This window comes from Gopherus flavomarginatus, chromosome 1 (genome assembly GCF_025201925.1).
Source record: "Gopherus flavomarginatus isolate rGopFla2 chromosome 1, rGopFla2.mat.asm, whole genome shotgun sequence".
NCBI classification, from domain to species: domain Eukaryota; kingdom Metazoa; phylum Chordata; order Testudines; family Testudinidae; genus Gopherus; species Gopherus flavomarginatus.
Window position 1 is genome coordinate 238,095,905 of NC_066617.1, and position 72,089 is coordinate 238,167,993.

General features: G+C 41.5%; 1 protein-coding gene across 2 annotated transcripts; it reads left to right on the forward strand.

Annotated features, from left to right (window-relative positions):
- Positions 1-11,038: 11,038 nt before the first annotated feature.
- Positions 11,039-58,985, forward strand: PNPLA4 (patatin like phospholipase domain containing 4). 2 transcript variants are annotated; one of them, XM_050964394.1, is made up of 9 exons: positions 11,039-11,212; positions 13,148-13,485; positions 14,443-14,560; positions 24,187-24,371; positions 31,115-31,209; positions 31,384-31,519; positions 44,660-44,725; positions 51,651-51,803; positions 58,104-58,985. In XM_050964394.1, exons 2-9 carry the CDS (start codon positions 13,327-13,329, stop codon positions 58,233-58,235), a joined length of 1,044 nt encoding a protein of 347 aa, XP_050820351.1. In that variant the 5' UTR covers positions 11,039-11,212; positions 13,148-13,326; the 3' UTR covers positions 58,236-58,985. The 2 variants fall into 2 exon arrangements, with proteins under 2 accessions (XP_050820351.1, XP_050820358.1); XM_050964401.1 differs by lacking the exon at positions 13,148-13,485 and having other exon boundaries at positions 11,041-11,212.
- The last annotated feature ends 13,104 nt before the right edge of the window (positions 58,986-72,089 follow it).

Consider the following 72,089-nt stretch of genomic DNA (forward strand, 5'->3'; position numbering starts at 1 on the left):
CAAACACAGTTCAAAGTATGCCCTGAAGCATGTGAGAGCCCTGATCCCACATTAGGCGTAAACTTGGGGAAAAAAATCTTTGAGGATAGTGGTACAGTTACAGGGAAGTTAGCTGACAGGATTTTACCTTTTGGTTGTATGTGGCTATAAATGTTGGCACTAGCAGTGCACTCATTGGGCTTGGATGATTTTCTTAGCTAAAATTCATTAATTTTTCTATTTTAAAGACCACATACATAACTGACTCATGGAATAACTTAATATAATATCTGAAAAATCACTTAAATGACCCTCTGGTAACCTATACCAAAATGTTAATTTTCAAATTGTCTCCCCCACCACCACTTCTCCATTATCAGTTTAATAAACTTTCCAGAGTGTATTTCAGAAGAGCTCCTGAACTAGGGAACTATAATAAGAATTGATAACCTTTTGGACATTTCTAATGGAAAAGTCAAAACTGATTGACATTTTGAACTTTTGTTCCTATACTTACTAGCTTATAATGAATGTGTACTTAATTCCAAGATATTATTCAATGGAAACACTGAGACACTCTGGCAGTTAGCCCATTAAGGTGTCTGTGCAACAATAGATAATTATATGCGATGAAATTCACCACTATGCAGAGGGCAGCACAAGGACTACACACCATTTAAGCCCTGCTTTTAGGACTTAAATGATGCAGAGGCCTTATGCTAGCTCTCTGCATAAGGGAAAATTTGACTCAGTGATTATGCAAGACACTTAACTCCAGTTGATAATTATGGTTATCAGTTAAGGGTTTCAGATACTGTAAAGGACACCTACAATCAACCAGCCTGAAGGGAAATGCATAATAGAAAAATGAAGTTATGAATCAATAATGTACAACATCCCTACACTTCCGGTGACAGTCAATTTTATTTCTGTAAAGTACCAGTTATATTCCCTTTCCTTTTCCTCCTCAAAATATTTGTAGATTGTTATCATTTCTCTACCTTCCCCCGCCACCCTTAGGTAAATATTAGGTCTGTCAAGAGATTAAAAAAAATTAATTGCAATTAATTGCATTATTTTTTTAACAAGCATCATCAGCATGGATGAATATCTTCTGGAATGGTGGCTGAAGCGTGAAAGGGCATATGAATATTTAGCATATCTGGCACGTAAATACCTTGCAACGCCAGTTAAAAAAGAAGCATGTGAATGCCTGTTCTCACTTTCAGATGACGTTGTAAACAAAAAGAAGGCAGCAGTATCTCCCATAAATGTAAACAAACTTGTTTGTCTTAATGATTGGCTGAACAAAAAGTAGGATTTGAGTGGACTTGTAGGCTCTTACTTTTTACATTGTTTTGGTTTTGAGTGCAGTTATGTAACAAAAACCACTACATTTGTAAGTTGCACTTTCATGATAAAGAGATTGCATACAGTATTTGTATGAAGCGAATTGATAAATACTATTTCTTTTGTTTATCATTTTTACAGTGCAAATATTTGTAATAAAAATAATATAAAATGAGCACTGTACACTTTGTATTGTGTTGTAATTGAAATCGATATATTTGAAAAGTAGAAAAACATCCCAAATATTTAATAAATTTAAATTGGTATTCTATTGTGCAATTAATTGCGATTCAATGTTTTATTTTGTGATTCATTTTTTTGAGTTAATCAAATGAGTTAACTGTGATTACTCAACAGCTCTAGTAAATATACATTTAGCTTCTTTAAACTTTGTCTTCAAGTCTATCCATCTAGGCCGCCTACCTCCTATTTTTTTTCTGCTCTTCTCTGATTACCAGTTTTGTCTCTCTCATCCTGGCAATGGAGAGCCTAAATCAGAATGCAATGCTCTAGGTTCAATTGGCCTATAGCGAGAAAAAGACAATGACTATGATCATCCGGATCTGTGAAAAGATGTCTTTGCATATGACACCCAAAATTTCATTGAGTTCTTTTGCTGCTGTATTGCACTGTAAATTTGTATCTAATTTTATGTCTATTATGGCACTAGGGCTCTTTGATTTACTGCTTTCTATGATTGTTTTCCAAATTAGTTCCCTCCAGAAGAACAGTATATAGACCAGATCATCAGTCTTAATTCACAGGAATAAAGGATGAACGGTCATTCTGGAGCTTACATTTTAACAAGTTGAACCTCATTTTGTTATTTTTTCCTTTTATCTAATATTTCAGCAGTCCTTTATATTATTCTTCTGACCTCACTCTTGCTGGCAACTCCCAAGTGTGTCATCTGTGAGTTTCACTGGTGTTATATCTCCTCTTGTTGAACATTTACTAAGGTATTAAATAAAACAGGATCAACACTGATCCTTCTAATACCCCAGAAGTTGTCTCTTCACATTTTAATACATTACCATAAATCCATATACTTTTTATGGTCCTTCAGTTTATGTATCAGTATTTTAATCCAAGCTAATGTGAATTAATGTTGCAAGACACTGTATTTAATCTTTAACTAAAATCCCAAATCATGTATATTACTTCCACTGTATGTAGATTTACTATGCAGAGTTCATAATAAATAGGAGCTCAGTGGATGACAGAATGTAAATATATTCACTTCTGAATAATATGCCTAACAGTTGTCAGCAAAAAAGAATTTCAAATTAAGTCTTTCCCCACTGATTTTCTCTTTATATCCCTCTTCATTTTCCACTTGACATCTTGAAACTTCTGTATACTTGATGCCAGCTCTTCGTATAAATTTCATTCTTGAGAAATGGCAAAGGTATTGTAACCAAAACTACCCCTTTATTTAGACCCCACATGCTCTTTTACTCATCTTTGTAAAAAAATGCCTTCTGAGATATCATTTGAAAACAACTCGCTTATCAATAATATCATGGTGAAATATATGTAGCAAAATGATATGTAAAGTTATGAATTCCCTGATAAACAGGTCTATCCTAAACACAGGAATGTGTATTTACTTCAATTTACATATATGTAATAAATAGGGTCCTCAAGACAAAAGGGGAAGAGATGGCAGGGAAGAGAACAATTTGCATTTTAGCAAACAAGTGCGTGGGGTGAGGGGGAAAGAGCATGGAGCCTCCTTTACCACCATGTCACCTTTCTTCCTGTTTGGATAAATTTTACTCTGAGGGCTAACTTTCAAAGAATCCACTTCAAATGTCCACTGGACTGTAAAAAAGAAAAAGAAGGTTGAAAACCCTGTTATCTCTTTATCACGTGAGATGACAAAGGCACTAGCACCTTTGGGCCTCTGGGAGAGATCCTAACCAAGGAGAGGGTCAATCACCATCTTGCTTGAAGATTACAGGTAAGAAAGGCTATCTTAAAGCCTTGAACCAAAATTTGCTAGATTAAGTTTGAGACTTTTAGGTGCGTGCTTTTACTTTTATTTGCTGGTAACCATTTCTAACTTTCTCTCTTATTCTTGAATTCCCTTGAAATCCTGTCTTCTTTTGTTAATTAATTTGTTTTATTTTTAATCTAAATCAGTCCAGTGCTGTGTTTAAACTGAACTGTTCGATTATTCCACTTAAAGTAACACATTGTTGAATAATGACTCCTCACAGGGGTAACAAACCTTACTATCTGAACCATCCAGTAGAGGGCTGAACATTGCAGAACATATTTTTGGGAAAATCTAGGACTGGGAGTATGCTGGGAGCTTTCCTCCCCCCCACCACCTCCTTCATGGATAGCACTTGCCCCTCCCTGCAGCTCCCAGCTGTTTCTCCTGCCTTTGCCTCTCCCTGCCTGATGCAGCTCATAGCTTGCCTGCTTAGCTGTCCCACAGGTGTTATCCCAAAATGTGGACCCAAGGCACCCCAACAGTGGCCTGCCTGTAATTGTAATCCAATTATCAATTTGGCCTGCTTCAATGAGTAACAGGAGGAGTGCCTGCTCTAGAGGAATTGCCAGGGTTTTACCAGGGGTTTGTCTCTGACCCTCAGAGGACTCCCCACAGCAGACTAGTTCTGTTAACCTGTGAGAAGACACGGATACAGCCTTCTGCTCAAAGGATTGACACTTAAGCATAATTCTTCAAAAACGAAATAACATTTGTCATAAACAGGTAGCTAAGGGTTAATGTTCTTTTACCTGTAAAGGGTTAACAAAGGGAACCAAACACCTGACCAGAGGACCAATCAGGAAACAAGACTTTTTCAAATCTGGGTGGAGGGAAGTTTTGGGTGTGAGTCCTTTGTTCTTGGTCTGTTCTCTTTCTGGGCTCTGAGAGTGACCACAGGAATCTCCAGGCTTTCTAATCTTCTGTTTCCAAGTTGTAAGTACAAGGATAGTAAGACAATTGGTTTATATTGTTTTTTTTGTATTTACATGTGTGTAGTTGCTGAAATGTGTTAAATTATGTTCTTTTTGGATAAGGCTGTTTATTCATTTTTTCTTTTAAGCAATTGACCCTGTATATTGTCACCTTGATAGAGAGACCATTTTTATGTCCTTTTTCTTTCTTTTTATATAAAGGTTTCTTTTTAAGACCTGCTTGAGTGTTTTTCACTGGTTAAGGCTAAGAAACGAAGGGAGGGGGAAAATCTCTTTGTGCTAGATTAACTAAGCCTGACTTTGCATACCCTCTGGGTGAGGGGGGAGAGAGATTAGATCTCTCAGTACTTGTGTTTCAAGGACTTGAAGCAGGGAGTATCCTAGGGTCCCCAGGGCGGGGAAATCTGGGGAGGTAAAGAGGGTGGAATCCCTTTGTTTAAATTCACGGAACTTGAATCTCTATATCTCTCCAGGAACCCTGGGAGGGAATCTCTGGAGGGGAAGAGGGAGAAGGGCAGTGGGTTATTTCCCTTTGTGGTGATACTCAGGACATCTGAGTCTTGGGGTCCCCCAGGGAAGGTTTTGGGGAGACCAGAGTGAGCCAGACACTGGAATTCTGGCTGGTGGCAGCAATATCAAATCCAAGCTGGAAATTAAGTTTGAAGGTTTCATGCTAGCTTCTCATGTTCTGAACTCTAAGGCTCAGATCTGAGTAGGAGAGTTATGACAACATTTATTCAAAGAAAATAATCAGTTACAATACTCTTAATAATCAAGAAATAATACACTATAATACATGACACACAGCATAACACAATTGTATTGCATTTAGGAATCATATACTAAGGCAACACAATAGGCTACACAGACCATATAGCAGATACAACGTTGCATAATATGGTACACATTGATTCCCTAATACATGTTTATAAAACCTTATTACAATGCTATTAAATCTATTACAATGTAACACAGATTTTCCATACATATGTGTAAAGCAACATTACAATGTTATAGCTTAAAGAACTTGCTGAACTTTATTTCGCCCTAATCTTCTGTCTCCTATTGGTCAGTTCAGTCTGAATCCTCCTTTTAGATGTCTCTAATATAAAATTATTGTGGTTGCTATTTTGGATTTCTAGCTATAAACTATCATTATTTATTTCTTATACAAAACCTTAAATCTCTAACAACATTGCTATTCATGTTTAAGCATTATGACACTGTCACCACCTTTGTTATGTTAATTGGGAGAAGTGATTTCTACAATGTTTTCTGCCCCTCTTTGGCTGTTTAGAGTTGCCTGGCCTGACTGCTTTCCACAGGACTGTTGATTTCCTTACACAGCATAGAGCAGCTATGTATCACAGAGAGGGGGCCAAGCTGCACCATGTGACTGAGCAACCTGGTGGTGGGGGATGGGGACATGACCCTGCATCCCCCACCCGACCCTATGCATCACCTCTGACTTGAGGATAGCTAATGTAACACCATTTTTTTTTAAAAGGCTCCAAAGGTGATCCTGGAAATTACAGGCTGGTAGGCCGAACTTCAGTACCAGGTAAAATGGCTGAAACTATAGTATAGAAAAGAATGATCAGACACACAGATGAACACAATTTGTTAGGAAAGAGTCAATACGGCTTTCGTTAATACAAATCATGCCTCATCAATCTGTTAGAATTATTTGAGTGTGTGTGGGGGGATCAACAAAGTAGTGGACAAGAGTGATCCAGTGGATATAGTTTACTTAGACTTTCACAAAGCCTTTGACAAGGTCCCTCACCAAAGCCTCTAAAGCAAAGTAGGAAGTCATGGAATAAGAGGGAAGGTCCTCTCATGGATCAGGAACTGATGAAAAGATAGGAAACAAAAGGTAGGAACAAATGGTCAGTTTTCACAATAGACAGAGGTGAATAGCAGGGTCCCCCAAGGATCTGTACTGGGACAAGTGCTGTTCAATCTAATCATAAATGTCCTGGAAAAAAGGGGTAAACAGTGAAATGGCAAAGTTTGTAGATAATATAAAATTACTTCAGAGTCAGTTTTGGACTTACTATCTTAAGAGTTACAAAGTAATCTTACAAAACTGGGTGACTGGGTAATAAAATGGCAGATAAAATTCAATGCTGATAAATGCAAAGTAATGCACATTGGAAAACATACTCCCAGCTATACATCCAAAATGATGGAGTCCATATTAGCTGTTACCTCTCAAGAAAGAGATCTTGAAGTCATTGTGGATAATTTTCTGAAAACATCTGCTCAATGTGCAGTGGCAGTCAAAAAGCAGAAAGAGTTAGGAAAGGGATAGATAATAAGACAAAAATATCATAATGCCACTATATAAATCCATGGAACGCCAACACCTTGATTACTGCATGCAGTTCTGTTTGCTCCATTTAAAAAAATGATATATAAGAACTAGAAAAAGTAAAGTCGGGCAACAAAAATGTTTAGCGGTATGGAACAGCTTCCAAATGAAGAGAGATTAGACGGGGACTGTTTATCTTGGAAAAGAGATGACTAAGGAGGGACATGATAGAGGTCTATAAAATAATCAGTGGTAAGGAGAAAGTGAAGAAGGAAGGGTTATTTACTCCTGCAAATAACACAAGAATCAATGAAATTATTAGGCATCAGGTTCAGAAGTACTTCTTCACACAACTCAAAGTCAACCTGTGGAACTCTTTGTCAGAGGATGTTGTGAAGGCCAATGGTATAACTGGGTTAAAAAGTAATTGGAGAAGTTCATGGAAGATAGGTCCATCAATGACTGTTAGCCAAGATGATCAGGGACTCAACCCCATGGTTTGGATGCCCCTAAGCCTCTCACTAGACTAAACTGAGACTGGAGAATACAGGGCTAGATGGACCACGGACTGACCCAATGTAGCCACTTATATTTTAGGAATGGGCACATATTTTAAGTGGGAAATACGCCTTTCAAAAACAACCTCAGTTGTTGAAAAATGTGTCAAATTAAACCAAATATAACATTTCTCAAGAAGCTTTTAGCATTTCTCTCAAATAAGAATTTACCTTTTTCTAGGCAGTTCAAGTTCATGCTTAATAAATGTATGGTAAATGTAATTTTCAACCATTCCTTAAGCATTTCTATTATGTTTAAAATAATTACTCCTTAGGGAATTCTGCAGCACTGCGTGCATGTAGAATTAACAACCCACACAGATTTCTTTGATCCCCTACAGAAAAATGACTTTCTGAAAGGGAAGCAAAGGGAAGCAACAAGAGCAGTCACGCGCCCCTCCCCAGCAGCACAGGCATTTAGGGTGCCCAGAGCAGCCAGTGGAGAGGTAAATCACTGTAAAGTGACGGACGGGATGTCCGGCCAGGGTCAGGTCAGATGTCCACCCAACCCCTGTGTATCCAGACCGCCCCCACCGAGCCTCACTCCCTGCATCTGGAGTCCCTCAGGATGCAGACCCCCCTGCTGATCCCCAGCCACCTTCACCCGGACTGCCCTCCGCCAAGATTTGAAAAAGTCTTGTTTCCTGATTGGTCCTCTGGTCAGGTGTTTGGTTCCCTTTGTTAACCCTTTACAGGTAAAAGAACATTAACCCTTAGCTACCTGTTTATGACAAATGTTATTTCGTTTTTGAAGAATTATGCTTAAGTGTCAATCCTTTGAGCAGAAGGCTGTATCCGTGTCTTCTCACAGGTTAACAGAACTAGTCTGCTATGGGGAGTCCTCTGAGGGTCAGAGACAAACCCCTGGTAAAACCCTGGCAATTCCTCTAGAGCAGGCACTCCTCCTGTTACTCATTGAAGCAGGCCAAATTGATAATTGGATTACAATTACAGGCAGGCCACTGTTGGGGTGCCTTGGGTCCACATTTTGGGATAACACCTGTGGGACAGCTAAGCAGGCAAGCTATGAGCTGCATCAGGCAGGGAGAGGCAAAGGCAGGAGAAACAGCTGGGAGCTGCAGGGAGGGGCAAGTGCTATCCATGAAGGAGGTGGTGGGGGGGGAGGAAAGCTCCCAGCATACTCCCAGTCCTAGATTTTCCCAAAAATATGTTCTGCAATGTTCAGCCCTCTACTGGATGGTTCAGATAGTAAGGTTTGTTACCCCTGTGAGGAGTCATTATTCAACAATGTGTTACTTTAAGTGGAATAATCGAACAGTTCAGTTTAAACACAGCACTGGACTGATTTAGATTAAAAATAAAACAAGTTAATTAACAAAAGAAGACAGGATTTCAAGGGGATTCAAGAATAAGAGAGAAAGTTAGAAATGGTTACCAGCAAATAAAAGTAAAAGCACGCACCTAGCATTCCTCTATTCCTACCTCCTCAAGTTCCCTGCCTTCCACTTTCCCATCCCCCTCTTTTTGAGGGACTTCCTGAAACTCCCTCTAGTCTCCCCCTGGCATGTGCTCCTCATTCACTTTTCCCCCATAGACTCTCCATTTTTCATTACACGTAGTAAAAACATAATGGGAAATCATTGCAAGCATCTCTCATCTGCGTAGTGCAGATCAAATTTATGTTGGGAGGGGACGGGGCTTGTATAAAATATCACCTGCACCTAAAGTGGCCTTTAAGAAGCCTTGTTTTTGTCATTAACTGATAACAGAATTTAATTAGTTCAGAACAATATTTTAGGGGCTGGGTTGCCTCCAGTTGGTGGGGTGGAGCCAAGGAAACATTCCTTCACATTACATTATGCAGCGGAGCAATTTAAAAATAAAATTGTACTGAGTGCACTGATTCAAGGCGCGTGTTGGGAGGCTGCTTCCTCTGCGCCAGACTGACTGTCCTCAAAGGGCCGAGGCAGCAGAATAACACAAAAACGGCTGAACCGGGTCAGACCAAAGGTCCCTCTAGCCCAGTATCCTGTCTACCGACAGTGTGGCCAATGCCAGGTGCCCCAGAGGGAGTAGACCGAACAGGCAATGATCAAGTGATCTCTCTCCTGCCATCCATCTCCATCCTCTGACAAACAGAGGCTAGGGACACCATTCCTTACCCATCCTGGCTAACAGCCATTAATGGACTTAACCACCATGAATTTATCCAGTTCTCTTTTAAACGCTGTTATAGTCCCAGCCTTCACAACCTCCTCAAGCAAGGAGTTCCACAGGTTGACTGTGTGCTGTGTGAAGAACTTCCTTGTATTTGTTTTAAACCTGCTGCAAATTAATTTCATTTGGTGACTCCTAGTTCTTGTATTATGGGAATAAGTAACTTTTCCTTATCCACTTTCTCCACATCATGCATGATTTTATATACCTCTATAGTCTTCTGTTTTCCAAGCTGAAGAGTCCTAGCCTCTTTAATCTCTCCTCATATGGGACTCATTCCAAATCCCTAATCATTTTAGTTGCCCGTTTCTGAACCTTTTCTAATGCCAGTATATCTTTCTTGAGATGAGATCACATCTGTACTCAGAATGACTCTACAAAGCCGAGAAAAAACTGCCATGAAGCGGGGAGATTCACTGCCCTGCTGAAGAGGCACAAGTGTGGTGTTTAAATGCTGCTTGTATTATTAGAACTGGGAGCACTGGCTGTTGGGAGCCTGAAAGGACAGGAAACAGGAAGGAAAGGGGAGGAGTTGAGGCAACTGAGTGAGAGTTACAGAGTGTGCAGCAGCAGCTTGGTAAAGAGGTTTCCACTGTAAAAATAAAGTCCCCTTGAAGCTTGTTAGTACCTTGCCTGCTTGATACAGCATTTTGGTGATGAGGATGGATCTTCTGCCTCTGAACCCACCTGCACCCTTTCTGCAAAGCCCAGGTGTGCCTCCAATTGCTTTTACTGTCTGGATCTATATGTTTGAGACTTACCTGCTTGTAATCAGTGCTACAGAGATTTTTGAAGTAAGAAAGCGTACTCTGCTAATCCACTGCCTTGGTGTAGAAGGGCAGCATATATTTTACACTTTTTCCCTTGCAGATGATAAATATGAGACTGCACTCACTGCATTAAAGAACTTTTTTGTGCTAATTGCTACAGATTTTGCCAGCATGAGCAGAAACCAGAAGAGACTATCATGCAGTATATTGCTTCCCTGGGGAGTCTGATTGTGACTTAAGGAATATGGTAGATGAGATGATTAAAAACCAAGTCATGGAGAAAACAACCATGCTTCGTGTAAGAGAACACTTACTTCTAGAAGCACAACTTATACTAGAAAAAGCAATAACTATTGCTACTCAGATTAAGTCAGCTACAGCTGAAACCAGACTAATGAGCAAAGATACAGGAGGCACAGTCCACCCTGTGACTCGTTTGCAGAAACCTTCACTATTGCTGCAAACAGTTACAAGGGGTAAATTGAAGCACCTTCCCCGCTCTGCACATACATTCTGGGCAGGCCACGTGGCACCCAACAGACTGGCCCCCCTCAACCTTAAGCAAGAAGTTAGGGTGACTCATTCCATTGCCACCCAGCTCATGGACTCCACCCTTCCTCGTGGCTGCTGCTGTTTTGCTCAGGCCTGGGGGCTCCACGGCCTCGCACGTGCTAAACTCGCGCAAGATCCCAACCAGCCACCCACCATCTGGGCGAGTGAGCGGGGGACGGGGGCGCAGAGCATTATGCATGGACCGCCTCCGCCCCAAAGCCCAGCGTGCCTCGTTCCAGCGCCAGCACACTGCACATGCGCGGGGGAGGGGAGACGCGTGAGTGACGTGCACTTTTTCATCCGTCCTCGCGCACCATTCCCGTTGTGAGGCGCGCGAGCCTGAGCCGGGCGGAACTGCACAAAGAAGCGGTTAATTCGGCCCCGCCCCTTTTTGTGTCACATGCGTGCGACTCGAGCTCCACAGGCGCTCGCCCTCCCAGCGGGTGGGAAGCGAGATCTCGCGAGGTTTCGACAAGGAGAGGGCGGCGCGAGGTTAGGGGGCGTCGCTCGGTTTGTTGGCGCTGAGTTGATAGAATAATAGGCGCGTCAGCGGCGGCCGGCGCGTGCAGGGAGAAGAGGTGCGTGGGTGTGCGAGGTTCCCGAGCGCCCTTCCTGGAACCAAAGCGCTGTGCCGCGCGAGCCGGCCCCGCGCGGGGCTCTGACGTTGGGAGCCACCACAGCCCCGCCCCCTGCATAAACGCTGGGCCTCTAGGCGGACCCGGCAGCGGTTGCTGCGTCCTGCAGGCCCGTCATCGAGCCCTGCCTCAGCGTGTGGGGTGGACGGGTCCCCCCGCCCCACGTGTCTATGCTCCCCCCGGGCCCGTGGGGGGAGAGGTTGCGCCGTGGTTTGGCGGGACTCTGCCCTTACACAGAGCTGTCTTAGCTGCCTTTGCAATGTTAAAGCGCCGCTCAGACTAGGATTAGCCCCCCCCCCCCCCTCTCTCTCTCTCTCTCTCACACACACACACACCCACACACCCACCCCCCATGTGGAGAGGGCTTGCGGGGAAATGGTGCCCTGGGCTAACTTCTATTTTGGTGCTCCTGGCCCCCTTGGGTGTGGTGCCCCCCGTTGCCCCAGGCCACCGTGGGCTCCCCACCCTCCCTCGCCCCTAACCTCTGCACCCCCTCTTGCACCCGTGTGGGGAAACTGACCTGGATGCAGGGAGCAGAGCTGCTAGGTCGCCTTGAATGCTGGGAGGGCGGCGGGGAGCAACATCGGGACTCCCTGCATCCAGGTCACTTCCTCACCTGCCTGCCTGAGAGAAAGGCAGAAAGCAGCAGCAGCTCCTGATGCTCGCCTCCCAGCCCAGGTGAGGAAAGTGATCTGGATGCATGGAGCACTTGGTGTTGCTCCTCATTCTCCCGCTCACAGCCCCCTAGGAGGGCATGAAGGAACACTGTGGAGGGGTGCACTGCACTTTGGGCAGTCACCCATGTCCTCCCAGTCAGCCCTGGTGTTGGGTGATACTGTGTAGGTGGTTGTACAGTTTCTATTCCATAGTCAGTGCAGGTGTTTGAGGCAATAATAAATTTCTCCAAAATTCTAAAAGTAAGACAAATGTGATTGGACTACATTGGAAGGGGTGCTGATGGGCAGGTGTGGTGACTTTTCCCTCCCATTTAAGCTGCCTTTCACTCCTATTTGAAATTGAGTACATTTCAAGCTGGTGGTTTCCTTTTATGGTCATGGATTATCAGACTCGCACAGTGTTTTATTTGAAGCAGAAATCAAGACAATCTACCCTCCTAGATTTTTTTTTTTTTTTGGACACTTAGCATTCATGAACTTCCAGACAGTGAATGTGTTTTCAGTTCTTCTTTGTAATTGTCTAGAGTTTGTATTTCTAATGACATAGCTGTGTTGGTCTTAGGCGGGGGACCGTGGAGCAGGGACACAGGCCAGTGGCTGCTCTCCGACCCATACGTCAGACAGGTGGTGGGTCCATGGCATGGTGCCCAACAACTGCCCAGGCTCCCCTGCTGGGCTCCAGCTGCCACCTGGCTGAAGGGGGGCAGGGGAAGAAGAGGGGCCAGGGCAGGCCCATGGTGAAAAGGGGATGGGTCAGGCTCATTCCACTTTCAAAAAGTGGGGAGGCCATGGCCTCCTGAGGCCCCTACCCCTGTTGCAGCACCCCTGGTCCCAGGATATTAGAAAGACAAAGTGAGTGAGGTAATATCTTTTATTGGACCAACTTCTGTTAATGAAAGAGACAAGGTTACACAGAGTTCTTCAGCTTGAAAGCTGCTCTCACCAACAGAAGTTTGCCCCCCAAAAGGTATTATTTCACCCACCTTGTTTCTCTAGAGCTTGTATTGTCACCTGCAAAATATGGCCCAATCCTGCAATCTAATCTGTGCAAGCAGAGTCTTTATGGATCAGTTTGCATGAGATGTTACTGATTACCTTCTACATGGCTCCCATTGTAGTGTCAGGGCCTTAACATACAGCTTTGCTTTTCTTTTTTTTCTAATCACTCAACTTGGTTTTGGCTTTCTGTGTTTTCCACCAGGTATTTTAAATATTTTTAATGGATGATGGAACATCTCTCTTATAATGTCCAGCAATAAACTCATCTGGTGGTGTCTAGCTACCTCGTTCATTACAAGTCTGTGGCGGTAAAATGATCCTGTTCTGAGCAAATCCATTTATTGTTATACCATCTGGATTCAGGGGCTACTTTGCAGAGGAATGTGGGCCACTAAACGCTTGTGTAGCATCCAAAGGCAATGGCCTCCTTTGAAAGAGGATGGACTGCATGGTAGCATATTTTTTAGAATTCAGCAGTTTTGGACTGGTGTTCTGGGTTACTGCAATCTAAGAGCCACACATGTTAAATCCGCATATAATGTAAGTATTTACTTAATTTATTTTTTTCTATAGTGTTATAGGTATTCATAGTGCTCTTTCAACAACAGGACCAGATCCCTTCCTCTAGAGATTGCTGTTTTAAGATTTGATGAATTGAGGACTACTGGCATAAGGGATTGGAGGTTTGGACATTAACTCAGAAAAATGACCAGACTGGGGAGTGGAGGTTGGGAAGTAACAGGATACGTGACTTGCCATATAGGTTTCTTGTTGTTCTAGCTTCTTTAAGAGAAAAATAAAACCTCTGTGTAGTTATAGTGTAGGAAAAATAAGATGATTACTGATGTGGAAGACTAGCTAAAAAAAAGAAATGTTTAGGAGAGACTTCAGGAGGGCATGGACTGAGGTGATTTGTTTTACTGAAGAAGGGAATTAGTCCTCGTGTGTGTGGGGATGAGGCACAAAGACCAGAAAAAGAGGTAAAGGATTTGTTAAGGTAGGATAAGAGCCTAAAACTTGAGTATCACTATGGAACGTATGCAAGGAGAAAAGCCTAAGGCTGTGGAAACATAACTGAAGCAGTTCACAAGATCATTTATGAAATACAAACTTAATCTTGGTGTTTGCACATCATATTCTACACATAATGCCTGTAAGTGGCATAGTCTACTGCACCTAGTTTTATACATCCACTTAGATTAGTTTCAGCTTTGAAAGTGTAAATTATTGCATGCTGTTGTTTATTATAAATAATAGCATATAAAATGTTATATATAGTAGTGTGTTTAGACACTGTACAAATATGCAAATGACATGGAGCTTTTATTCACCTTTCTAAGGAAAACATGCCCAGCTAGTTTTAAAGAACACATCATAATTTTTCACAGTATTATTTTAAATACTTCAGAAAAAAATCAGCCGAGATTTTCCTGCAACCATTCCTTTTATTCTTTCCTTCAAAAGATTAACCTTTGATTGTCTTAATGTGTGTCCCAGGTACAGAATGAATGGCTGATAATGGACATGGCAACCGCTGTTGTTGCTGAGGAAGTTAAAACAGCCTGTAGGAAAGGGCCCAAAGCAACGTACGATGGAAGACAATTCATGATGGAAGGTATTTAATACTTTTGTTCTCAGTTACATTTCAAGTATCTTGTTTTTATCATCAAATTACTGTATAATATGGATTTAAGTATTTTGGGAAAAAAGCAACATACAGGAATTTTTTATTGCTAATAAAAAAGGGTTTTGTGTTTTTTTTCACAGTGCACTAAATAATAATAATTATGGTTCACTGCAGTACATTCTGCAATGTAAAAAATAAATTTTATTCACCCAATACACTATTGGTCCAATCAAGTTGAAGTCAGCAGAAGTCTTTCTGTATACTTTATTGGGACTTGGCTGATGATTCAGAAGAAGCTTTTTTTTATTATTATTAAATATGTGGAGATATTCCTATCTCATAGAACTGGAAGGGACCCCAAAAGGTCATCAAGTCCAACCCCTGCCTTCACTAGCAGGACCAAGTACTGATTTTGCCCCAGATCCCTAAGTGGCCCCCTAAAAGATTGAACTCACAACCCTGAGTTTAGCAGGCCAATGTTCAAACCACTCCATCCTGGAACAGTCTACTGAATAACTAGGACACAATCAGGTATTATTTTGTAGTCCTTTAGCTTGTAAGGTGGTATCATGAAGTGACATAGTAATGGAGTCTTTGTGTGCGCTTTGGGCTCAATCCAAAGCCCATTGAAATCAATGCAAAGACACTCTCTTGACTTCAGTAGTTTCTGAATTAGAACCTTTGTGTTTGATACAGCTCACCCACTTGGGGTTTTTGTGGTCCTGAAGATACACCAAAGGCAGACTCTCATAAGTATTTACCCCATCAGGTTTCTTGATGCTTATTAAATTAATAGTTATTTTACAATCGCTGGAAAGCTGCCTCAGTGTGAGTATAGATTTGTAAATACCTTGCATCTCTTCCTTTTATGCCCTTTCTTATTTTCTCAAGGTAAAGTCCAAGTTAAATTGTAAGCTTGTTTATTGAACTAGCAGTGCATCTTAGCTAACCATCCAGTGTGCTAAAGTAATATTTTAAGGCTTTTCATTTAATACAAATATTCATATCTTATCTAAACTGCTTGGTAGCTATCATTCAGTATATTTTTGTTCATAAAAATGGCCTATTTGTTGGCAGTTCCTTTTTGTTAATTCTTGTTAAAATTTTTGGTGAAATAAGTTTATAGCAAATGTTAGGCTGTGGATTGTTGTTTTTAAAATAGCTTTTTTTACTCTTATTTGTGTAACGATATTTCCCAGAAGCCCAACAGACATAGAGGCCCCATTGCGCTAGCTGCTGTACATACACATAGTAAGACACAGCCCTGCCCTCAAATTTTTAGTGCGAGGTTACAGTCCTGCAGTACATGCAGACTCAATGAGTGAGCAAACATCCTTCATCCACCCACATGTATTACATTGCAGGATGAGGGCCTAAATAGACAAGACAGATTAAGAGAAGAAATACCAACTATATAGAAATTGATTTTTCTTTGGCTCTTTGTTATACCAATTATATTAGACCAGTAAAAACCAGCAGGATCTTATTAAAGGGGACAAGACAAAGATGCCACATTTATTATGATAATTTGATTTATGACTAATAACTAATATCTTAATTCTTATACACACACATTATACCTAATACCTATACACACACACACACACATTCACATTATACCTAATACCTATACACACACACACATACACACACATATTCACACACACATCCACATTCATCAGGTGTTCTGCAGCTGCTGCATAGTTACCAGTCCTGAAGATAGCTTAAGTTCATGGCTTGATTTTGCAGCTTGGATTCGTAGCTTGTGGCGGCTAACTGGCCAGGAAAGCCGGGCACAAGGCCGAGCTGGATCTCTGTTGGGCAGGCACCGATGTTCTTCCATGTTGGCAGCAGAATGTTACCCAGGCCACATCCACACTACAGAGTAAAATTGAAATTAATAAAATCGATTTTATAAAACAGGTTTTATAAAATCGATTTTACGCGTCCACACTAGGGCACATTACTTCGGTGGTGTGCGTCCATGGTCCCAGGCTACCATCGATTTCTGGAGTGGTGCACTCTGGGTAGCTCAGTAAAAGAATGGGACCAATAACTTCGATTTCCGTCCACACTAACCCTAATTAGATATAGTAATATCGATTTTAGGGTTACTCCTCTCGTTGAGCAGGAGTATAGAAATCGATTTTAAGACCCCTTAAAATCGATTTTAAGTGCCTTGTAGTGTGGACGGGTACAGCGTTAAATCGATTTAATGCTGTTTAAATCGATTTAAAGCTGTAGTGTGGAACAGGCCCCAGAGTCTCTCATCTCACCCTTCTTTTTTATAGGCTTTTAGTTTGGATTCAAAGTCTATAGGTCTTGCTGTGTCACGCTGCCTCTGGGTTTAGATTGATCACCCATCAATTGCAGGTGTGACTTTCAGCCTTGAACCTGGCTTTGATCTTCCTTCTGTTGTTCTGTTGTCCTTTTCTTTTTAGGGTGGATGCTTCTTACTTTGTTTAGGGCTGTTGTCTAGGTCTTTAGCCGTTGGTATTTGAACTTTATCTCATCAGGACAGGCTGGGGCTGGAGGTTGATTCCATCATTCATACATACCTCATTCACACATCTAAACTAAACTAATCAGATTACAGCAGGGTTTGCAAAAATGAAGGTTGGAGGAAGCTTTTACAAAATGGAGTGAGTGTTTTAAAATGGGGTTTGAATTACAATATGGAACAGAAGTTACAGTATAGGCAAGTATGGTGAATGGTGAACAGAAGTTACATTAATAAAGTGAACAATTAAAAACAATTTCATTTATCAGTTCTACATCTTAAAATAATTAAAATACATTTTCAGTTCAAATGAGTTTGCACACATAAGTAGATGCATCTTCACTACTGGTTCCACTTCATTCAGGGTCTCTGCAAGTCTTTAAACAGCAGTTCTATGGAACACTTAAGAAGGCTCTTGTGGCAGTAGGAGTTCAAGCAGTTCCTTCATGCTGCTGACATTGAACTCTCTTGTCTGCTTGACAGCCTTTTGTTTGAAGCACTGGAATTTTGAACTAGTGACCACCTTTATTGGTCAGTGGTCCAGTGTAATCAGCAAACAGGCCAGGTAAAATTGTTGCTGTTTTTATGAAGGAAGATTTACATGGTTGTGTGGGAAGGGTTAGTTCTAAATTTGAATAGGTTTGTTACATAGCTTTTTGGGGCAGAGGGAAGGGGACAGAACTTTAAAAAACAAAGATTTAGTCATGACTGTTTTTCATTTTAACTATTCCAGTGCTACAGATTTATAAATACCCTTATTTTTTTGGCTTTCCTCTACCCAGAGCTGTACCCTAGGGATCCTATTATGGCACACTGTAGAATTCTCTGTGCCCTTGCCCACCTGTTCAGAATGCCAGATTTGCCATTGCCTAAGGACCCTTTCTCATTAGCTAAGTTAATGCAAAGAGCTGGTATATTGGTGTAAACCTATCCCAAAAATATCCCTTGTACAGAAGCCTCTTGCTTCAAGGCATAGAGTTTTCTCTCTCTGCTCTGTTCTTGCTTCACAGAAGATGCAAGAAGGATTTCAATGCATGAGACATGGGTGAGCCAGAGGTGGGAAGGATTGATTTGAGAGTGGTAGGGTGTGTGTCCTAGGCAAGTTTGTCTCCTTGCCTTTGCAATGGCCCATAGGCATTCTGTATAACCGAGGCACCAGTTAGGGCAGCCCTTGGGCTTGCCCTAGTTTGTGCCATGTGGCGATCTAGCCCCTAGAAGTCTCTGAACGGGGGAGGTGGAGCTATCCTCCCTCTTTTCCCACAACAGCACTAAGACCTTATCTATGCTACCACTTTACAGCACTGAAACTTTCTCACTCGGGTATGAAAAAACACACCCCCTCCCAAGCGCTGGAAAGTGGCAATGTAGGCAGTGCACCAGCGCTGGGAGCTGCTCCCCTCACGGAAGCACTTTAACATTGCTAATGAAGGCATACCTTAAGATGAATCTGCACTTAAGTCATGTTTACCTGTTTGTGCATGCCTTAAATGCAAAGTTATGTTCTCTTTGAAAACACTGGCAAGCAGCAACTGTCTGATGTTCCCAGATGCAACAGTCAATGCCAAATTCAATGTAAATTAAACAGGAGAGGTTTACAGACTAGAGAAAACAAAAAATGTTCAGTGAAATGTAAATACTTTATCTTGGAAACTAAAATAAAATTCTGAAAGTTGCCACTAAAGTTATGGAGAAATGTAGAGGAAAACGGACTCTCTTATTGAGCTCCATAACAGACCCCAGCTTTTGGTTTTAGTCTGTATCATTTTTTATATTTATTTTTCTACATCCTTGCACTTCAAAAATAATTGATGTCACCATTTCAGTACACGCTAGGCTTAGATTATCTCTTACATATGTAGGTAGTACCAAAAAAAACTTCTCTGATTTCAGAAAATCTTAATTTTGCTCTCTCCCTGTTACATTTTCTTCTTAAAATACACTTTCTATGGCATTTATTTTGTTTTTGTATTTTCTCAGCAATTCTGCATAAAATATTCATATATATTCTCCAGTTACTTTTCTCACATATCACTTAATTTGTTTGTTATACAACTAATTGGTTTACAGTATATCTCATCTTTCTTGAAATAGACATCGATTATTTTGTAAATTACAGTTTCGCACTGGTGCTTTGTGGCACAGAGAATAAAGTTCTGTGAATTAAATATGACAGTTACAAATAAATTAGTTCTGTATAGGGAAAAATAGAGATTAAATATATAGATAATTGTCACACAGTCTTCTTGATTTCTTCCTGTCATTAAAATCAGAACTAGTAGACAAACAGGATGAAATCATGGTGCCAAAGTCAATTTGAATTTGCCATTAATTTCAGTGGAGCCAGGATTCCATCTATGGTTTCCATATAGGAAATGAGAACAACCGGAGTAGTTAAACTGAAATTTTGGGGGGGGAGGGGTTGGAGAGGACCCTCAGGGGATTTTTGGTAATGTTGTGTGTTGTTAAATAGCTGCTCCCTCCTGCCAGGGAGGAGGGTTCTGTACAGCAGTAGTCATTGTGGATTAAGTGATACTTCTGTATATTCCCACACAAAAAAATTAGAGGCAAGATAGGAAGTGTTTTTTTCAGTGAAATTCTATTAACACCATCTAAATGATACACTTTTTTTGTAAAGAAAATCTTACACTTTCAATAGAAAATCTCCCATACATTAATGCTTCATTTCTGTGCTACCTGATGGATGGATGGAAGAGATTCAGCATAGAAGTTTAAGCGAAGTACAGACTTTAATGTATAAAATGCATCAAACTGTTTCTTGATAATGGATTGATGCTTTTTCATAACTTTCAACAGGAACTTTAGGTATTTTTAAACCTGTATATAGAGAGGCAATCTTTCGCCTCTTCCTGCTTTAGGGAAAGCCCTTGGCGGGCCAGGCCAATTTGTTTACCTGTCCCATCCGCAGGTCCTGCTGATTGCAGCTCCCACTGGTCGCAGTTTGCCACTGCAGGCCAATAGGGTCTGCTGGAAGCTGCCCACACCACTTCCTGCAGCCCCCATTGGCCCAGAGCAGCGAACCGTGGCCAGTGGGAGCCCCGATTGGCTGGACCTGTGGACGGGGCAGGTAATCAAACCGGCCTGGCCCGCCAGGGGCTTTCCCTACACAAGCGGTGACCCCAGTTTGTTAGGGGCTTCTCTTTCAAAATGCTTTATTCTTCTGGTCATTCATCACATCACCATATGAAGCCACCTGAACCTATACTGTACACATGGGATGTGTTAGAGGCATGCAAACTAAATTTGGGAAAACAAGGAGTCTTAATGCCTAGAGAATTCAAATATTCCTTCAGGTAATGAGGATCAAGCAAATCTGTCCATAGTGACTCTGTAACTGTGACACTGCACCGCATATTCTTCATAGTGATATTATTATAATATAATTATGATGTATTTTATGCAAGATAAGTCATGTGAGATGTCATTGGAAAGGTTATGATCTGCTGAATATGATTATCCTATTTGTATGCATGTATCATTTTTGTACTTGAAGTTAGGAATATTGACCATGTATCTGTATTACAAGAGTGTTTATACCTGGGGAACGCTCACTAGGCTAGAGGTTCTCAGTCTAGATGGTCCATTCAGGTTAATGAGCCATTAGGAGAAAACAATAGGCCTTAGAAGAAGCTTATCTCCAACGTGGGGGCCTTCCTGAGGACACTACAAACAGCCTCTGAGTGATGGCTGCTGTGACACTACAGGGACATGTGACCAGGTCACCTGGTGCTGGTCTGAATCTTGGGATATCTGTGTTTTTCCACTGACTGGTGTGGGAACCAAGCTTTGAAACAAAGGGTTCCCACCATATGCAAAAGCTCTATAAGGTAGGAGAGTGACATTATCATGGTTCTTCACTGACTCCCCACCCGGAGTGTCTCCTGGAAACACCTGAGGAACCAAGACTGAACTGGGGGAACTGCTAGACCAGTCTAAAGGGTTTTTAGTCTGTGAATGGAACACCTGGAGTTTTGAAGCTGTAAGCTAGTGCAGCTTTCCCCTTAAACTGCAGTCTGCTTGTACCCTCACTTAGGGTGAAAATTTGCTATTCATATCTGATCTATGTAGTATATTAAGCTTAGTTTGCGGTTTTTGTTTATTTGCTAGGTAATCTGTTTTGATCTGTTTTGAGATCCCTTTAATCACTTAAAATCTGTCTTTTGTAGTTAATAAACTTGTTTTTGCTTTATTTAAAACCTGTGTGGGGAAGTCATAACTGGGGCAGAAAACTGTTGTGTATTCCTCTCCACACTGAGGGAGGGGATGAATTTCACGAGGTTATGCTGTAAGGACGGTATTTGGGTTTACGCTCCAGAGGGGGTGCGTGCCTGAATAGCTTGGAAGTTCTCTAGCTGGAGCCTTCCCATGCAGGACCTGGACACAGCATCTGCATGTAACAGTAGGTGGGTGTGTACCTACCTGTATGTGTGCTGGTGAAAGTGCAGGCTGGTCACCGCAGCACAGTGTAAAGGGAGCCTAGGCTGGTGGGTTGGGGGGCTCAGTGGTACCCCAGTTTCAGGTGGAACCCCAGGAGGAATCCATTACAGTAACTTTATGTGAACATATGTTTGAGAAGCACAATGAGGTTTAACAACATTATTATTGTAGTAACATTGGCATGCCTTGGCACCCTCAACTAAATTTACCTTTAAAATACAATATATTCAAAGAGAATTAATTTTATAGCTTTTATTTTTGCATGATTTACAAGTCCAGTCCAAAACACACAGAAGAATTTGCATGAAATAAGTGGATTATATAGAGAAAAATTAAGCTAATATACTGGGTTTTGGTGCGAAGAGGAAGATAATTTACAAAGGAAATTTTAAAGATATAGTTAATTAGAGTAACAAATCTATTCTCATTTGGCATTCATCTAGACCTTTGTGTTTTAGGAGCTAATAGTATCTTGAGGCTGAGAGAATAGCACGAACTATATGGTCTGGCTTTGTTCTTCATCGCCTTTTAACAGTCATTTCTTAATCCTTTGCTGAAGGTCTGAGATCATAAGGGTTAGGCCTTCTGTTACGTACTTAGCTTATTTTTTGATTGTTTATTTTAACTGTCTTCTGTACAGTATATGGCTTTTATGATCAGCAATAGCAGAATCTTGCAAGTTTCTGGAGGTATGTATATGTAAGAAGTTAGGTCTTTACGGTTTTGTCTACTCAAAATGACTTCAGGGGAAAAAAAAAATTCTCTAATATTGCCACAAGTTCAGTTGAGCCCATGGTAACACTGGAGGAAATTTTGTTTTTAAAATTTGCTTGTATAAGCACAGCATTTGAATTTAAGGGATCTAATGATGTTTGCTTTGGACACTTGTCCTCCCTAAACCTGAGAGTAGACTCAATCCTGTAAGAGATTTCAAATTCCTTTAAAAACAACGAGGAGTCTGGTGGCACCTTAAAGACTAACAGATTTATTTGGGCATAAGCTTTTGTGGTAAAAAAAAAAAAAAAACCACTTCAGATGCATCGTGGCTTTTCTACCCATGAACGCTTATGCTCAAATAAATCTATTAGTCTTTAAGGTGCCACCAGACTCCTCGTTTTTGTGGATACGGACTAACATGGCTACAACTCTGATACTCAGATTCCTTTGTTACACATTGAGCAATTGAGCTCTAGTTAACTCCATGTTTAATATTTATGTGCTCTAGATGCCATGCTAAGCCATTTTTCCTTAAGGTAGGCAAATGCCTCGATCCTGTAAACACTTATGTACTTGCTTAACTTCACTGCTGTGAGTAGTCCCATTGAAATCAATGAGCAGCCACATATGTAACCTCCTTTCTCCCAATTCCATTTGAAATTCTAAATCTTATAAGAAATATAAATTAATATAAGGCACCCTGTATCTCATACCTCCACTATTTCTGCAAAAATCTAAAGTAATATATCTGGGCACAACAGGGAAGTTAAAAATTAAATTTCAGCTTAATTTTCCCTTTTTACATTTTGTTAGTTTAAATTAGATCAGGGATCAGCAACCTTTGGCACACGGCCTGTCAGGGAAATCTGCTGGTGGGCTGGAACAGTTTGTTTACCTGCAGCGTCCGCAGGTTTAGCTGATCGCAGCTGCCACTGGCCGCTGTTCACTGTCCCAGGCCAATGGGGCTGTGGGAAGTGGCGTGGGCCGAGGGATATGCTGACTGCGACTTCCCGCAGCCCCAATTGGCCTGGAACAGCGAACTGTGGCCAGTGGGAGCTGCGATTGGCTGAACCTCTGGACTCTGCAGGTAAACAAACCTTTCCGGCCCGCCAGCGGATTTCCCTTACGGGCTGCATGCCAAAGGTTGCCGATCCCTGAATTAGACCCTTAACTCCTTTAAAGTGCATGTGGTGGATTTTGTTTTATATAACTATAGTTTTTCTCTCTTTTGTATCGTCTTATGATTGCAACTATAACGTATTTTCCTTTCTCTGAATAAGAAATGCCCTTTACATAAATTTGTCTTTGCATTATTAGATGCTGATGGTAGCATTTCTAAAGTAAATTAATTCCAATAATGAAAGGAAAAAAGTGTTTTTCTAAGAGGACTATTTTAGAGTCAGTACTGCACATTTAAAGAGAATATGATGACCAGATGTAATTATCTACAATTCTGAGCAATTTTAACTTTCTGAGCCAGCAGCAAAATGGCTTTAAACTGTACCAATCCATCAGACAGTTCTGGAAAATGACTAGAATCATTGATTTTTTTTTAAGTTGTCTTTACTAAGTCTCCAGATATGGGAAGACTTATCTACTCAATATACAGTGTTAAACTTTTTAATTTAACAGAGGAATACAACATTTATAAAAACACTTTATTAATATTTTATTGTGGATAAAAATAGTTTTCCACTTGGAACAATAGAAATGGAGTAGTATTTGACTAAGTTGCATTTTGAATACAATTGCCCTGAAGTTCAAAGATGCTGTGGACCTACAAGCTCCTATTGAATTAATTGAGGGTTGAAGATGCTCATCTCCGTTGAAAACAAGCCAGCTGTTTTTAGATATTGTGCTTGTGTGTGTTATATAGCAAAAAATAAATGTGTTAAAGCATTTAACTGATCCATCTTCTGATGGCAAAATTTTGTTTCCACAGCAAAAATGAAACATCTCAACCTATCATTTGCAGCTTGTGGGTTTCTGGGTATATACCACTTGGGGGCAGCATCTGCTCTTTGCAGACATGGTAAGAAGTTACTGAAGGTTGTGAAGGCTTTTGCAGGAGCTTCTGCAGGATCACTGGTTGCCACAGTTCTGTTAACAATGCCAGAAAACATAGAGGTAATTGAAAAATAACTAATTCATTTAGAATGTAGTGGTTTTTTAAAAAAAAAAACAACTTAAATTCCTAAAGTAAGCTTTTTAAGGTGGCACTATTTTTATTTAGTCAACAGTTTTTGGGGGTTTTTTGTTTTGTTGTTTTTTTTAGTTCTTGTCTAGGAGGAGAGCTCACAACTCTTTGTTTTCCATAACAAAGAAAGTGTGTGTATATTCCTCATACAGTTTTTAAAACACTTGCCAGCTAATGACGTATGTACTCAATTGACGACATAAGATTATATTTTAGCTGTATAATTTTAAAGTCATATATGGATGAAGATTTGTTGAGATATGTAAAGTCATACATACACGTGTGGACACACATACACTATTTGTATCCTTGTAGTTTAGGACAGCGGTTCTCAACGGAGGATCTGCAGCCTCCTGGGGGGTCCATGAGCCAGTTTCAGGGGGTCCATGAGCTCCAAGCCCTGGTTCCCTGTTGAGCAGAAGGCCCGAGCCCATGGGCAGAGGTGGAGGGGAGTTCAGGGGTGCGTTAACCCCCATACTGCAGTGCCTTACCCACAGCAGGGCAGTTCCGGCGGCAGCTCCGCACACCCCTCTTCCTCACCTCCCGAAGCCTCGCCTTCTGGTCAGGTTGGTGATCGGAAACTGGAGCTGGGCAGTGCAGGGTGGCTGCTGCTCTGACAGGTTTCATGGAGGAGGCAGTGTTGCGGTCCCTCATCTCTTCCTTTTGGTGCCCAGGGCTATGGCTGATCCTCAGCGCCCAACCCCTTTTGACTGCTTGTGCAACCAGTAAGAGCTACCTGGGCATGGGGACCTGGTTCTGCAGAGCCTTTGGGGAGCAGTAACCACATGGGGGGGTGGGTCTCCTGGCACAGCCTCTAGCTACCCCTCTCCCTGAGCTCTGCCTTCCACTTGTTCGCAGCCCCTAGGATCCCTCTTCCTGCACCCTGAGTGGTTTTCAAAGTTTTTGAGCTGAACCCCTCACCCTTTGAGTTATAATTTTTGGTTGCGCCTCCCCCCAACCCAGACAAGCTGGGTGGTCTGCTGAGGTTAGTCGGGGAGTAGAGGTGGCGCTCCCTTTCCGAGCCCTGCTATGCGGAGCTGTCCCGAGCCCTGCCGGCCCTGCCCCACGCCGCACCCCAAATAGAAGTCAAACTACACCTATGCCCGCAGTCCCTGCACAGGGGCCAGAGCCCCAACACCCTTTAGGGCAGAAGCCCAGAGGGGGACCCCCCAGCGCCTCCAATCCTCACCACCACCACCTGGGCTCTGGAGTTTTTTTAACATGTTGGGGTGGGAGGAGAAGGCTCAGAAAGAAAAAGGTTGAGAACCCTGGGTTTAGGAGACAGTATGAAGGAAGTGATGAGTGAGAGAGACAGTATGAGGGAAGTGGTGAGTGTGATTTGTGCTGGTGATATGATTAATTTATTAAAGTTTGCTGTAGAGAAGTAATCAGTTTCTGTCCTAGGCTGGTAGTTACAGCCAACTGCTGACACTGTTCAGTAAACATGCACTACTGTCCTTTTAAGGAAGGAGATATAAGGAACAGACAGGTGCTTTCTTACTTGACTGATATTAACACACATAATTATAGGCTTTGATTCTCTATTTTGTCCAAGATCTGATTGGGTGGAGCAAAGGGTGGATAAGTGGGGGTATGTTTGCAGGAAGCCGGTTGTTGCTTTCCGATTCAGTGCCACGTGGCCCTGCACAGTTTGAGGCTGTCCCTATGAACTTATGCCAATGGAGGATGATGCATAGCAGAGCTCTGCTCTGCCATTCCCCTTACCTGTCCCACCCAGGCTCCCCCCCCAAAAAAAAAAAAATATCCCGTCCTCCTTATGTTGGCAGTGGGGCGGGAGACAGGTAGTGAAGCAGCAGAGCTGTCTGGTGGAGAGTTCTCTGCAACAGCAGTTCTCCACTGCTACCTCGGCTGGTTGAAGGCCACTTTGCACTTCTTATGGAGCCAATGTCAGCTAAACCAGGCCAGCTGTAGGTGTTTAACTACTGTGTAGACATACCTAAAAGGGTTTAGTTTTCAATACACATAACTTCCAACAAAGTATTTTGCCTCTCTTATTTCTTTGTGAAATGAGTGAATACAGCATTGAAGAATACCAGACCTTGCTAAACATTGAAATATTTGACATTTAATATCAATGTGTTAGGCAATGATAAAACATCAATTTTGATATTATCAGGAAAATATTATTTGAGGGATCAGATGGAAAATAAACTCTGTGTCACAATCTCTTGGTTTTCCCATTTTGTCACCACGTTTGTGGCCTGAACAAGGGCTATTTGTCTGAAGCTCTAGTCAGCAAAGAGGGGTATGGCATTTGACAGACTACAGAAATCAGATAGATGAAATAGTAAAATTGATATCTTCCTCCTTCTTAAAGAAGGTTTCCTGTCTTTTATTAATAAGATGCACAGGCTAGGGGTCCTGTTGAACTGAGACTGAAAAAGTTGCTCACCAAGGGCGAGTGGAAAACTAGGATGCATAAATTAGCTGAGATTAGCTAGGTCCATTTCTCTCTTCTGCTGACTGGAACTTCTTCCTTCTGGCCTCTTTCCTTTGACTGGTATCAATTTCAATTATCTCACACACCCTGCGTCCAGCCTCTGTTCTCTTTATCCAGTGGGCAGAATAGTGGATACACTTACTTGCCCAGATAGCATTTCTGTTTATACTGGGCTTCTGGGCAATAGGGGTTTTTCTCCAGCCTAGCCCTTTTTATAGGTTAAGATGTAGGAAAAGTTTTGGTTTTGCTCTTTTATTAGAGTAAAGCACATATTACATTGTCTGATTTTAATGAAATTTTGCATATATGAAATCATATGAACTAGAGAACACTATTTGAGCTCTCTAGCCTTTCTTTACATTTTTTAAATTAACTTTTTCATCATTCTGTTTCTGTTGCACTAATGAAAAATTATGTGATCTCTCCAATGGGCAAAATAATACAATAGAACCTCAGAGTTATGAACACCAGAGTTACGAACTGACCGGTCAAGCACACACCTCATTTGTAACCAGAAGTACGCAATCAGGCAGCAGCAGAGACAAAAAATAAGGCAAATACAGTACAGTACTGTGTTAAGCATAAACTACTAAAAAATAAAGGGAAAGGAGCATTTTTCTTTTTCATAGTAAAGTTTTAAAGCTGTATTAAGTTGTAAACTTTTGAAAGAACAACAATAACATTTTGTTCAGAATTACAAACATTTCAGAGTTACAAGCAACCTCCATTCCTGAGATGTTCATAACTCTGAGGTTCTACTGTATCTCTTAGGCTTGGTCTACATTGGGGTAGGGGAGGAGGATCGATCTAAGATATGCAACTTCATATGAGAATAGCGTATCTGAAGTCGACATCTTTGATTGAATTTAAATTACTTACTTCGTCTCCTCGCGGTGCTGAATCGATAGCTGTGGCTCCCCCATTGACTTTGCTTCTGCCTCTCGCACTGCTGGAGTTCAGCAGTTGACGGAAGAGCAATCAGGGATCAATTTATCGAGTGTACACTACACGCAATAAATCAATCCCCTATCTATCGCTAACCGCCCATGTACCCTTAATTCCTGTGGATGTTACCCAAAGACATTTCAGTCTTGTGGATAGAGTGTGTTTCATTCAAATGTACTTCTACTGAAATTTCCATTCAACTTTTCTGTCGCTGTAATTCTATATTCTTACCATTAGCAAAAAAATTCCATCTGAGCCAAAACATGAACAAAGAATGTTACAAAGAAAATTCCAACATAGACATATTTGGTATCCATAAAAGCAACTTTGTTAGAAAAGTTAGGTGTTTTTTCAAATATGGCTAAGTTAGACAGATCATAGTTAGGACTCTCTCCCACCCCTGATTTCAGAGCTCTCGTGTGGGTTTCTGAATCTGAGGAGAGAGTCCAAAAGTGAGGTGGGCTGTAATTAGTTCTTGGTGAATAATGGATTTTTTCAGTTTGCTGTAAAATTAAAAAAAATAGAATAAAAAAAGTTTTGTGTTGAACTGAAAATATTTTTTTGAAAACTTCCTACAAATCAAAACATTTCAGGAATGTTAAAACAAAACATTTTGACGCCAAAACTTTTCATTTTGACTTTCAGGCTTTTTGATTAAAACAAAGGAAAGGAGGACTAGATTCACAACATGGATTAGTGAAGAAGTGGTGGCTCAGCTCCCTTGTAAGCTTTAGCCCAGTGGTTAGGGCACTCACTTGGGATGTGTGAGGTGCCGAATGTGATTTTCAAAAGTGCCCGAGCAGGTTAGGCACTTAACTTCCACTAGTTTCTGCATCTTTAGGCATATCAATACTAAGTCACTTTTGAAAATGGAACTTAGGCTCCTAAGTCACACTGATTCTTTTAAATATTTTAACTAATATCTCATTACCATAACTTTGAGTGGTTGTAAAAGGGAGATATTCTTTTTGATGGCAAAAGTGAGTAATTCTTATTATGAATAGATCCTGTCATACAAAACGATAGCCTATAATACTGAATTCACATAGTGTGTCCACACTTACTCACTTGAAATGAACAGGTGATTTGGAATTGGTAATGCTCTATAGAGCCCAGTTTATGTCCGTAGTTCCTATCTGATATGTATTTGACCTATGAGAAATGAGTTGGTCTCAGACATCTTAAATTAAAGATTTGTTTCTAGTACAAATCTAGCACAGTTAGCATTAATTCACACATACGTTGCCAATTTATACAGAGAACCTGTAGGGAGACTAAATTTTCCTCTGTCACTTAGGGGAATGCTTAGGTGGGCCAGATTTAGGACACATGCAAGGGGTATGGGGAAGTTTTACTGCTGCCAATCGTATATATCTCTTTTGTGGATAGGAAGGATGCCTTCTGTTTTCAGGGCTGTCAATCTTTACCTTTTCTGAGCACTGATTTTATAACATGTAAACAAAACAAACAAACAAACAAAAATCCCTGTGATCGGATGTCTCCAAATGGTTGATCCAAGTCTTTATTTTTAGTTCATTTATTTATTGCAACAAATTCAGTATTGCATCATGCAGGAAGCTATTAACCAAAGAACTCTAAACTATTTTCTAGACCACTCTGATGTACAACTGAACACTTAAAATGCATTTCGGTACAACATGTTTCTTGAAAACCAGTTTTGAAAACTGGATTGCAGGTTCTTCAAGACACTAGAATCAGAATAGCTCTTTTCACAAAATGGTATAGGAATTCATACAAATACAGTTTTGCTAATCTCAGGCATTCAAAGTGCAAAGTTAGACCCTCTGAAAATCATTTCAAAAGCAAATAAATATTGGGTTCTTTTTATTTGCTTTCTGACAGTTGAGCTTCTAGCATATTAGGGTTCACATTTCTGAGCTTTGATCTGCAATTATGAGGTTTGGAAACTTCCTTTTTTTAAAAATATATATATTCCCTTTATAACATGACATTAGGACCTGAAACTTTAAGAAAAACACTAGATGTTGCAAGACTTGTCAATAAAGTGGTGAGAGATAGCAGTATATTCAATACTTGCAAGTAAATATGAATTTAATATGTTGTCACAAAAGCATATTTACTGTACATAAAGTAATTGTGTTCAGCAGCTTTGGAAAACTGGCCCTTAGTCAGGCCCGCCGATGGGGTGGGGATTAGGAGGGGGCAATTGCCCAGGGGCCCAGGCGATTTAAAAGGGCCCAGGGGCCCCTGATGGCCTTTGAAATCGCCCAGGCGGGCTGCAGGGCTCTTAAACACACATGATGTGGTACCGACGGCAGTGAAGGCTGCCAAGCGAACATGTGGAAGCTCTTGCCATACTGGAAGAACACCCATTGACTGTTCTGCCCTGGGACCTGAAATTGCTGTCGGTTGGCCTGCCCTTAGTTACATGTAAGATAGACATTATTGGGGTATTTTTACAGGATCAGTATTATGCAAGTCCTGAGGGGTAGGTAGGCTAGGCTCTGTCAAATCTCTTGTGGGTCAGATGCAAGATTACCTTTATTCCATTTTAAATTGCTTGCATTTACTGCAGATTGGTTCTCAGGATGTCTTTTATGTGTCCGTTTTGCCTACCCACTTCAGTTGTCATCAGTACTTGTTAATTTTTCCCAGTAACTGCAGAAATTTTGCTTTTGCATCAGTGAGAAAGGAGCCTTTAAATATCTTTTCAGTCTTTGTTTTTATACAGCTGTCTTGAAATATCTCATCTATATTTTTATTGTTTAAGTGAATTTTAAGACGTCACTTTCCATTGAAATGCCCTGATATAAAAACTAACTTCCTCAATGATACATGTCAGTGGATTCCTCGTCTAATGGGTGATATTCATAGAAAATAAACAGCAGACCTTTGCGATTTTTTCTTTCACCTGATATATATCACCCATTTTATATATATATCTCCATCCAAAAGGCATGTTGTTTATTTTCTATGAATATATAAATGTAATAAAACTTTCTCTTACAATATTTCCCATGTGATGTACACAAGTGAGATGGTGTGTTGTGGAGAAGTAATTCATTTATCTTACCCACAAATGCTTTGTCTGTAATGGGACATGAGCAAACATAGACTTCATCAGTTATCTTGTAACTCCTTTTTGGTAAAGTAAACTCTCATCAATTAATATGCTATGGGTAAAGCATTACACTACAATTATTTATAATTAACATTTTGTGTAATTCAGGTGGACATGGTTTTAATAACTACAGAACCTTTCATACGAAGCATTTTAATTTTCAGGAATGTGAGGTGTTTACCTATAAGTTCGCAGAGGAAATTAGAAAACTGTACTTTGGTGCAGTGACACCAGGTTACGATTTCATGACAAGACTTAGGTACGTATCTTAATGTACTTTTCTAAGTTCTGTTCTATATAAAGCTCAAAAATAGTGAGAAAGTATAGAAGGCTATTTGTACTATGGAAAGCTCAGCTTTCTTCTGTTTCTGAAATATTTATAAGCTGTTCAATAATTAATAGTGAATAATGGTAATCGTTTTCTTTATTATAGGGCAGGTATAGAGTCTTTTCTTCCTTCTAATGCTCATGAGATAGCAGAGAATCGTCTCTATGTATCAATCACCAACACTAAAAATGGAAAAAATTATTTGGTTTCAAATTTTGCCTCCAGGGAGGACCTCATTAAGGTAACAAAGTTGCATATCACTTCTGTAAATGAAAATGCATACCTGTCTCCCAAAATCTGTAACATTTTTTTTTAATTAATTGGATTAAATCCTGTTCCTTTTACTCATTTGAGTAATCTCACTGATTTCAGTGGGACGGCGCACATAACCAAGGCAAGCAAAAATGTAATGGCACAGCAGCACCACTGTAGTTAAGGTTGTGTCACAACTTCTGTTTAAAGGTCAATGTTTTGAAGTCTTCTAAAATCAACATGCTTAATCAGATTCTGTTCAAATGTGGTGTGCCTCATGATGGTGCAGGATAAGGCTAGTTACCCAAATTTGGGCTAGAAGTTCCAGAGATACAAACCCTGAAAAAAACTAGCCATTTTTCAAAAAGTTTCCAGGTTTTTGTACAGAGCAGGAGCTCAAACTCTTGATGTGATGCAGATCAAATGGTCTGTCTGTTGAGTTTTACCCAAAGTTGTGCACAACACCCACTTAATCTTTGTGAGACCCAAACTGAAAACAGTATTTAAGAAAATGTACATTATTTATGGAATGCATGCAACAATACAGAAAAATACCTACAAGATTTACATTCCTGCCATTTACTCAACTCTAGTACATAAGAATGGCCGTATTGGGTCAGACTAATGGTCCATCTAACACAGTATCAAGTCTCTGTCAGTGACCAGTGCCAGATGCTTCAGAAGGAATGAACAGAACAGAGCAATTTATCAAGTGATCCATCTCCTGTCATCCAGTGCTATCTTCTGGCAGTCAGAGGTTTAGGGACACCCAGAACATGGGGTTGCATCCCTGCACATCTTGGCTAATAGCCATTGAGGAACGTATCCTCCATGAACTTACCTAATTCTTTTTTGAACACAATTATAGTTTTGGCCTTCACAACAACCCATGGCAATGACTTACACACGTTGACTGTGCATTATGGGAACAAGTTTGTTTTAAACCTGATGCCTCTTAGTTTCATCAGGTGACCCCTAGTTTATGTGTTTTGTAAAGGCATAAATAATAGTTTCCTATTCACTGCCTTCATACCATTCATGATTTTATATGCATCAAATATATCACTCCTTAATCTTCTTTTTTCTAAGATGAACAGTAACAGTCTTTTTAATCTCTCCTTGTATGGAGCTGCTCCATATCCCTAATGATTTCTGTTGCCCTTCTCTGTAGTTTTTCAAATTTTAATATATCTTTTTGGAGATGGGACAACCATAATTGCACTCATTATTTAGGTGTGGACATACCATGAATTTCTATAGTAGCATTATGATATTTCTGTTTTATTATTTATCACTTTCTTATGCTTCCTAGCAAGTTTAGGTTTTTTGACTAGTGCTGCATATTGAGCGGGTGTTTTCAGAGAACTATTCACAGTGACCGACAAGATCTTTCTTGAGTAGTAACAGCTAATTTAGAGCCGATAATTTTGTATGGGTGGAGGTTCTGTTTGCTCCTCCTTGGTCCTCTTCCTCCTCCTGATCCCGCTACTGGCTAATTGTGATACTCAGAGTGTAGGTAAGAGGCTTGGCCCATCAGGTGAGGAAGTGCCTGCCAATGGAAGGGAAGCTCTCTCATATTTCAGAAATATGAGAATAGGGGAAAAAAGTAATTTTCCTGGCAAGTGGCAGGGTCCCATCAGTGTACGCAAAGGACCTGGTGATTGTGAAGGGGTTCACTTGCTGCTCGAGTGCTTTCTTTTGGCCAGGCATGGTACAGCAGCTCTTTCCCCATATGGTATCCCTTCCTGGCAGTCGCTCTGTCAGTGTAGTGGTCTCTGTTCCCACAATTTGGCCCTCCAGTTAGGTCAAGCTTTACTCCACCCTGTCTTGGTTAACAGAATCCAACCTAACTGTAGTCCAGTGACTTTGCAACCAGTTTGCTATCTGTCTCTGGGCTCTCTGTTCTTTATGCCCCTTACCTCAAGGGCTTTCACCCCAATTTCCTCAATGGCTGATAGGGGAGCCCTCCCTCTTCTCTAGGTTCCAGCTCACAGCCAAAGTCTACTCCCTCAGACTCCTTAGTGCTTCCCTGCACTCTTCTATCCCTTGGAGAGTGATTGCAGACTCTCTTCCTGCAGCCCTCTTCTGGTACAAATTTCCTGGCTTTATAATCACCACCCAGCCCCTCCCGTGCTGGGTTTCATCATCAGTTAAGCCAGGCTGTCTCTCTCAGAAGGTACTGCCAGGTATGTTAGTTAGCCTCGGGCCGACAGTAACCCCTTCAAGGCCTGTGTGGGGTACACCCCCATCACAGAGACTTAACAACCCATCAGTGAGTGTAGTGGTTTAGTAAGCTACCAGGCGGGTCTTAGAAATTCACTCTACCCAGAAATCTAAAACACTGTATTGAATTCCTGCTCCATAAAACATTTCCATTAGGGCTGTCAATTAATTGCAGTTAACTCATGCCATTGACTCAAAAAAATTAATTCCAATAAAAAAAGTAATTGTGATTAATTGCACTGTTAACCAATAGAATACCAATTGAAATTTATTAAATATTTTTGATGTTTTTCTGCATTTTCAAGTATATATTACAACACGATGCAAAGTGTACAGTGCTCATGTCATAAACAGATAGCTAAGGGTTAATGTTCTTTTACCTGTAAAGGGGTAACACCAGTAACCTGAAACACCTGAGCAGAGGACCAATCAGGAAACAAGACTTTTTCAAATCTGGGTGGAGGGAAGTTTGTGTGTGAGTTCTTTGTCTTTGTCTTGTGTCTGTGCCCTCTCGGCTATGAGAGTGATTTTTCTATCTCCAGCTTTCTAATCTTCTGTTTCCAAGTTGTAAGTACAAAAATAGTAAGACAATAAGGTTTATATTGTTTTCTTTTGTATTTACATGTGTATAGTTGCTGGAATGTGTTAAATTGTATTCATTTTGGATAAGGCTGCTTATTCATTTTTTTTCTTTTAAGCAAATGACCCTGTATTTGTCACCTTAATACAGAGAAACCATTTTTATGTCCTTTTGTCATTCTTTTTATATAAAGCTTTCTTTTTAAGACCTGTTGGAGTTTTTCTTTAGTGGGGACTCCATGGAATTGAGTCTGCAGCTCACCAGGGAATTGGTGGGAAGTAGTAGTCAGGGGGAAAATCTCTTTGTGTTAGATTTACTAAACCTGACTTTGCATACCCTCTGGGTGAAAGGGGGAAGAGAGATTAGCTATCTCGGTACTTGTGTTTTCCAGGACTGGAAACAGGGAGGGTGGAGTCCCTCTGTTTAGATTCACGGAGCTTGCTTCTGTATATCTCTCCAGGAACCCAGGGAGGGAACACCTGGAGGGGAGGAGGGGGAAGGGAAATGGTTTATTCCCCTTTGTTGTGAGACTCAAGGAATCTGAGTCTTGGGGTCCCCCAGGGAAGGTTTTGGGGAGACCACAGTGAGCTAGGCACTGTATAATCCCTGGCTGGTGGCAGCTTTACCAGGTCCGAGCTGGTACCTAAGCTTGGAGGTTTTCATGCTAACTCCCATATTTTGGACGCTAAGGTCCAGATCTGGAAAAAATGTTATGACAGCTCACTTCATATTATTTTTATTACAAATATTTGCACTACAAAAATGATAAACAAAAGAGAGAGTATTTTTCAATTCGCCTCATACAAATACTGTAGTGCAGTCTCTTTATCAAGAAAGTGTAACTTACAAATCTAGATATTTTGTTACAGAACTGCACTCAAAACCAAAACAATGTATAACTTTAGAGTCTACAAGTCCACACAGTCCTACTTCTTGTTCAGCTAATCTCTAAGACAAAGGAGTTTGTTTACATTTATGGGAGATACTGCTGCCTTCTTTTTGTTTACAATGCCACCTGAAAGTGAGAACAGGCATTCGCATGGTACTTTTGTAGCCGGCATTGCAAGGTATTTACATGCCAGATATGCTAAATATTCATATGCCCTTTCATGCTTCAGCCACCATTCCAGAGGACATGTGTCCATACTGATGATGCTCATTAAAAAAATAATGCATTAATTAAATTTGTGACCGAACTCCTTGGGGGGAAATTGTATGTCCACTGCTCTGTTTTACCCGCATTCTGCCCTATATTTCATGTCATAGCTGTCTCGGATGATGACCCAGCACGTTTGTTTTAAGAACACTTTCACAGCAAATTTGACAAAACGGAAAGAAAGGTACCAATGTGAGATTTCTAAAAATATCTACAGCACTTGACCCAAGTTTTAATAATCTGAGGTGTCGACCAAAATCTGGAAGGGACGAGGTGTGGAGCATGCTTTTAGAAGTCTTAAAAGAACATCACTCAGATGCGGAAACTACAGTACCCGAACCACCAAAAAAGAAGATCAACCTTCTACTGGTGGCATCTGACTCAGATAATGAAAATGAACATGCGTTGGCCCGCACTGCTTTGGATCGTTATCGAGCAGAACACGTTATCAGCATGGACGCATGTCTTCTGGAACGGTGGTTAAAGCATGAAGGGACATATGACTGTTTAGCATATCTGGCACGTAAATATCTTACAGTGCTGGCTACAACAGTGCCATGAGAACGCCTGTCCTCGCGTTCAGGTGACATTGTAAACAAGAAGCAGGCAGCATTATCTCCTGCGAATTGTAATCAAACTTTTTGTCTGAGCTATTGGCTCAAGTAGGACTGAGTGAACTTGTAGGTTCTAAAGTTTTACATTGTTTTATTTCTGAATGCAGTTATTTTTTGTACATAATTCTACATTTGTAAGTTCAACTTTTATGATAAAGACATAGGTGAATTGAAAGATACTATTTCTATTGTTTTTTACAGTACAAATATTTGTAATAAAAAATAAATGTAAAGTGAGCAGCATACACTTTGTATTCAGTGTTGTAATTGAAATCAGTATATTTGAAAAGTAGAAAACATCCAAAATATTTAAATAAATGGTATTCTATTATTGTTTAACAGCGTGATTAATTTGAATTAATTTTTTTAATCACAGTGATTAATTGCGATTAACTTTTTTAATCATTTGACAGCCCTAATTTTCATACATCACCTCTAGGAGTGGAACAAAAATAAGGACCACAATTAACAAATTTTTGGATTAGAATGCAGACTGTTACTGGCGGCAGAGTAGATTCATATCAACTCCCCCTCCCCAGCCTGGAAATAGAAAATCCAGGGTGAGGCATGGCAAAAGAATGCCTGCTGCATGAAGAATCATGGCCTTCCAAGGAGAAAACAGGATGAAAAAGTACTTAAAGTAGATATTGTTATTGCTATATGGGACAATAATTTGCTACCCAAAGCATACATCTGTAGCATTGGCATTGCCAATACAACAAAAAGCTGTAATTGCAAAAATATGCCGCACTCATGCCTGTTAGTCTTTAAGGTTTTGGAAGCTTTAATTGAAAGCCAAGTTTGAAAAAAAAATTCTCCTCTTGTCATCCCTTTTTGAAAGCCAATAGCAGATGGGTGGGAGTTGGTGCTATGCAAATCTCTTACGTAACGCCCTCAACCTAGGCTATAAACACCCTGGAATGTAACATTCTCCTCCATAGCAATAATGTTACTGGTCCTAACCTGGAAATCCTACCCTAACAAACCAAAGATTTAACCATGTGGCAATAATAATAAAAAAAAAAAAACAGGGTTGACTCTTACTGTGCTGCGTATTGGTTCCCTGGCCCTGCTCTGCTTTCTCTCCAGGCTGGTCCCTGGGTTCATCCCTAAATACAGTAGGACCTCAGAAAATTGGCCCAAAACGTTTCCTTAACCTATCCTGGTGGGTAGGCTGAGTCAGTGCTTGAAACTTCACAGCATGCTCCTGGAACTGTGAGTACCCTGTGGTCCCAGCTGCCACTGCACCCACCTCTCTGTCCTCCAGCTTCACAGTGAGACCCTCTGGAGGCAGGAATATGTTGTGTGAGATGGAGGGCTTTGACCTGGGGGGTGTGGTAAGCATCCTATCAAACTCTTCATAGCAGGGAGATCTTTTGGGCTTGTCATCAGACCTGCTGTTTGAATCCTTGGCCTTGCAGTACAGGATCTTCAGATGCTTGATCCATTCCCTGCACTGCACTGCAGTCAGATGGTTGCCCTGCTCCACCAGCTTGTGAGATTTTCTTATAAAAATGTATATTCCAAGAGCTCCTGTGAAAGTTGTGCTCCTGGATATACTCACAACAGATGTTGACTGTCAGCATGCTAGGGCACTACCCATTTTCAACTGGTGGGGCAAGGCTGAGCTGGAAGTTGAGCAGTCCTTGTGGAAAAAGAAGGGTTGAACACTGAAAAAGGATATATAAACAACTGGTAGTGTCCAGTCTGTAGAGGAAACACTGGGAAGGGAAGGAAGTGAGGAGGCTGAAGGGTCAGAAGATATAGGGACAGTGAATTTTGGGAATGATGGTGGAGGACTGTGTAAACTGGTCACCTCATAATTGGTACATTCAGACCACAAAGTATACAAATAGAGGGTGGATCACAGGTCAACACATATCGTTAACCCAGCCTCCGGGGTGAGCAGGCTAGCTCAGTTTCAGTACGCTCCTGGGCACACGTACAATGGCAAAAGTCCACAGCTCGATATTTAAGTCAGGTTATTGGAGGTGTGGTGACGGGAACAGTAGTGAATGCATACTAGGGAGTAAAGACTTAAGGGAGATGTGTACCCAGCTTGCAGTGGGTGGCCTGGATATAGTGGGAAGGAGGCTTGTTTGGAAGAGGAAATGTGAATAGATCAGGGGCAAGATTAGGGGAAGGGATGTTGAAGTAGGGTTGGGCTGGGGAAGGATAGGGGAACTGACTAGCTCAGTATGCAAATTGTGGGGCGTGATATTTACAGTTGCCTAAATGGCTGCTAGCTACTACCAACAACATATCTTTTCCTGTTCAGAAAACTAGGAAATTCAGTAGCAAAAACTAATACGCATACCTTTGCTTTGCTAGCATTGCAGTAGATGAAATCTACATGTTTGTCACTCCTTCTTCAACCCATTTACTTTCACCTACATGATTTTTTCTAGCATTATTAAAGCACACACACAAAAAGTTATCTACACCGTCTTCCTTTTGGTCCCCTGGAGCTGGCAGTAGCCAACGGGAAATATTTGCATATACTTCAGGTGCAATAAATGTGTTAGTTTTACCTGCACTAAATGGTAGAGGCAGTAGTTGTGCCTGCTTGGTAAAGGTGTGTTTCTGGGACATGAGAATTTGTGGATTACTTTGAGACATCTGTGATTTTGATATGAAATCTACACATGCACCCTCTGATGTGAGCAAAGGAAAGATCTGCATGTGTACCTTCAGGATCCAGTATGCATCATTTCAGTGTAGAATTGCCTATGTTATATAATTAGTAGGACAAGGGTCTTACTACAAAGGATATTGTCAGTGGTGAGCTGGGATAGAAGAGCAGTCTAAGCATTTATTATCTGCATGCACTCTGGGTGAAGTGTGTAGTCTGTCCAACATAGCTGTAGTGAACTCTAGAAGCAGTAGTGAGATGTGTTTGCGAGATCTGTGGATTACTTTGAGGGATGTGACATAGTGTTTGTGATATGAGAAGGTCTATGTTTTGCACCCTCTTGTGTCTGAGAAAAGAGAAGAGGTGCGTGTATACTTTTAGGGTGCAGTAAATCTCATTTCCATACAGAATTAGGTAGATTATGTCACTAGCAGGGCATAAGGCTTTTGTTACAAAAGATATTGTCAGCAGTGAAAGGAATATGAGAGGATTGTAATAGTGAAAATGGAATTTGAAGTGGCATCTTGTGAGTACATATAAAAGAATTGTAAAAGGCATTGTAAATTGTACACATGGATTCTTTCTAGGGTGTTGGCTAAGTATGCGAGGGTATCCCAGAATCTGGAACCGCCTATATATATAATAGTGCCAATAGCATGAGGATGTGTTATATGCATATTGAGGTAATATGCTCAAAGAGGATGGAGGGAAAGTGGTGTGGGCAACCTTTTATTTTTCCTTTTTGTCCTTTAATAGTGATAGATGGAATCATGTGGATGAGTGAAGGGCTTCAAAGGAGGTGAAGAACTCTTGTGGAGTTGGCAGAGTAAAGTTTTGTGTGTTAATGGGATATATTAGGACACTGCTGAAAGAGGGCAGAGTTAAGTTTGCCTGGGAAACTTTCACTGCATTTCCTGGTTTTCAGAAATCTGCGTTTTGCTCAACTCGGCATTATGCTAGGGGATAACATGCCACCAAGCAACTTTAACTCTGTGTTCACATAGGCTTTTGCTATTGAATTTGGCCCTGTGTTTCTGTAAATTTTGCTAAGAAGAATTCCTTAAACGTATGTATGTCCCTTTACTTTCTTCTTAAATATTTGTTTCACGATTTTCTCTTATTCACTGGAACCCACTTAAAAAAAAAGAGAACATATGGTTACCAATGTTGAAGGTAGATAAGGATAGTAAAGGGAGTTCACTATGTTTGGTCACTGCCTTCATGGGTGTTGGTGTCAGAGTAGCATTGTATCATCTCATGGTAACAGGGCAGAATAAGAGGAAGAGAAGGACATATCTAAAGGAAATTCTTGTGTTCAAACAGGCCTATATACCGCTAAAAAAAATGTGCATGTGTATGTCGAGCTCAGAGGCCCCACATCTCTGGTGCTTTCCAACATTTTTTTCTAAGGCTTGGTCTACACTACGCGTTTAAACCAATTTAACGCTGTACCCGTCCACACTACGAGGCCCTTTATATTGATATAAAGGGCTCTTTAAATCGGTTTCTGTACTCCTCCCTGACGAGAGGAGTAGCGCTAAAATCAGTATTACCATATCAGATTAGTGTTAGTGTGGCCGCAAATCGACGGTATTGGCCTCCGGGCAGTATCCCACAGTGCACCACTGTGACCGCTCTGGACAGCAATCTCAGCTCAGATGCAGTGGCCAGGTAAACAGGAAAAGCCCCTCGAAATTTTGACTTTCTTTTCCTGTTTGCCCAGCATGGAGCTCTGATCAGCACGGGTGGCAATGCAGTCCCGAATCCAAAAAGAGCTCCAGCATGGACCGTACGGGAGATACTGAATCTGATTGCTGTATGGGAAGACAAATCTGTTCGATCAAAGCTCCGTTACAGAAGACGAAATGCGAAAGTGTTTGAAAAAAAAATCTACAGGCTACACAGTGCTGCGTGACAAGCGTAACGGGAAGCCAGAGACTCAAGTGGACACTCATGGAGAGACAGAGGGGGTACTGAGGACTCCAGCTATCCCACAGTCCCCAGCGGTCTCCTAAAAGTATTTGCATTCTTGGCTGAGCTCCCAATGCCTGTAGGATCAAACACATTGTCCGGCGTGGTTCAGGGAATAGCTCGTCAATTTACTCCCCCTCCCCACGTGAAAGAAAAGGGAAAGGAATCATTTCTTGACTTCTTTCAGTGTCACCCTATGTCTACTGAATGCTGCTGGTAGACGCGATGCTGCAGCAGTGACGAGAAGTATCCGCTCCTCTCTCCTCCCCGGTGGCAGACGGTGCATTAAGACTGGTAACCATCCTTCTTATCAACCCGTGAGTGCTCTTGGCTGGCTTCAGGTGAGGCTGGCCAGGGGCGCCTGGGTGAAAATAGGAATGACTCCCCGTCATTCCCAGTAGATGGTACAGAACGGCTGGTAACAGTCTTCATCATAGCAACTGGGGGCTGAGCTTCAATCAGCCCCCTCCCTTTCATGTGAAAAGAAAAGATTCTGTACTGCCTGGACTATCATAGCGGTGGGATGCTGGGCTCCTCTCCCTCACACTGCTTAATGTCCTGCCTGGACTATCATAGCACCGGGAGGCTGCCTCCCCCTCATTTTATGTCACTAAAAGCTCTGTGTTTCATATTCCTGCATTCTTGATTACTTCATGACACAAATGGGGGGGACACTGCCACAGTAGCCCAGGAAGGTTGGGGGAGGAGGGAAGCAACGGGTGGGGTTGTTGCAGGGGCACCCCCTGTGAATGGCATGTAGCTCATCATTTCTGCGGGATCTGACACAGAGCAGCTGTACTCTCTGGTACACTGCTTCTCTAGTACATTTGCCCCATATTCTAGGCAGGACTGACTCTATTTTTAGAAACCATAAAGGAGGGATTGACTCGGGGAATCATTTCCAGTTTTGCTTTTGCGCCCCCGGCCAATCTCAGCCAGGGGCACCCATGATAGCAGCAGACAGCACAGAAGGACAGATAACTGTCATCTCATTGCCAAATTACACTGGCAGCAGACGGTACAGAACGACTGGTAACCATCTCTGCTATCATTCAAAAGCAAATGAATGCTGCTGTGTACCACTGGAGTATCGCCTCTGTCCGCGGCATCCAGTACACATACGGTGACTAAAAAAAAAAAAAAAAAAAGCTGAACGGGCTCCATGGTTGCCGTGCTATGGCGTCTGCCAGGGCAATCCAGGGATAAAGGGCGCGAAATGATTGTCTGCCGTTGCTTTCCCGGAGGAAGGAATGACTGACGACGTTTACCCAGAAACACCCGCGACAATGATTTTTGCTCCATCAGCCACTGGGCTCTCAACCCAGAATTCTAAGGGGCGGGGGAGACTGCGGGAACTATGGAATAGTTATGGAATAGCTACCCACAGTACAATGCTCCGGAAATCGACGCTAGCCTCGGACCAAGGACTGACACCGCCGAATTAATGTGCTTAGTGTGGCCGCGTGCACTTGACTCTATACAATCTGTTTTATAAAACCAGTGTATGTAAAATCGGAATAATCCCGTAGTGTAGACGTACCCTAAATGCCATCATGTAGACTTGGTCATGATTGTGAATGTGTGCTGATCTGAAAAAAAATAGAAATGAGGATTCTTGGGGTAGCTGGGGAAGGGGTTCTTCCCCAAAACCTCTTAAAATATTGGATGCAATATTTTAGGCAATATTTGGAAAAAAAAATATTCAAAATCTATAGGGAGTGGATGGGCCAACCAGTGGCATGTGTTGGGAGATTCCTTCTTTCCCTGTCTTCCTGAGCATCTATTAGAGTCAACTGGAGCTGCTGGGTGTTCAGCACTTAAAAATCCAGCAACTTGTTTAGATCTCGAAGTATGAATTTAAGTTCCAGTTTTCAAAATCTTGCTAAATCTGTCAGTATTCAAAATCGGTGGGCTATTTTTGTTGAAGAAGAAAGCAGAGAACTTCAGCTGTCTGAAACTGAATCTGAGCATGAAAGAGATGGTGCATATGGGCAAAGGAAAATATTTTGATGAGTTTGCTGCCAGTCTACTGTCTTCTTTGGCTGAAGGTTCATATCTACAGTTGGTCAATTCAGTCTATAGTCCAGGAATACTCTTGGACTCCTCAGTGACTCTGAGCTCTCACATAGCAGCAGCCAAAGTAATGCTTTCTGTCACTTCTGGTTGGCTTGGAGTCTCCATTATTCTGGTGGGAAACAGCTGGCCTCAGTTATTGATGCCTTCCTCATCTCTCAGCTAGACTACAGCAATGCAGTATAGTTGGGTGTGAAGCCTTCAGCACTTAGGAAACCCCAGCTAGTACAAAATGGTACAGGGCATCTTCTCAGCCTACAGTGAGCATATCAGATGTATCAGCCACTCTCTTCACTGGATTCTCATAGAATTTTGTGTCAAGTTCAGGGTTTCAGTCTTTCTCCTCAAAGCACTCCATGGTCTGGGCCTGGGATATCAAAAAGATTGTGGTCAATAGCTCCATTCCTATGACACAATGTAACTCTTGACAGTAAGAGTGAAGCTCGTCTGTGCAGGAATTAGAGCTTTCTTGGGTGACAATTGCATTCTAGGATTGGAATGAAGACTAAGGAACATCACAGACTTCACCACTTTCTGTTGCAAGTGCAAGGCACGTTTCTCTTATTTTGTATTCTCTAATATAAACACACAGCAACAAGTATCTTTTAAAAAAAAACAACAGCCCTACCAAAACAAGACACTCCGCTGCACTTGTTTCTACCCCTGAAGAGCGAATGAGAGACCGGAACATGACAATTGTGTAGTCACATTGCTTAGTGCACTGCTGGAGAGAACTCAGATACTATGGTGATGAGTGCACTATAAAAACCTATGTAGAATAGAGTAGAATAGTTATGTCCTTTGTTCTGGAGAGAGGACAGGTGAACAGCAATCTGTAGTGAATGCATGTTCTCTATTACAGTACCCAATGGTGAAAAGTGTAGAGTCAGTTCTCTAGGTGTGTGCTGCATTGCAGTGTATTGCTCTAAGGTAGAAAACGACAAACTGTTGCCTTGGGAACTGCTCTCCTCTTGTCATTTTTGACTAGTTATAGGCTTGATGTGTGCATAACAGTTGCCCCTGATGATTGTAACCACTGTTAGCAGTGAAAAGGGTCGTAATGGTAAAACATCAATAATTACAAAGAATTGCTTAGTGGAATACAAAGGTATTATTTTTTGGCTGCTTTCTTAAATTGAGTTGTATGTGCACATATGAATGTTATCTTTGTGTATCACTTTTACGAGAGCCAAAATCCAGTTGGTTATTAAGTCTAAACTAATGTAAGTCCAAATAGTAACTTATCACTGTCATTCTGCGATAGCCCAGCACACAAAAATAAAAGAAAAAGTATTCATTTAGGTGGATGGTATACTTATGTGAATTTTTAGGCTATTATTAAAGTGCAATTCCTGTCCTACTCAGAAGAAAAATGATGTATTAGAAAGAAAAACACTGTGCCAAAGTATCTGCTAAATGCCTGTCTTTCGCCAGTTGTAGCTTCATTTTTCAGTATATAACATGAATAACGGAGTTTTACAATCTACATATACTTAGATTTAAATTTGTATTAAGAAATTGGGAATTTGTGGCAACATGAAAGAATAAAGTAAATCTAAAATTAGTTCTGATTCTTCTAAACCAAACATCATTAAATCAATGACAGAATAATTGATTTGTACCATGTGCACTCTCTGAGATTGCCATTAGTAACTTAACTAAAATAACAGTCCTGAATTCTTAATCACATTTTGACATGCAGTACGTAGCAGATATTGAGATGAATATGTTTTTAAATGGTTATTTTGAAGTAGATGGAACTAACATGTTGAATAATGATTACTGTATTAACTGGTAAAGATTAAGTGACACACAAAAGGAAATATTAATATTTTCACATTCATTTTACTGACACCTTCTTTATCTTTTCTCCTCTCTAGGTCCTCCTAGCCAGCAGTTTTGTGCCAGTGTATGCAGGAATTAAAGCAGTGGAATATAAAGGAGAGGTAATATTGTGATGTTTGAAGACTTGTGTATTTAATTACAAAAGCACTGTTCATTTGTGACATCAAAATCTCAGATGAATTTGGGGGCTGGGAGGAAGGGAGAATCACAAGTCCATTGTTTTGTTACACACTGATCATTATTTATTTAAAACTGTACATGAAAAGATGAAAGGAAGTCATTGCAATCCATTCTTATACAAACATAGCAAACACCAGAGACACTACACATTTGGAAATGGTAGTGACCTGAAAGCAACATTCTTAAAATGTTCATATAATATCCAGTTATTTATCTAGTCTGATGGGCTGCTAATGATTACAGTAATGTTTGTAGCACAAAAATCTCTAGGTAATTTTTTCCTTCTAAAAATTATAGTTGGACTCAGCTGGGATGTACCAAAATGTTAATGTTACATTTAGTGTTTTTCCTCCTATCAGATCTTTTCCAGAATAAGTTGAAATAAATCATTTTGCGCATCACTGAAATGCATTCATCTTTGGCAATGTAGTATTTGGCTGCTAAGAGAAAGCTTGAGTTCATTTCCTAGTTGTTGGAATGAAGTATGTAGTAGTGCCTTGTACAATTCAACTCCACTGATGACATATCTGGCACATAAGAACACCACCCTAGCCAATAACCTGAGTCAGAGGAGACAGACCATGATGAAAGATCCCCCAGAAATTCAGTAGCAACCTCACTCTTTGCCAGATGGAGTCATTTGGATGTTGATCTTGTTTTCACAATTCAGAGTACAAACGCTGGATGTCAAAAGCACTGTATTACTTGAATGGGACAAAATCTCTTTGTAAATCTAAGGCTATCTCTATACTGCACATCAGTTGTGGCAGCATGTAGGGTATGTGTAGCTACATACCACAATGAAAAACAGGCTGTGTCCACATTGTAGTGTGTAGCTACACATATCAGTGAAAGGCTCTGCGAAGAGGAAGGCAGTGGGGAAAGACTCCAGCAACGGGGAGCTGGCAGAGCCTTTCCCCACTGCTGGAGTCTTTCTCTGCTGCCAAAGAAGGCACCAGCAGTGGGGAGACAGCAGGTTGCCAAATTGCTAAAAAGAGCAATGTAGATGGGGAGGCACTGCTTGGGCAACTATAGAACCATGTAGGTTATATACCTGGGTACATATGCACAGGCTTCAGGTGTGTCTTTTCTTGCCTAATCAGTCCCTTACCGTCTACACTGCTATTTGTACCCCTGCTTGGTGGCTAGCTTTGTTTATTTTCTACACTAAAAAGTTTGCGGTGTGGATGTACCTTAGTTTTTTTGGTGTTTCACAAGAAATTGAAAGGATAGGCCATTTCAGTTCAGAATTTACCTGCTGTGGCTCAGGTAACATTGTCCAAGAGGACTTAGATTCCATTCCAGTAAAGGAATATAGTGCCTATAGTGCCAGTCACTGAAATGTACACAGCTATTGCTTCGTGGGCAATTCAGACTTTTATGTAGCTCTGTTCTCTCAATTCAGAAGCTAAATATGTGGACAATTTAGGGGAAATAGTACTTCATTTGTTTAGGAGTACTCAGTCTTCTTCCTGAAACTTGTTGCTGATCCTCTAAAGTGGAGAACAACAGAAGATTATTGCATTTGATGTGGAGGAGAATTTATAGGCAATTAGAGAGTGGGGGGTCTTTCACTGTCTGTTCCAGAATGCTTAAAGAGTGGATGAGACATGCAAAAATTTTACTGCTTGGTGATGGTTCTGTGGCTCATGAAGCAAAGCATGTAACTCTTAAAAGATGGCTCTGCAGATGCAGTATATTTAGAGAATTTCATTTACTGGTATATGTAGATTCCATTAAGCCCAGCCCTCATGCTTTACATCCTCAGTTTGAGTTTCTGAGTTCGTTTTTATTGCACACTATTTCAGAATTTCCCCTATCTTTGCACTTTGAGCCACTTATAATAATTCAGAAGTTTTTGCATTTTCAAACAGTGTTCATAGCTCTAAAGATACTGTGTAATAGCATGGAAATTACCTGGAACAGCGAGTGCAGTGCTTAAGCCTGTGGAACAAATAATTTGTAATTCAGTCCCTTTTAGAAGTATAGTCTCACAAATGTTGAAGTTTTGAGGAGGGGCATTTTGCAATATAAACAGACTTAGAAAAAAAAAGTTGAAAGTTTGAGTTTTGAAATTACAAAGTTGGAGGATGTTAAACTGTTAGAAAAATGGGAATTTAAGGAAAGTAGGATGTGAGATTTTTTTATTAAAAATACAGTACTGTAAGCAATACATTATTGGTGATGACCCAGTTGTTCTGGTGGACCAGGCAAAAAGAAGACTGTCATAAAGTCACAGTATGTAGGTGTGTGAGAGAGGGAGCAGTCTTCTGGAATTGTCAGATTTGGAGTTGGCTACAGAGGGAAACCAGATTACAGAATCACGTGGCTGGTCACAGATAGTGAGCTGGGCCAAGGGCTAAAGGCCCTTGTAGGGCTGAAAAATAGGTTGGCCTACAGCTGAGACCAGTCCACCACGGAGGTAGCTTTGCAGCCAAGTGATGGAATATGGAGAGCCCCAGAAGAGCTGCTGAACCAGAAGATGTTATAGATAGAGGTAATGCTTGTTATGTGTTGGTCACCTCATTGATTATTGCTAGGGTCTTGCACTGCCCTCCTAATTGAAGGACTAGTTTCACTTCATGTGACAAAGGCCATAAACCATACCCAGGCAGAGTAGAGGTAATAGGCTCTTTTGGAAACCTGTCACAACCACACTTCCTGTGACTGAACCCCAGAGGTATCTTCGTCATCTGCCATTAAGTTTAAAGAAATGTGCACTGTTTTGCACTTGATAGTGGGCACTTATTAATTGCACACATGCCATCAGCTCATTCCTCCAATGAGGACTTAATATCGCTTGTGTTGTTTATAGAAATACAATTTACAATTAGTAAAATAACAAAGTTATAAAGTTTTGAAAATTGTTTCAGCCAAGTACAAAATTTGTTGTTTTTTGGGAGGTCAAAGCCTTACTCAGATGTCCCTTTAAGCATATGCCAAATTCAGTCTAGGTTAGCAAATGCGTGAATTTTGGTGTAGATTTGGTGAGGCATACTCTAGCTGCCAAAACAGGGAAGATAATCTTCTGACCCAAGTTCATATATAAATATAATAATAGTTTAGACATGAATAATTTATTGAAATTGATTGATAGGTTTTGTTTCCCCAAAAAGCTTAACCGGTCAAGATAATGCTAGTTAATGGCAGAAAATTATAAAATGTCCTTGTTTCCACAGCAAGTGCACGGAATAGCAACTATTAACTTCATGGTAACTCAGAACACTGTTAATATAATGAAACAAATTGCTATAATTAAATTGGGAAACATAATATGTTACTGTTACCATTGCCATCATGTGGCATAGTTTTTTAATCTTTTTTGAAGACCTGATACTCATCTCCTGTCAGCATTCTGTCATTGATTTTCATAGCCAGAATGTGTGTGCTTTTGTCCCTTGAGCTGTGTTATCAAAATTGCCCTAGCATTGGACAAGCAAAGAATAAATGGAGTACTACACCTGTTTTTTTAAAGATTGTTATAATATGTCAATTGGCTAATATAGTGTGTTTTGATCTAGGGGTTTATCTCTAAACTGATTATTTCAGTTACTAACTTAATAGTTCAGACAGGACTTTTGATGTATACAATGTAATTAGTGTTCAGTTATTTGTTTGAGAAACCTGAAACTATGTCCGAATTTGTATCATTGTGTACAAACTGGATACTGGTTAGCTTTTCTTCTGGGAGCATTCTGCAGCAAAAAAAAATAAAAATTTTGTGCACAGTATTTTGAAATTCTGCAAAATTCTTAATGTTTTTTGTCAAAATAATGCTACGTAATCATGCCAGTTTCAGTTATTTTGGCAATTTATTTCAAAATACCTGTCAGCAAGTATGTCTGTAACAATACACACACAAAAAAATTCCCTCAGGAATAGAGAGTTAAAAAAAACCCTATGACAACCTAGTTCCTGTTTCTCTGTTCCCCCCAGAGCCAAGCTGGGGGGCCAGGCACCCACAACCCTCCCCCCCAAAGCCCAGCTGTAGGGTGCCTCCTAGCCAGTACACCCAAACCCCCTTCCTCCCCCAGACCCCAGCTGTGCCCCCCCCCGACCAGATACCTGCAGCCCCTTCTGCCCTTGCTCCCTAGGGATCCAGAGGGAGATACAGCCTGATGCTTGGTCCCAGACTTCCACGGAGTTTCCTGTGTGCCGCCCTTTCCTTCCCTCAGGGCATGCTGGGAACTGCAGCTGCCATGAACTCTCTAGCTCCCTTCTCCTCCTCCTCCTCCTCTTGGCAGTGCCTTCTATGTGTAAGCTGGGCTCTGCCAGGTCCAGCAGCCCCTACTGGTGGCTAGCAACACTGTAGCTCATTTCTGTGGCAGAAAGGAAATTCTACACACAATATTAATTTCTGCAACGTTCTGCATTGTGCAGTTTCTCTAGAAGTATTTGATTGTGAGTTATAATGTGTTTATTCGAGCACTATGACAGTAATAGCTTCATTACACACTTTAGTGGTGTTTTATCTACATACTTTCTGTGATAGGTACCAATGAACTGATCCTCTGGAAGTAACGAGAAGTCTCATGAATGGAGTAGACAAGTTCTCTTAAGTTGGCTTTTTATCTATAACTAGAGTTTGACTGACCACTTCTGCATTTTTTGTGCAGTGTGCTCTTCACAGCCCTCATAAGTAAAACGTGCAAGCAGTACCTTCTGTTGTAGTTACTTGGATTGTAGCTGAACAAACTGGTCTTTTAAAAATAAATAGTTTAAATAAAAAGAAGTGTTATATAAAAGCACTCATGTATGATTAGATAGAAATTTCACCATGAACAATGGAAATTGGAATTTCAGTTGTATCTTAACTTTCTGCAAAAAGTTCATTTGCATCCATATTTTCAATGGACTACACATTTTTGTTTTGTTTAGAATAATTGTTCTATAATACTGTCATAAACAGATAGTTAAGGGTTGATGCCTCTTTTACCTGTAAAGGGTTAAAAAGTTCACCTAGCCTAGCTGACACCTGACCAGAGGAACCAATGGGGGAACAAGATGTTTCAAAAGCAAGGAGGGAAGTTTCCTTTGTTTAGAGTCAGTTTCAGTTTTGGCCGGAGTGGAAAAGATCAAGGAATCAGCCTCTTATCAGAGTAGTGAGTATTAAGGAAGGAAATAAATATTTTTATGTTTATTTTCTTTTTGTAACTTGTCCTGGCATTAGGGAGATAATCAAATTGGGTATTCTTGTGTGTACTAAGGTTTTTGCCATGGGGAACATCCTGTGTTTTGAATCTGTTGTCTGTGAGATCAGCTTGTATGCTATTTCCTAAAGGTTTTTTTTCTTTTACCTTTCTTTTCTTTAATTAAAAACCTTCTTTTTAAGAACCTGATTGATTTCTTCTTGTTTTTAGATCCAAGGGGATTGGATCTGGACTCACCAGGGATTGGTGAGGGGAAAAAGGGAGGGGGAATGAGTAATTCTTCCTTTTTTTAAGATCCAAGGGGTTTGGATCAGTGTTCACCAGGGAATTGGTGGAGGAGTCTCTCAAGGCTACCCAGGGAGGGGAAGGTTTTGGGGGGGGAAGACAGAGTTTTCCAAATTACTCAAATGTTTGAATGGTGGCAGCAAACTGATAATTAAGCTTAGGGTTCACATGCAGGTCCTCACATCTATACTCTAAGGTTCAGAGTGGAGGTGGAACCTATGACAAATACCCTGTTAGATCTTAGAGTTGTTATATAGATATATGCATGCACATTTACATAAAACATTTCTATTGTTTATATGTATATACACACACACGTTACATCAACATGCAAAATTGTAAATTATTAGTATTCTAAATCCTGTATAATCTCTGAGGAATCGTGCTTTTGAGGTTTTTATTTTACTGATATTAGTATGTTCTTATTAATCTGTTAACTAAAAAACAAACAAACCAAAATTAGCACCGAGTCAAGATTTAAGACAAGACCAGAGCACCAAGTATATATGAAACATTCACTAATAAAGTAATACATGTATATAATGTCACCCAGTGAACAATGAATTCTTTGTGTTGTCCAGACTTTAGAATTTTGGTTTATTTGGTATTAAGGAAAACATGATGTTTCTTTTATAGTGTTTTAAGAACGATAGTATATATTCAACATGTTTTTTAACTTTTTTTTGTTTATGTGATCTAAGGGGATCTGTGACAAAGATTCAGCACTAGAGCTGGGCAAGTGCTTGATTTTTCTGTTTGTTAGCCATTTTGAAAAATTGAAAAAAAATATTTGATTCGGGTCGAACTGAATTGAAAACTTGCCAAAAAAATTGGTAAGTAAAAAATAATCTGTTTTGAGTCTCCCACATCATAGATGAATTCCCTAACCACCAGACTACAGAGATATTCTGTCTCTCCTTTTGACCAGTCACTATTCATTGGACCAGAGAAAGTGAGTAAGAATATCGCTGTAGCTTGGTTCGGACACTGATCTACGATGTGGGATGCCCAAATTCAGGTCCCCACTTCAGTGACTACTTCATTGTTTATACATAATAGGAAAGACTATTTGTTATCTGCCCCAGTGTATCCCATAGTCCAGTGGTTAGGGATCATTCCTGTAATGAGGGAGAACAAGTTCAAATCCCTTCTCTACATCAGATCAAGGGGAAATTTAAACTTGCGTTTTCCATTTCCCAATGGGCTGGCAGTTATAAGGGAAAGGCCGTCTCCTCCTCTGTCTAGAAAAATATATTTAGGGAGAAAACTCTTCAGTGAATTCATGTCAAATTCATGAATAGTTTCAGGTTGACAGAAACTTCATTTTCAATTAATAAAATATTCACTATGAAAAATTTGACCCAGCTCTAGTCAGCACATAACAAACTCTGACTTTTTTTTCCCCCAGTAGAAATGGATTGATGGTGGCCTTACCAACGGCCTCCCTATTCTGCCTGTGGGACGAACAGTCACTGTTTCTCCTTTCAGTGGTCGATTAGATATCTGTCCACAAGACAAAGGACATGTAGATCTCTATATTAAAGTTGCAAAGCAAGACTTAATGGTGAGTGGCTTGTTTTTAACTAATTTTGGTGATAGCATAATTATTTTTATTTTTGCTAGCTGTTTTATGTGATTTTCAAGAGCAGCTAAGATACTTTGGTACCCAACTCCCATTGGCTTTTTATGGGAATTGAGAACCTAATCTTTTTCAGGTGTGTTTAAAAAAAAAAAAAGTGTTGGATTTTCAGTTTATAAAATATTCTCAATGGACACATGTACAGTTTTTAAGAAAAGGCTGCAAACTCCATACTATAGAGCAGTGTTAAAAAAAAGAGAAAAAAAGGAGAAATAGAAGATGAAGTTATTCTATACTAATACAATTCCTCCAGCAAAGGCCTGGGGAAAGATTAGATAACATGACCTATAACTTCCAAAGTGGAGTAATTATTCCAGAATAAAGAGATTCTTATTCCAGAATAGTGTCCACACAGGGAGCTATTCTGCAGTAACTGTGCCAGTAGGATTGTCACCTCTAAGGTACAAAAATCCAAGACATCCAGGATGATCCTGATCCCACAAAACTGGACAGCTGGCAGTGTGTACTGAGCACACTTAAAGATTTTCCAGGACAGCCACCTCAAAAAAGGATGAAAAGGGAAAACCTGAACAGGGCAACATTATATGCTGATTAATTTCCTTGTGTACACAAGGCATAAGGGCCTTCTTCATAGTTTCATAGAGTTTAAGGCCAGAAGAGATTACTAGATCATTTGGTCTGACCTCCTGTGTATCACAGGTCATTAAATTTCACCCAGTTATCCTTGTATAGAACCCAGTAATTTGGAACGACTAAAGCATAAATTGTCTTTGACTAAAGCATATCTTCCAGAAGGGCATCCAGGCCTGATCTGAAGACCTCAAGAGATGGAAAATCTACCATTTCCCTTGGTATTTAGTTGCAATGGTTAATCACCATCACTGTTAAAAATGTGTGCCTAATTTCTAATTTAAATTTGTCTGACTTCAGATTCCAACTATAGGTTCTTGTTGTGCCTTACTCCACTAGACTGCAGAGCCCTTTAGTACCCAGTATTTTCTCTCTACACTTATGCACTGTAATGATGTCACTTCTCAATCTTATTTTTGATGAATTAACCAGATTAAGCTTGTTTAGTCTCTCACTGTAAGGCATTTTCTCACACTCATAAATTTTGTGGCTGTTTTCTGCACGCTCTCCAATATTTCAACATCCTTTTCAAAATATGGACACAAGAATTGTATGCAGTATTCCAGTATCTCTTGCATCAGTGCTGTATACAGAGGTAAAACCTGTTTATATACCCAAGGATCACATAAACCCTTTTTGCCACAGATGGCACTGGGAGCTCATGTAGAGTTATTTGTTCTCTTTGACACCTATATCCTTTTTGTACTCATGGATTTCCAGGAGACAGTTCCAAATTCTGTAGGTATAGCCTTGTTCCTGGTTCTTTGTTCATAGATGTGTCACCTTGCATTTGGCTGTATTAAAATACATTTGGTTTGAATGGACCCACTTATCAAAAGATCCAGATTGTTCTATATAATTGCTGTTTTCCTCATTACTTACCACCCTGACAGTTTTAGTGTTATATGCAAATTTTATCAGCAGTGATTTTATATTTACCTCCAGCTCATCAATGAAATGTTGAATAGTGTCTGGACTAGTACTTATCCCTGCAGAACTTCACTAGAAATATCCCATTCAACATGAATTCCCCATTGACAACTATTTTATGAGATATGTGTTGTTTAATGATAGTTTGTGGTGCTAATTTTTAATCAGAACGTGGGGCGGTATTAAGTCGAACACATTACAAGTTGAAATATATTGGATCTATACCAGGGATCGGCAACCTTTGGCATGCAATTTGCCAAAGTAAGCCCCCTGGCAGGCCGGGCCTATTTGTTTACCGGCCGTGTCTGCAGGTTCGGACGATCGCAGCTCCCACTGGCCGCAATTCGCCGCTCCAGGCCAATGGGGGAAAACGCAGCCAGCAAATCCCTTGGCCTGTGCTGCTTCCCGTAGCCCACGTTGGTCTGGGACAGCAAACCTCGGCCAGTGAGAGCCGCGAGCGGCCGAACCTGCAGACAGGGCAGGTAAACAACCGGCCCGGCCCGCCAGGGGGCTTACCCTAGCAGGCCGCGTGCCAAAGGTTGCCAGTCCCTGGTCTATGCAATTAACTTTATCAACCAAACTTGTAAGCTCCTCGAAGAATGAAATCAAGTTTTTTTGATAATACATGCTTTCTGTAAAACCATGTAGACTGGCATTTTTTATATTCCTTTCCTTTAATGCTCTATCAATTGAATATCATATCTGATTTTCCATTATTTTGGCTGAGATTTATGTCAGGTTAACTAACTATAGTTACCTATCCACTTACCCTTTTTGAGTATTGGCACAACATTAGCACTCTTCCAGTTTTGTGGAATTTTCCTGCTGTTCCAAGACTTATAAAAAATTGACATCAGCGGGCCAGAGATCTCCTTAGTCAACTCTTCAGGACACATGGGTGGAAGTTATCTAGGTCTGCTGACTGAAAAATATTGTTTCCTTGTAGATGATGATGAACTAACTTCCTTTGTTAGTAATGGGCTGGAAAGTACATCATCCGCATCTGAAATGAATACTTCATCTCCTTTTTTTTTTCCAAAATATAGAGCAGAAATATTTATGGAACTTTTCTGCATCATTATTAACGATTTTACCATCTCCATCTGTTAATAAGGGATTATGGGGTAGTATACCATTTGAGAGATTTCTTTTGTTCCTAATAATACTGCAAGCCAAACCAGTGAAGGATTTGTCATCCATGGCCTGTAATGCTTGTGCCTGAAATGCTCTGCTGCTGTTACTCAGGCTGGATACAGACAGCCTGCATACAAACCCTGCACTGAGTGTCTGTGATAAGCATCTCTGAACCAGCAACTCTGATTCCAGCAGCCTGCTTGTTAAACCCTAGCCACAGTCCAGTATATGCCAGCTCTGGCTGTATCTTGCAAGATGACCCAAATACTCCTCTCCCCAAAAATATGTGCTCTGCAATGTCTAGTTCTTCCCTGGACCATTCAGTGGAATAATAAGGTTTGTCTGTTCCTCTAAAGGGACAAAATGCACAGCTTTATGACTTTAACAGGGGCTAGTAATCATTTTGTTTCAAACAAGCACCGGGTTGGTATAGCTTGAAAGTAAAACAAGTTTATTAACAAAAGTATATAGAATTTTAAGTGAATTCAAGTACAAAAGATAGTGTTAGAAATGGTTCCAGCCAAATAAAAGTGAAAAATGCTTTCTAGTGTGTAACCTACAGCCTTTGTTCAAGGTAGTTTCCTTATCAACCTTCCAGCAAGATGGCTGACTACCCCTCTGGTCAAGATGTCCAAGTTTATAGTACTTGTTTCCTTTGTCATCTTAGGAGGTCTTTGCGTCTCTCTTTTATAATCTACTGAACTTTAGAAATTGACCCTTCTGAAGGTTACCTCCCCACACCCAAAGTAAAACTCATTTAGGCTGTGAGGAAGGAGACATGGTTTCTGCTAATGAAGAACTTTCCATGGTTTCTTCCTCCACTGACGTTTGCTAAAATGCAAATGATATGTGATTGCTTATTGACTCTGACCTCTGGAGGCATCAGGTTGTCCTTTGTCTGGGAAAAACTTGTTTACTTGTCTGGTAAACACCTTTTCTACATTTCCTTCATATTTGTATAGCCCCTTGGGCATTTACCGTAAATACACCACTCAAAAATATTAATTATCAGTGTGGTGTTAGTTTTCCAATGACATGACACCTATCAGATACTTTATTATTAATGAATTGGGGCACCTTGAGTGGATGCTGATAGGGTCACATGTACTTACGCTCCTTATTGTCCTTAGCCTTGCCATCCTTTTTTTCCCCTTGAGGTCTTTAGCTTCCCTTATCAATTATCTATTACTGTTTATTTCCCTTTTTTCCATTTGTTTTATATTTGGGTTTTTTATTTCTTATTGCTCCCTTCACTTTGCTAATGAACCAGGATGGGCTTTCAGACAAATTTGTATTCTTTCTTGTTTATGAAATTATGACTTTTTTGACATCTAATAAGATCTTCTTTGAGGACTCACAATTTTCATTCAGATTTTTCTGTCTAAATTTTTTCTCCCAATCCATTTTATTTATAATATTCCTCATCTTCGGGAAATTAACCCTTTTGAAGCACCAGATGTGTCGGAGATTGTCCTCTGTTTGCCTTTTATTGAATGTAGTCATGTCACGATCATTGATCCCTAGGCAAGTACCAACTTCTAGTCCAGTGATTGTTTTTCCATCATAATGGGGTCCAAACTAGAGTTAACTCCTTTTGGATGCAATACTTTTGTTTTAGGAAATTGTCTATAATTTTTAGACACTGTGATAATTTTTTTCTATTGGTTGCTTGATTCTTCCAGTGTACGTTGCTGATATTAAAGTCCCCCCTCACAACACAATTTTTCCTTTCTCATATTAAAGACAGGTGCTTAAGGAAGTAACTAATCCTGCTCTCTGGTTTGATTCAATGGTCTGTAACAGACTCCCATGAATACACTCTCCTGGGCTTTATTAGTTAGCACATTGATTCATATGTATTCGAGAACCTATGCTTCTGAGTTACAAATAACTCTAAAACAAGTAATGGTATCTTTAATATCACACCCGAATTCTTTCACCCATTCTGTGCTTCCTAAACCAGGGATTTTAACATTCCAGTCATGCAAATCATCCCACAGTTTCAGTAGTGCCAATTATATCAAATTTATTCTCATCAATGTAAACTTCCAATTGCTCTTGCTTGTTGTCCAGACTCCTACTACAGAACAGCTGAAAAATGTTGTCTTCATATTCTATGTCACATCAGTTCTGTTTATTTATGATGCACTGGATTTGAGTTTCTACCGCTTTTGCCTCCTCCTCCTCCTATGTTGCCCTCCTAGCTGGTCCAGTTAGTTTCCAATTGGGAAGATTAGCTCCCTGCTTGTGAGATGGAGGCTGTCTTGTTCCTATAGTCCTCTCTCCCAGAGCAATGTGGCTCAGTGTTCCACAAATCCAAGCCAGGCATTTAGTCAACAGTTCACTTGCAGTATTTTCTGCCTTTTTACTTGTGAAGAGAATGAGAAACTTGAGTCATATGCAGTATGACAATTTTTTTCCTATGCAGATAACCAGCACAAGGACTTTGCACCACCAAAGTCCTAATTAAGCACTTAAAATAGGTCTTAACTGGGAGTTCAGTGGTGTGCTAGTCTTCTGTACAAGAGTGAAATCACCCTGAGATACAATAAACCAGTGGAAAGATTCAGGGACATGGATGAAGTGATGAGAGAGATTACTTTGGCAGTGGCATTTTGAACTAATGGAGGGAGGGAGTGCTGAGAACAGACAGGAAAAGGTTGCATTATTCAAGGTAAGATGATTAGAATATGGACAAGATTTCAGCAGTAGGAATGGTTTGGAAAGATTATTTTATAGGTGGAATTAACATGTATATGCTATCTGCCACACATTCCTTGGCTACTATTTGCACCATGTATCCATATAGAAAATAAGTTGATATCGGCCAACTGAGTCATCTAGCTGAGTCTTGGTTGTATAAGTAAAGTTTGGTGCCTCCATACATGAAGAGTTTATTTGGAGGGCCCTCTGTTTTCAGCATCTGTGGAATTTGACACAGAAGTTACATCCTGCCCCGCAGTTGTGCTCCAGAATCTCAGGTGTCACTTAAAACAGTCCTCAGTTACAGAGACAACCTTGAAAGTGTTAACCAAATAAACAGATGTAGTGATGGGTGTCCGAATCTGCAGTCAATCTGAAACAATAGTTCTGAGAATTTTGAACTGCCCTGTTCAACTCAGACAAGGCTCCAGACACTTGGTGATTCCATAGTTGCAAAATTTGATTATTTATTTCAAATAAAAGGTAATTATTATTCTATAATTATATTGCACCATTTGTGAAGTGTGTAAGAAATAAAATATATTAAATGAGTTAATCATTTAAACTAATAAATGTCTAATATCTTATTCATTGTAATTTTATTTATTATTGGATTAAATTACCTACAAATAAAATAGTCTTAATGAAAGAATCTAAAATGTAAGGAGGGAGAGCAAATCTATAGCCAGACAGTCATTACACTATCAGGATGATCAACTGGTGTCTTGAATACTCCTTAGATTTTGGAAACATCTATCTATCTATCCTAAAGGGGGTAAGAGAGATGAAGAGACAAAGAGAACAAGAAAATCCAATACAATAGTTGGTCCTGACAGTTGCCTAACTTAAAATACTTCTCTGTTGCAGTTGTCTGTGGCCAATCTGATAAGACTTAATCAAGCTTTATTCCCACCAAGCCAGAAGAAGATGGAATCACTGTACCAAAATGGATTTGATGATGCTGTACATTTTCTACTAAAGGAAAACTGGTTTGAATAGATTATGGGCATGGAAAATTAACAAAGTCTGATAGCTGTCAAAACAAAGTACGTGTGTCACACAGAACCCAAGATATTGCTGCCATGATTTTTGTTTGTTAAAATACAAATGCCAGAGGTATTGCATCTGTCAGGAAAATATACAGGCACTTTGGCTGAAATTTGTCAGCATGTCAAAATGGAAAACTGTACTTACTTGGTAAAAGGATCTGCTGTTTCAAATAGATGTAATAGTAAAATCTATTAAAATTAAGAGAAGCTTTTCATTTAGGATGTACGGTATAGACTAGTGTATTATTTCATGAAATACTGAAAATGTGATTGCTGACATCAGTCACATCTGAGATACTCATTCAAGTTGTGTCCTGAAAATTTGCACTGTATCTAATTCTTAAGCTTTGAATAGTTGTGTACTTTCTCTGTTAATCTTATTTTTGTGCACAGTAATTGACTGGTTGTAATGCTTCAAGCATGAACTCTAATTACAAAGAGATTGTGAGAAACAAAACAATTTAATTGCATTTCTTTAATTATAATACATGTGCTTTTTCACCATTAGAACTTTTAATCCTTTAAATCAGTCCCAGGACTTTTAAAATCCTGAAATACCCTGAAATTGAATCCTTTTCAAAATTTAAGAATATTTTTTTCTGTAAAATATGTTGGAAAGAAGATTGCACCAGATATAATTATTTATTTATGCAGTGGTTCTTTGTCTACTAAATTTTAATAAACTAATTTATGTTTGGAACTTTGTCAGATATTTATTTTGTTGTAAATGTCAGTGCTATGGTGTTATACTTCATTGATCCATTTTGGACAAATGATCGATATTTTTTAAAAGTTTGCATAAATGCATGTTTTCTCCCCTCGCTAAGGGTGTAACCTGCACCATTGAAGCTAATAGAAGTTTTTCATTTACTTAAATGGGAGCAGGATGAAGTCCCAAGGGCATAAGAGGTCCCTAATAACTTTTTAGTGAATATTTTATGGAAGTTAAGAGGCAACGTTTTTAAGACCTAATCTGAAATGTTCTGCTGAGATCAGCAGATCTCAAATATTAGCATTTAGAGATTCAAATCATACATTTCCAACTATAGTCTAGTCCAATATCTATCCATATCTTTAAAATACTATTTGACATGAGGCTATTTAAAGAAATCTAAACTGATTTTGGCAGGAATTCTTTGAAAAGCTCTAACAGTTGTTTTTTTCAGTAAAATCTATTCTGTTAGGGTTGCAGAGACATAATGTCAGTTCCTGAAGGTCTCAACTCCCATTGGAGTTAATTGGAATTCAGGTAGCTCAATAACTTACAGATTCAGATTCTGAAGGCTTTTCTGTTGACTTCATTGGTTGAAGGATCAAGCCTTATAGCCTTTTATATTATGAAATGGTCACAAGTCTTTTTTATATTTATGTATGCATTTTCAGTAACATTCCTTGTTCTTTAAAAAATCTGGCTTGGATCATTTATATAAAATTATATAATGTTCAAATGAACAATGGCAAGTATCCTGCGGTCTGTGTAATGAAAAATATATATAAGAGAATTTGAAAGCATCTACTACAGTTTATAAACCAAGATTTAGCAAAGAAAATACTTCACAATCCCAGAATTTATGTTGAAACTTAGACTAATTGAGACTGGAGACTGCAAATAATAAATTAATATCTGGAAGGTGTAAACAATGTGATTCGAGTGCTTTTTGTGTTGCATCATTTATAGCACAAAAAAATTATTGTTACTAGAGATAAAATGCCATTTCCTTGAACACTAGCTTAAAAATAAATCCAAATATAAATATTGCTTACATGTTCTTTAAAGCAACAAATTTTTCCCTTTCTAGGTGTGGAAAGGTCCCATGGATATTATGTAATTGACTCATTTAGTTTGTGATCCACTATAACCTCCATATCTTTTTCTGCAATACTCCTTCCTAGGCAGTCATTTCCCATTTTATATCTGTGCAATTGATAATTCCTTCCTTATGTAATGTAATCATATTTATTTCAGACCACTTCTCCAGTTTTCCAAAATCATTTTGAAATCTAATCCTGTCCTTCAAAGTGCTTGCAATCCTCCCAGCTTGGTATCATCCTCAAACGTAGTTAAGTGTAGTCTCTATGCCATTATCCAAATCATATATGAAGATCTTGAATGGAACCCGATCCAGGACAGGTCCCTGTGAGATTCCACTTGCTACACCCTTAGTTTGACTATGAACCATTGATAACTACTCTGAGTATGGTTTTCCAACTAGTGGTGCACCCACCTTAGAGTAGGTTCTTAGCTACATTTCCCTAGTTTGCTTATGAGAAGGTCATTTAAGACGGTATCAAAAGCCTTACTAAAGTCGAGTTACAGACAACATTTCATGATTACTGTCATCCAAGGTGCCTTCCACCTTTTAAAGTGCACTTTTCCCATTCAAAAATATTTTTGGTGACCTTTATGTGCAGAGCGATAGTGCTAAAATGCGTGAAGCAGAACATTAGAATTTGGCAGGTAAACAGCCGTTACTGAGTCATTGAACGTTCCAGTTACAATTGCTTTTGATTCACTCTTTGTTTATAGCTAGTTGATTAGGTAGGAGTTTTTAGCACTTTTGACAACATTCCTCTTAAAGTTTGACAACATTCTACTGCTTAACCCAGCAAGAATGTAATTTTGTGCTCAGATACAGGAGCCAGGAGATTATGAATTCTAGTGACTGGTCCTAATAATTCACTGTATTTCACAACCTCTGTTTACTGAAGCCTCACACTGACTCTCACTGCTCCCTAGGATCTAGGCTAATATTCCCTTCCTTCCATTTTTAATAGATAAATATAACAGGTCATTGGTCCTGGGATGTGTACATATAAAAAAAAGTGCTCTGTCTGAAGCTTTGACTGACGAGTCAGGTGACCATGGTTCATGTGACTGCTTGGAGGCAGCACTATAAGAGAAGGAGCCTGTTCAGTCAGAGACGGAGACAGGCTGGGGTTTGGAGCTTTTGTCCTCCATGTCCAGGCAGTGGAAAGTCTACTAGGAGATACATGCAGAAAGAATGGGAGAGGCTTTGGAAAAGGCCAAGAAGCAGATCCAGGGTTTCAGCGAAGAACTATAGAGTCTATAGAACATTTGACACAAAGTTGAATTCTTTTATTAAATAAAACTATGGAGAAAGACAGAAATTGCTGGGAGCTTTAATTGATACCCTGGCCTGTAATTGATCCAACAATAAATTTATAAGAGAAGATGTTATGTGGCCAAAGTTACACAGAAAAATTATGATAGAACTCGAAATGGGACACAGATCTGAGATTATAGACCCTTGTCTCAACCAATATGGCATTATTTAAAATAATAATTGCATTATATGTGTGCATTTAGTTCTTCTGGAGGTAAATCACTAACAAAACTCCTATTGACTTCAATGGGCCTAGGACTTCACCCAATGTGTTTAAAGTGCTGAACAGTGATGTCTTTATAATATTGTTTTAAAAATATTTAAAATATAAAACTGTCATCTCACCATTAATATTTAATTCAAAAATATGTATCATTTGAATATATCAAGAATTAAATTTGAAATAGATTATTTAGAGAGAGGCTTTTATATGTAACTGAGGGCTCTTAGAATGAGTTGTTTTTGCAGGGGGGACTTTTTTTTTTTCCCCCCAGGTAACTGCTGAAGTTTCCTGGATTTCATTAAGAGAATGGTGAGCAATTTTCTTTAACTTTTAAATTTAAATATAGTTTCAAGATAGGATCTGGTCTTACTGAGTGGTAGTTTGTGTCACTTTTAAATCCAGATTTCTCATTACATGTCTGTTTATAATATGTTTCATACATAGTTCCACAAGGACAAAAGCACTGACTCTCTCTTCTGTTTTTCTCTCATTTTGTTTTCTTTGTATTAAGATGAGATCGTACAAAACCAAAGTGAACTGACTGTAAACTATTAAACAAAAGAAGTTGATTTAATGGCTTCCAGCCTATGGGATTAGAAAATAAAATGTTTAACCAATGGAAGAAAGAAATATAAAAGTAGGAAAGCTAGCACTCAGGGGAATACGTACAAGTCTTATTGTGGTATCTAATCTACAGACTCAGATAGTTTCAGGAGTTTTCCAGGCATAGACAGCTACAGAGAAGAATCCATAAAAGAATGGAAGAGGGAAATGATTAATGGTTTGTTAGTTGTGGTGCTTAGATTAGGGTGGGGGGCAATGAAAAGAGATGGGAATAGAGAGGAAAGGGAGAGAGGATTTGTGAAGGGCTTTGAAGATGAGGACAATCTAGATGTGACATGATCAAGTACTGGTCAAAGATTTTAGTGTGGGAATAGATTGATATTTTAGTTATAGCAGAGGAAATCCTATACTGATCCTGTTGGTGAGGAGGTAGAGAAGGGAGTGAACAGTTGTATTTTCTTTACTAGCCTTTGGGTCAGGAAGGATATGCAAGTTGCTGAGGATAATAGAGAAGAGAGGATTTTGGATAGAAGTAGAGAAGTTCAGTTTAACCATATGGAGTGTGACAAAGTTCCTCCTCTGCCTTGGTGGGTCCTGCACTTTCTGGCAGATTTGCTCATCCCAAACATTCACGGCAGCCCTCCGTTTGGACCTTTTGCTAGAGGCTCACACCTGCCATTCACTCAGCTAACCTCATCACTGGCCAGCATGGGGGAAAACAGAACAATTGCTGCAGTCTCTGTGTCCCACCTAGTGGGTCAGGGACAGGCCAGATCCCTTTCCAAGTAGACGTTCCCCTCTGGTGTGTCTCACAGACCAGGTCAACTCCTCCTGTGTCAGATAGGGAGATGGGGGTAACCCAGTCCCACCCTGTACACCAGACTCCAGCCCACGGCCCTGTGGATAGAAACTGTATCAGCTACATGACAGCTACAACTCCCTGGGCTACTTCCCCATCACCCCAGCACCTTCTTTATCACCGCAGGACCTTCCTCCTGAAGCCTGAAAATGCTTGTACTCCTCAGTTGTCCAGCAGCACACCACCTCAGTCCTTGCATGCTCCCCACTAACTGCTGGGAGGTCCTTTTTGAACCAGGTGTCCTGATTAACTTGCCTGCTATAATTAATTCTAGTAAGTTCTTAATTGGCTCCAGGTGTTTTAATTAGCTTGTTTGTCTTAATTGGTTCTAGCAGGTTCCTGATTGTTCTAGGGTAGCCCCTGCCCTGGTCACTCAGAGAACAGAAACCTCTACCTCTAGTGGCTAGAGGGAGAGGGCTGCTGCTAGGCCCTGGGCTTTCGCTGCTGCTCCAGCTACTCCCTTGTCTGGACCAGTCCCCCTTCCCGCCCACCACCACTTCTCTGCTACCTGGTTGCTGGCTGGCTGGTGGAATCCCCAGTTGCTGCTGCTCCTGCTGGCCTGCTCCCCAGAGGAGGGGAGTGAAGGACCCCAGCCCCAACCATTGCTGCTGCTGTGGGCCCTACTACCACTACTACCTAAGAAGGGTCTCTCCTGCGTGGCCACCAGACTGCCCACAAGAGCTGCTGCTGCTGTTTTTGCTGCCTGGGAGCTGCTGCAGCCTTGAGGAGGAGTAGGAGGGCTGTTTGCTGCTGGGAGAGCACGCAGAGACTCTGCAGACCCCCGTTGAGTGGGGCTTCTAAGACTGAGTAACTTTCAAACTGTGCTCTTGTGGTGGGAGTCTTGACTGTGTCTGTGGGGATATAGGGGGTATGGTGTGCAGCCTGCCCCCTGGTCCATCTGCCCACTTACCATCCGCCTCAGCTGCTTGCTTGCTTACACTGCTCTACAGCCAAAATGCTTCTGAAATAAATGTAGTCCAACTTTACTAATTCTGGGTCACTGAGAACAAAAATGTTGATTGGCTCTAGTTTTCAAGATCCGTCATTGGGTCAGTATATACGACCCTTGACTTGGGAATGGCGGAGGATAAGTGAGTTATAAAGGGAAGGGATCTCAATTTAAACCAGAAATGACTAAAATACATCTTTGACTGGATCTATGAATAAATCTATGACTGGGTTTGGACAGTACTTGCTTTTTAGGCAAAACAATGAATGATGCAATCTGAAGCTGGTATTGCATCATACATGATATGAATTGCATCATGTTATTCCTAGAAGTCATGGGTGATGCAATCATAACGAAGCTTACATCACTCTGCTGAACAAATTGCCCTATATCAGCTCTAGAAATCATACAGTGTCGTGCTCTCTTATTTGTCAGTGTTTGATTTTGCAAAGGGACACATTTCTGTTTAGCCAAAGTGAGCAGAGATGCCTCGTACTTGTGTGAGCAATGCAGATAACGTCTGCTATGTTTGTGGTGAAGTGACTTTTGCATCACAAAAGCGCAGTCTAACCACTATAGTTAAGAAAGCCTATCACCTTTCTTTTGGCCGCAAAATTGGAGATCAGGACAAGAGGTGGGCCCCACACATATGCTGCAACACTTGTGCAAGAAATCTTCTCCAGTGGTTGAACAGGAAAAGGAAATCTATGCCTTTTGCAATGCCAATGATTTGGAGAGAGCCAACAGATCATACCAGCAATTGTTACTTCTGAACGGTGCCTCCAGTTGGGAAAGGTATGTCAAAGAAGAAAAAGTGGACTGTGCATTATCCAAACATTCCATCAGCTATACGCCTAGTACCCCACGGAGAGGGACTGCCAGTTCCTGATGCGCCAGAATCATTCTCACTTGAGTCGGACGAGGAAGAGGAAGAGGATGAAACTTCTGGTCCTGAACCATCAATGTCACAGGACCCACATTTTCTCCCATCCTCCTCCTCTGAACCACACCTCATAACACAAGGTGAACTGAATGACCTTGTCAGGGATTTGGAACTACCCAAGAGTAAGGCAGAGCTGTTGGGCTCCAGACTACAGCAGTGGAATCTCCTGGCAGGAGATGTTAGGGTTTCCATGTTCCGTGACCGTCAAAAGGATCTTGTCCCATTCTTCTTCGTGGAAGGTGATCTTGTAGCCTGCAACAACATCGATGGTGTGATGGCAGCCCTCAACATTGTTCACGATCCAGATGAGTGGAGACTGTTAATTGATTCATCGAAGACGAGTCTTAAAGCTGTTTTGCTGCATAATGGCAATGTTTTGCCATCAATTCCAGTTGGTCATGCAGTCCATATGAAGGAAACCTATGACAACATGAAACAACTTTTGAGGTGCATAAACTATGACCAACATCAGTGGCAGCTTTGTGGTGATTTGAAGGTTGTTGCTCTCTTGCTTGGTCTGCAGACTGGATACACAAAGTTCTGTTGTTTTCTCTGCGAATGGGATAGTCGTGCAAGAGATTCCCACTACATCAGGAAAGATTGGCCACTCCGACAGTCATTGGAGCCTGGGAGGAAAAGTGTTCAGCATCCACCACTTGTTGAATCAAGGAAGATTTTGTTACTACCCTTACACATCAAGCTGGGTCTGATGAAGGACTTTGTCAAGGCCATTGACAAAACACAAGCAGCTTTCAAGTACCTCCTTGGAAAATTTCCAAGGTTAAGTGAAGCTAAGATAAAGGAAGGTGTCTTTGTTGGTCCTCAGATTCGTGAACTTCTTCGAGATGATGCATTTGACCATGCATGGCGTGGCAAGGAAAAGACGGCATGGAAAGCCTTCCAGTTAGTGGCAATAAATTTTCTCGGAAACAACAAGGCAGACAACTACAGGTTGTTGGTGGAAAACCTCCTCAAGGCATACAAAAGCCTTGGTTGCAACATGTCACTAAAGATACATGTTTTGCACTCTCATCTAGATTTTTTTCCACCGAACTGCGGAGCAGTGAGCGACGAGCACGGCAAGCGATTTCACCAGGACATTGCAGCAATGGAGAAACGCTATCAGGGCAAATGGAGCCCATCAGTGCTTGCAGACTATTGCTGGACAGAGACAAGAGATGCTCCATTTAATGAATACAAGAGACAAGCCAAGAAGCGCCAAGTAGACACTGAATAGGACTAAACTATGCACATAATAGTTTTTTGCCTTTTGTTTCATAATAAATTTTATTTATATAACCCTTTTGCTGATTTTTAAAGTGTTACATAAACAGGACAGGTGAAATATTATCATGTAAAGCAACCATAAACACATGAAAAGACCTAGGTTTACAATTTATGATTATAACTCTACTATCTACACGATATACATAGACATCAAATGTAAAAACTTAAATATCTTAGAAACAGTAGCCAATCAGTTGTTTTAATTGTCATATTTGAATTCAGCACATCAAAATACATAATAAATATCACATTTTATCTCTGAAGCAGACGACTTCTCAAAAATTGTAGACCAGTGTTACTTGCCATGCCCTGTATCCACTGCTTGGGCTTGAAGCAGCAGCCAGCAAACACTGACTTTTGCAAGTGCATGTGGGCGCAAGTGCCCTACTTCCTCCCCCCCACCCCAGACTGATCACCCTCCTTCCCACAGCAGACGCTCACCTTTCTGTAAAATGTATGGGAAGGTGGTCTTCTTCCTGACATCGGAGGCTACCACCCAGGAGGCAGTGGAAATTGGCCTGGCGGTGGGGGGCATGTTTGTCCCCCTGGAGTCACTGGAAGACCTGAGTGTCCTAGTGGTCCTGAACTCCATCCCTCTGTTCCTACCTAATGCCACCCTGCTACCTTCCCTCTCTACCCTAGGGAAATCCCTCTCCTTAGTCAGCCCTCTCTCACTGGGCTGCAAAGACCTCGCCATCCATCATGTCCTCTCGTTCCGCCAGCAAGTGCAGCTTCAACTGCCGCCGGTGTAGTGTAATGGAGAGGTGCTCAAGAGGTCCTTTCTGGTCTCCTACTAGGAGGCCCGCTAGCGCATGCATCATTTTCCGCAGTCCTCCACCACTCCTGCTCAGGCCCTAGGGGCATCTCCCCAGTGCACTCAGATGAGCGAGAGAGCCCTGCCTCTGCTGCATGCAGTTTGGCAGGACCTGTGAAGGAGAGTGTGGCGGAAGTGCCACCCAGCATGAGAGGCCCTGCCCCATGAGGCGTTTTCCCTCCCTCGTGCCACCCCACTGCTACCTCCCTGAGTCCCCATGCCGTCGCCCTTGCCCCCTGGCCCAATCTCTGCCAGCCAGCCCACAGATGACAACATGGAAGGCTGGGTCCTTGTACAGAGGAAGCGGGGCAAGCGGAAGGCTCTGGCTCAGCTCCTCCTCTGAGTTAGAAGATGCAGAGCCCCCCGTAAGATCACGAAGTGGGCCATAGACACCGAACCTTCTGCCTTGCCCCCAAGTGAGTTCCATCCGCCAGAGCCAGCTGAGGAAGATGTGACAGCAATGGGGAGCAGCACTGCCCCTCTTCTGGAGTCCCTCCTTTGGGGGCGGTCTGATGGAGCCCCTCCCGCTCCGTTGCTACCTAAGGCCCCTGCAGACTCCTAGCTGAGCATCATTTTGGGTTCTGGCAGAGTGGTCCCTGAGGCAGTGAGTGACTTCTCTATATTTGAAGAGATCGAGGCCCTGGGTCTGACCCTGGTCACACAGGGAGAGGAGAACTCTTTGACAGCAGGCCTCAGTCTGGGCGACCTTAAACCGTCCCCCTTCCCTTCTCACGATTGCTGCTCCCGCTCTCACTTCTGGGCAGCCCCTGAACTCTTCCACCTGCCCAGCCATGCATGACACCTTGCTGAAGGCCACCGAACCCATCGAGGTGACGGCCAGTGCCATGTGGCCAGGGGCACCCCTTGCTGATGCGGGGCAGCCTACCTACTTTCCGGGTGGGAGCCCCACTGCTGATTCTCCATCCATCGATGCTGTGGCTGCAGCACCCGCTATGGAGCAAGAGCCCAGCATCACCGAGGGCTCCCTTCCCATTTCCCTGACACATGACCCTGGCCAAGAGGTGCCACACCCTGGTAGCTTAGCTGCTGGGACTCACAATCCTGATTCCACTCCTCTTCTTGGTCCCACCCCTGATGCTGATCCCATCCCCCTCCCCTCCACCTCCCATGCTGCTGCCATCCTGGGGTTGTCTCATTCCCCTTGCCAGTGGATGACCCCCAGGCGCGGCCTTCATGTTCTCTTGTCTCGACCCCTTTGGGGCTGCTAGTTTCCCCTGCTGTCCCCCCCACTGACCTGGAGTCTGAGGTGGGCTGCGTGGTGACGGCACATCGGGCACCACACCAGGGGTTCGCCCACTGTCTGCCTGTCTTGGTAGGCCACAGGGCTTTGACGGGCTCAACCAGAGGACAGGCAGCGGCCTGTGACCTCACCCCCAGTAGGCTATGGGAGTTTCTCCAGGATGCCTTTGGATCCTGGAACAAGGTGCAGCTTGCTCTTCAGCTCTGGAGGGACTTTCATCAAATCTTCTGGATCGCGAGGACCATTTTGGGGGAGGATAAAGATACTGGGAGGCTGGCCACTTCAGCCTACCAGTGGACCCGCAGCTTTCATGACTCCCTGCTTACTTACGGGGTGAGTCACAGTTTGCCATGTGGCCCAACAGTGGCCGTGAGTGTCCCTGTTGGCGATGATACCACCCCAGCCCTCCATATGGCACCCATCGCCTTCACTACACTAAACACCTGGGGCTGTGTCACGTTATTGACTTGAACTGGGAGTGTATAGAACATGGTTGCAACCAGTCCTGTTGCAACCAGTCCTAGCATCAAATCTTATATAAAGGGGGTCAAATGAGATGTCTAAGACAAGGTTATGGTTTGCTGGTTATAATTACTCTATCTGTATGCATATATCATTTTTGTATTTAAAGTTTAAGTATTGGCTCTATACTGTCTGTATTTCAAAATTATGCTGTACTTCTGGGTAATATCCCAGACAAGTTGGTGTCAGCTCTGCCTAGTCTGCTTGCTGGCCCATTAAGGACCATCAGCTATACAACTGACCCATTGAGAGAAGGCAGATATGCCTTGTAACTCAGCAAAGTATGCAGGAACTTGCCTATGTGACTCCAGACTCCATTTTGCTGTAATTTTCCACAGTAAGGACAAAGAGGGGTTCTTACATCTGGAAAAGACTATAAAAGGATGATGCCTCATCTGCATCTTGTCTTCAATCTTGTCTTCAATCCTCTGGAGGGACTTTGCTACAAACTGAAGCTCTGAACAAAGGACTCTTGACCCATCCCAGCTGACCCGTCTCCAGAGACTTGATTTGAACCTGCAGTTTATTCTATCACTGGTACAAGCCTGAACCAAGACTTTGCCATTACTGTTATGTAATTGATTCCATTTAACCATTTCTAGCTCTCATCTATATCTTTTTTTTCCTTTTATGAATAAACTTTTAGATTTTAGATTCTAAAGGATTATCAACAGAGTGATTTGTGGGTAAGATCTGATTTGTATATTGACCTGGGTCTGGGGCTTGGTCCTTTGGGATCAGGAGATCCTTTTTTCTTTTACTGGGGTATTGGTTTTCATAACCATTTGTCCCCATAATGAATGGCACTGGTGATAATACTGGGAAACTGGAGTGTCTAAGGGAATTGCTTGTTGACTTGTAGTTAGCCAGTGGGATGAAACCACAGTCCTCTTAGTCTGGCTGGTTTGGTTTGCATTAGAGGTGAAAAAAAAACCAGCCCTGGGCTGTAACTGCCCCGTTTTAAGCAATTTGTCCTGAATTAGCACTCTCAGTTGGGTCCCTCCAGAACCAGCATCGTTACAGGCTGTAGGCTGAGTCTCCGCAGGTGCCAGGTTCTCTCCTTCCTTTGGGTGTGGGGGTACTCTGTGGTTTTCCTGCAGAGACCCATACGGATCCAGTCGCCGAAGCAAGCTGGTGGCTGGAGAAGGGGAGACAGGGTTTATTTTAGCCACCTCACAGCTTGTATGGCCAGAGCAGCTACCCTGTTCTCCCCCCAACCTATGGCCCAAGGTGCTGGGGGTTGCTGAGGCTGTGCTGGGCCACCTCCTGCACCTCTGGGTCTGCATGGAGGAGCTGGGGGTCAATCTCATCAATGTCTATGCCCCGACATTGGGCCCGGAGCAGCTGCACTTTTTTCAATAGGCATCCACCTTCCTCGACTCCTTGCAAGTGCCTGGTTCTGGGTGAGGACTTTAACAGCACCCTCAATGAGCGGGACCTCGGGGACCAAACAGTGCCTGGCTGCTGTGGACATTCTCCGAGAGATTGTTGACCATCACTCCCTGGTGGACGTCTGATGTGGCTACCACCCTGAAAACGTGTCGATGTTCACCTTTGTCCGGATGGAGGCCCATCAGTCACACCACTCCCAATTGGGCCACTTTTATTTATCACGTTTCACAGGCCTACTCCTCCAGCATCTGTCTGTCCCCATTCTCGGATCACCATCTGGTGACCGTGACAGCCTCTCTCAGCGCAGAGAGGCCAGGGCTGGCCTATTTGCACTTTAATAACAGCTTGTTGGAGGATATGGGCTTTGTGGCATCCTTCTGGGAGTTCTGGCTGACCTGGTGGTGGCGGGATGTGGGGAAAGTGCACGCCCGGCTCTTCTGCCATGACTCTTCACCCAGGATGCCAACTAGCAGAGGGATGTGGTGATAGAGCAGTTGTAACGGGAGGTCTGAGAGCTGGAGAGGCGTCTGGCCACCAGCCCCAAGGACCCATCCCTCTGTGGAGTGTGTTGGGAGAAGCGGGAGGAGCTCTGGGCCTTTGAGGACCACCAGGCCCGGGGTGCCTTTGTTCGATCCCGCATCCGCCTTCTTTGGGAGGTGGACCGTGGCTCCCACTTCTTCTACGCCCTGGAGAAAAAGAAGGGGGCTAAAGAGCACGTCACCTACCTTCTGGCAGAGGATGGCACCCCTCTCATGGATCCAGAGGAGATGCACAGGAGGGCTAGAGCCTTCTACGCAAGCCTCTTTTCCCCAGATCTGACTGATCCCAACGCTTGCAGAGTGCTCTGGGATGGAATCCCAATGGGACCAGCTAGAGTTGCTTCTCACTCTGGCTGAGCTCTCGGAAGCCCTCTGCCACATACCCACAAATAAATCCCTGGGCATAGATGGGTTGACTGTGGAGTTCTACCACGTGTTCTGGGATGTCCTCGGCCCAGACCTTGCCACCATCTGGTCTGAGTCCTTGGAGAGCGCAGCCCTCCCCCTATCATGCAGGCAAACTGTGCTCACCTGACTTCCGAAGAAGGGGGACCCCCACAACCTTCGGAATTGGCATCTCATCTCACTCCTAAGCACAGACTACAAAGTCATAGCGAAGGCCATCTTGCTGCAGCTGGGGTCCGTGCTGGTGGACGTGATCCACCCCGACCAGACCTTCACCATCTTGGGCCATACCATCTTTGACAATCAGTACTTGGCCCGGGATCTCTTGGAGCTCTGATGTAAGGATGGCCTCTCATTCACCCTTCTGTCCCAAGATCAGGAGAAGGCATTTGACTGAGTGGACCACGGGTATCTCCTGGGCACTCTGCGGGCATTCGGCTTCAGACCCAACTTTGTGGGTTTTCTCCTGGTGCTGTATGGCTCTGCGGAGTGTCTAGTCAGGCTCAACTAGACTCTGACCGAGTCGAGTCAGCTTTGGGCATGGGGTGCATTAGGGGTATCTTCTGTCAAGCCAGCTGTATGCTCTGGCGATAGAACCCTTCCTCTGTCTTCTCCGTCAAAGTTGATAGGGTTGGTGCTCCATGAGCTGGAGTTGAGGCTGGTCCTGTTGGCGTATGCCGATGACGTGCTCCTCATGTTCCAGGACCCAGGCGATGTGGTGTGGTTGGAGGCTTGCCAGGCCTCCTCTGCCCGGGTCAGCTGAGTCAAGAGCTCTGGCCTGGTGGTCAGGGGCAGGTGGCAGGCGAGATCCCTCCCACCCATGCTTCAGGCCATCCAATGGAGTGTGGGTCCACTGATCTATCTCAGAATTTACCTTTCTGCCATGCATCTGTCTCCGCTGGAAAACTAGCAAGATTTGGA

Bases quoted from the DNA above. Each gene is read 5' to 3' on its own strand.
- PNPLA4 (XM_050964394.1), top strand. From the start codon at position 13,327: ATGTGGGCCACTAAACGCTTGTGTAGCATCCAAAGGCAATGGCCTCCT. The intron at 24,372-31,114 runs GTAATTGAAAAA...TTTAATTTTCAG, and splicing joins CAATGCCAGAAAACATAGAG to GAATGTGAGGTGTTTACCTA. The intron at 44,726-51,650 runs GTAATATTGTGA...TTCCCCCAGTAG, and splicing joins CAGTGGAATATAAAGGAGAG to AAATGGATTGATGGTGGCCT.